Genomic DNA, 71,050 nt, shown 5'->3' on the forward strand with positions numbered 1-71,050 from the left:
AAGAGATGCTCAGGGCCTCCTTGTTTATAGGGACATGCTACAAAGTTCTGTCAAGCGTGCTTAAAAAAAAAAAAAAAAAGCCCAAATGGGCACACTACTGGGCTTATAAGCCTCAACCAGGAGGCATTCAGCTTAACCTCGGGGAGGGGGTCACTGAATTAAGTGCTCAGAGGCATCCCACTCCAGTAAGTCCCAGCTCCACTTCCATGGGTCCGCAAGCCCAGATCCTCCAATTAAGTGCCCAGAGGCACCCCACTCCACAAGCCAAGCTCTTACACAAAAGCACTCTGCTTTACTTGCTCTGTGGGTTGGGAAGTTCATCACACTCTTTCATGTGCTGGTTCCTGGTTCTGGTTCTGCTACTGCTTTTCCAATGTCTTCTGGATCCAGGAGATTCACTGAGCAGGGATCTCAGGTCCAGAGAAAGCAGTCCACTCTCTCTATCCTCTTGTTCTCAGAAAGCTCTTTAACACAAAGCAGAATCACACTCCGGGGAATCCAACCAGGATCCTCCCCCAACTGGTTACCAGATCTATGTAAGGAAAGGTTGCTTGGTGGGAGTTAGAGACTGTGGCAGGACGGACCACATGAGCAAATTCACTGTCCCCACAGGGGTGATACCAAAATAACTGCCTATACATTTTTTGTGCAGTATTTCAACAGAAATATGTTGTTTTTTAATAAAAATATTCCCCTTGAGCTTTTGCTCTGTTTTTCTGTCTGTCAGGATATGGAACCCAGGACTGGTGAGCCTATAAGGACAGCAGGTAGGATAAGGGTTTCTGGGGGTGCAGCGGTAGCAGTGGTGGGGTACAAGAGGTCAAGCAGTTGGAGAAGGAGAAGAACATTTGGAAATGGCTTGTGGCAGCAACTGTACAATTCTGCTTGATGTGACTGAACCAGGGAATGATATGATATGATGATATCTGGAGTAACTCCCAATAAAATTGTTTTGTTTTTGGAAAAATTCCCTGTAGTTAGTTATAACAATAAAAAGCATTTTTCCCCTCCTAAGCCCAGCTTACCTGCGTCCATACCCCCACGAGGCTGGATGGAATTCTATGCTAATGTACAGTTTGAACCTGCAGTCAGTTGTCACTCTTCCCCCTGCAGGGACACCTCTAGTCACGGGGCTTTGTCTGCACACACTACTGGGCATCCCTGGTGAGCCGCATTTTAGTAGCCACCGATTTTGTCCATTTTTGTAATATCTTCGCTACCGCATCGTGGCAATTTGGTAGTGAACCTACAGTATTGCCTTTTCAGCGTGACGCGCGATGAAATCAGTAAAAGGGTTCCGCTCCGTTAAGAAGCATGTTGCTATGCGATGTCGGAAATCATACTGAACGATTGTGTTGGCAGTACTCATACCCCAAACCCCCAGCCACCGAGGCCGGCCCATTCATAGCGAGCCTACAGGGCCTGGAGGAACTGCCCCGTGAGTGCCAACACTAACTCTTTGCCAGAGTAGGAAGTCTTTCTCCCGAGCAGCAGCTGACGGTTTGGAACTGCGCACCTTGGGAATGGCCGTCCAATGCGTAGCCATCTTTTAGGGCTCCTGGTCGTGTTCGTATTGTCATCTAAGCCACATTTAAGGTACATTTATGACTAGATGTATCACCTATTGCTCTATAGTGAAAATTGATAATAAACTGTTTTTCAGTTCCAAAGCCCTTTCAAACTCGAGAGCCGGTTTCCTCCCTTCTACTAAGTTACACAGAGCCCTGACTTCTAATCATTATGTCCCATTTTAAAGATGGGCACATTGTGCCCAAGGCCACACAGCTAGCCAGCGCCCTGCTTTGGGGCATGTTCACCTAAGGCCCTCTCCCTGGACCTCTATGCGGTGGAGCGCATTCCAGCACCACCTCCCAAAGCTGTGACCCGCGGCCGGCCCGGCGCCCAGTGGCCTCCTTTCAGGGGGTGCACGGCCTTCCCGTAGATGTCCAGTCTTAATTTTAGCTTGGAGGCCTGCCACGGGAGGCTTTAATGAGAGGCAGGCTGGAGTTATGTGGGGCAGCTGTCAGCCGGCATGCTGGGTGGGGCCTATTTAGCAAGCAGGCCCACAAGTCTGAGCTGCGGACACTGAGCTGGTCTCTCTAGGCCGCCGTCGCAGCCCGGTGGGCCAGGCACGCGCGAGGATCCCCTCCGGGGTCCACCCAGCCCCGCGATGATGGCTGAGGAGCACACGGACCTCGACCTGGAAGCCCAGATCGTCAAGGACATCCACTGCAAAGAGATCAACCTGGTGAACCGAGACCCCAAGAACATTAACGAGGACATCGTCAAGGTAGGCAGGCCTGCCCCGCCCCGCCCCGCCAGAGGTGCCAGCTCTAGTTGGGGGGCGAGAACCAGCTTGACCGTGCACAGGTGCCTGCTCCAGAACCAATCCTTTCTCCTGAAAAGAGCTTTTGAGAGCGGCCATCGCTTTCCCGCTAACAAATTCGCGCAATCGTCGGCTTCGGCATAAATGGGAACGAAACTCAGGCAGGGCAAGAGAGACAAGAGAGAAAGAAAAGGTCTCCCTGGGCACCGAGCCTCGCCCATTTACTACTGATGCTCATCCTGGAAGGAACAGCAACAGGGCCCAAGCGAGGCTGTTTTCTGTGCCGTGGATGGGGGTGGGGGGATGGTGTGTGTGTGCGTGTGTGTTTCCTGCGGTCTCCACAGTGGGCACAAGGCTCATCTCCAGGTGGTGGCTTCCAGAAAAGCTGGCGACTCCCCCTCCCCGCACACATACACACAGAGAGACACACACTACTCAGAGCTCTGGCCAGCATTTATAGGCTCCGCCGCCAAGCTGAGTGACCGCCCCGGGTCCACTGGCCAGGAGCAGGCATCTCAGAGAGCACTGTCTTGAAAGGGACCTCTCAGAAGACAGTGTCTACCCTGAGAAGTCTTCCCAAGGCCATTGCCATCTGCTGCACCCAGTCTCTGCTATAGCCACAGGGATGTTTCTAGAGCAGAATTCCTCAGAGCCGGATCCTGACTCCCCACCTCAGTCATTGGACAGCCTTTCAAAGTGTGGGTGCCTACGGTTTCCAGTTGCAAATGAATGGTTGGCACTGTGTCCAATAGAAACAGAAGGCAACCAAATCATATCATTGTGAATGAGGGGGGGCATAGAGTGGAGGCCCAAAGCCCATCTGTAGACAACCAGACATCTCCTTACAGAAGGGTCGCAGGGAGGAGATGAGCCAGTCAGGGCGCAGCATAGCAATGATGAAATATACAACTTTCCTCTAGTTTTTTAACGCTTCCTACACCCCCACCCCCTACTATCATGATTCCAATTCTACTTTACAAGTCCAGCTAGACCAGAAGATGTACACTAGAACAGATAAGAACTGGAAACAGGGAATCCAGGACAGATAAACCCCTCAGGACAAATCATGAGAGTAGCAATACAGGGGGAAGGGGAAGGTGTGGTAGAAAGGGGGAACTGATCACAAGGATCTACATATAACCCCCTCCCTGAGGGATGGACAACAGAAAAGTACGTAGAGACGTCCAACAGTGTAAGACGTGACAAAATAATAATTTGTAAGTTATCAAGTGTTCGTGATGGAGGTGGGCAGGGAGGGAGGGAAAATGAGGAGCTGATACCAAGGGCTCAAGTAGAAAGCAGGTGTTTTGAGAATGATGAGGGCAACCAATGTGCACATGTGCTCGACACAATGGATGGATGGATGGATCGTGATGAGTTGTATGAGCCCCCAATAACATGATTAAAAATAAAGCGAAAGAAAAAAGAAACAGAAGGCAACCACGAATCAAATCTAGAAGGCACAGGAAGGTCCAGGGTGGGGCACGTGGTTAAGGCTGGACTGCTAGTCGAAAACTTGGGGGCATTTGGGGGGGAGGGACAGGGGTGGCTTGAACCCACCCAGAGGCTTCTTGGGAGACAGGTCCTGTGATCTGCTCATGAAGGATCCCAGCCATTTAATAGCTTGTGGAGTCGCTCACCCCGAACCGCTGCCACTGGGCAGCAGACAACTGGGCCTCTTTGGTTGGCAGCCACGGTTTTAAAAAGTGGTGGCCATGGGGAAGACAGGTGGGATTTAATTTTAGTATGATTTTATATAAGCCAGTACATCTGAAATCATCCCATCGCAACATGCCCCGTCGATAGAAAACAGTTTGCAACAAACTATATACTACACATTCTTTCTTCCCCTTTCACAGCCAGAGGGTCCGACTCCTTTGCCCTGATGGTCCATGCTGCTTCTGAATTTAGATCGCCAACTTCACAGTTGAAGATGGGTTCCAGGTTTCAGACAGACCTACAAGCACTGGAAATACTGGGGAGGGGTCTCATAAAGTTGTTGGATGTCTCTGTTAGGTTTTAATTCAACCTTGGCACCCAGTGCAGACCCAAGTGTCAGGGTTGAGGTTAAATCCACTGAGATCCACCCGTCCTCAGTCATGCGAACTGGATGCCCTGTGCTCACAGCTGAGGATGGCCACCACGCCAGACAGCAGCTCCAGGCCTGGTCCGCTCTTCTCGACGGGGAGCCTCTACTAGGAGTGGAGCCTAAACGCTCTGGTGGCTCCAACCTGGCTCTTCTGCCTTGCTTGCTCCAGGACCGGCCATGCTAAGCAGGACACATTCTCATGTTTTGGCCAGGAATGCCCACCATCAAGGCCAATTCCCATGTCACCTCCACTTGGAAGCCTTCGCCCACCTCACCAGAAAATCAGCCCATCTTTCCTCCCCGTTCAGAGCATTTCTCCCCGAGATCACGCACCCATGCGTACAAACCTGTTGTCATTGCCGGTCCACGCTGACCCATGGCACCCTCAGGAAGAACCACGCTATGGGGTTTTCCTGGCCGGTTATGAAGGAAGCAGACCACCAGCCGTGTCTCCATGGCACTGCTGGGTGGCCTCAAACCCCCAGCCTCCCAGTTAGTGGATGGGTACAGACGGCGTGGGCCATCTCAAAAGCACCAAGGTCCAGACATTGCCTCGCTATTTTTCGGTAGCGGTGGTGACGGGATTATGACAAGCACAGCGTGGAAAGCAAATAAAAAGGAGGGGACATGTTTTACAAAGGGACAGGCACTGAAGACAGGAGGGGGCTTAGAACAGACTGAGGACAAGGCTGCCACCTTTCCATTTAGTTTCTGCGCACGCTGTTGGAAGCCCCCTTGAGCTTGAGGAAGTAGTATTGGTCCTGGTTAGGAGGACCTGGGACTAGCTTTGACTTTCACAGAGTTGATGTCAAGTTCAGGATCTTATCCAATTCATGTATGTTTGACAGATGCCTTAGTTTGCTTAAAGCAGTGGTTCTCAACCTTCCTAATGCCGTGACCCTTTAATACAGTTCCTCATGTGGTGGTGACCCCCAACCATAACATTATTTTCATTGCTACTTCATAACTGTAATTTTGCTATTGTTTTGAATCATCATGTAACTATCAGATATGCAGGATGTATTTTCATTGTTACAAATTGAACATAATTAAACATAATTAAAGCATAGTGATTCATCACAAAACAATATGTAATTATATATTGTGCAATATTTATGTGTTGTCGTAGGTGACCCCTGTGAAAGGGCCGTTTGGCCCCCAAAGGGGTCTCGACCCACAGGTTAAGAACCGCTGGCTTAAAGTGAGAATATGACTATCTTCAGAGGTCAACAAATATCAGACGAGAGCTCTTAGGTGAGGTTACAGGAGTGGAGGAGTGCCAAAGGGGAGCCAAGTCAGAGCACACAGGAGCTTGTAGAACTCGGCCTTGACACCCAGCTTACTCCCTGGGCGGGGGCACTGGAGGCTCAGTGCTGAATTCTTCCCGTCCAGCCAGGAGATCGCAGTTAGATTCCTGGCCACTGCAGCTCTGGTACAGCTACCACAGCCCGCCAGCAAAGGCTTCCGTGCTGTCACGAGACTGAACAGCTTTCAGAGGAACTTTAAGAGACACCAGGAAGAACGGCCTGCTGTTGCCTTTCTGAAAATCAGCCGCTAAAACCCACCTGGTCCACAAGGGTCCACTATGCATGCAGTCATTGTGGGCTGGGGACCAGCTCCGTGGCAGCTAAGAACCACCCATCCCAGCACCCCCCCCCCCGGGTGGGATGAAAATGTTGAGACCTTTAAACAGGGGGCATAAAGTAGAGTTGGCGAAGAACCACGAATAGGTTCAGGTGGACTTTCTGTTTTTGCGATGGGCAGTGGGAGAATCCGGGAAACGGAGAAAGGAGGACATGGCTAGAAAGGAGGCTGCTCTCCCTGCACCTGGCCAGCCTCCTGCTCGCCTGGGTTTCTTTGATATGCTGGGGGTGGGGGGGGAGATCAAGAAAGAGGAAGGAAAAGTGTGACTGGAGGGAATGAGCCCAAGGGAGATAGAGGCGGTGACAGAGATGAGGCTGGGAAAGCCCAGGTGGCAGCCATCAGGGGTGGCTTTGGTGCGTGGTGGCAGACAGATGATGTGGCAGGAGTGAGTGGCACACGAAGAATGCTGCACATGGAACCAGGCTGGATATGCATACGGCATCTGGCCCTGGGCCTGCCTCTAACTTCCTGTGTGAGTCTGGGCCCAGCCCCTGGTGCAGACAGAGGCTGCTGGAAAGAGGTCCAGTGACAGGAAAGTCAAGGAGGAAGAGTGGAGAGAGATCCACCGAGTCTGTGGCTTCAGACCCCCTAACCAGGAGAGGTACTTGAGTTCAGTTTTCCTCCATAAAACTCACCTGAGCACGGCCTGACCCATGAACCCAGACTGGAAGTGGCAAAACAGAGGGGCGAGCCCTGCACAGGCCAACGGGCTTAACCCGCGCTCAGGATCTCCAAGGTGTGGGGCTAGGGCCAGCACAGAGCGGAAGCTCAAAAGGATTGGAGCTGAGGACATGAGAAAGCACCCACCCCCCTCCACTTCCTACCCCCCCTTACCTTCACCACCCCCCATCATCCCCAACATTGATTCCACAAACGCCTGCTGAGTACCTACTATGCACAGGAACTGCTCTCAGAGGCGATGCTAATGAACATGATAGACTCACTCCCTGTCCCTCGGTGCTCCGGGGGGACGGACTGCACACCCCAGGTGCTCAGGTCTTACCAGATGACCAGCAGGTGCACAGCGGTCACTCTTCCCTGCAGATACAGGTTGGAAAGGTTCTAACCACAGTCGGGCCCACCCCAAAGCCATCTCAAGTATTTATGGGAGAGCTCGGAACTCCTCCTCAATAACGTCCTCTCTCCCCCTCATTCATACTCAGTCCCCTACCAAGAGCCCAGGGGAAGGGTCCAACCCCAGACCGGGAGGCTCATCGGGCAAGTCCCCACCCCATCTCCAAGCCACGCCTCTCACAAATGTTTTCCTCCTGCTTCAAAAGCACACCCGCCCTTTGCGCACGAGCTCAGGTTGATAAGGGAGAAGTAGCTCCCCAGGTGTGCAAGCTCTGCCTCCAGATCGGACACTGCATCCGGGACACTTTACTGCACAGAGAGGCAGCTGGCCTGTTAGCTCCTCGAGCACAGTCTAGCACCCGGAGACGACCACACTGGAATGAGGACCAAAGTGCTAAATACCATAATGTAGGACCAGATGGAATGCCACGGGACAAATGACTTATACCTGGGCAAGTCAGGAGCTGGCTTCATGGGGGAATAGTATCCAAGGTGTGTGTGTGTGTGTGTGTGTGTAAAACTTAAATATAGGAAAGGGAGAAGGTGTTTGAAGAGGAAATAAAAGTAAGCAAAGGCATGGAGGCTTTCACAGGATAGAGAAGAATGCTGGACAGGGCTGGCATATGTGTGGGCACGCGCATATGGTCCTGTCTCCTACCAGTGTTCATGGCAGGCATTACTAATCTATCACAGCACTGTCCCAGTAAGCCCCACAACACCATGCGTTAGTCTGGGTAGAGAAACAAATCCACAGAAACTCATACACTTGTTGCCATCATCATTCTGAAAACATTTGCTTCCTACTTAATCCTTAGTATCAGCTCATTTTCCCTTTCCCTCCCCACCTGCCTCCCTCATAAACCCTTGATAATTTATAAATTCTTATTATTTTGTCATGTCTTACACTGTGCAGAGTTTTATATCTAGGGTAAGTGTACATTCCAAAAGCATCCCAACCCAGTCCAGTCCAAGCGCATAGTCTGACTTAGCCCATATGTCTGACACCGATCTACAAAGTCCTCCTCAAACTCACAAAACACACACAGTGATACCACATGCAGGAGGATCACAGACCAGTGGGTAGAGAGTCTTTGAATCCAGTGGTGATGCAAGCATCTCAACGCTGGCAGGGGTCTCCACGGGCTTCTCCAGCACCCAGGGCTGCATCAGGGTAGGTCCGTGTGGCTTCTCCTCAGGGATGTCTCGCAGGAAGTGAGCCTTCCCAGCTAAGGCAGCTGCACACTGGTCTGACCATCAGAGAATGAGAGACCAGAGAACCAGAAGGGCGAGTCTTGCCGAGCCATTTCTCTCTCTACCCTTCAATGAATCCCACATGTGTTTATCGGCCAGGTTGGCACAATAAACCTTCGCTCTCTCAATCCACTACATGAGTTCACAGGACAGATGAAACTTCTTTGCTCCCCTGTCTGCAGCACACTGAACTGTTGCATTGAACTCAGGTGGCTCCTTATGAAAAGGGATTTGTAGAAGAGCAGGCAGGTTAGGCTGCGGTTGGATCAGAGAGGAGTCATTGGAACTCCACTTCCTTTTGGAGAGGTCTTGTCTCATACCACAAACCTCCAAGACAAGGCACTGTGGTCCAACATCGCACGGGGGTTCATGACTTCCCAGTGTTAGGGGACTTCTGGATATCACTTAGGTTAATGTTTTGGAAACGTGGCCCTTTCTCGGGGAGCTTGCCAAAGTGCCGATGCTGGGGGCCTGCCACCAGAAACTCTCATTCAGCAGGGCTAGTCTGAGGGGCAGTAAACCCCTCCTCCTATAGAAAAGACGCCTGGGGCCCAGAGCTCTTTCTGGTTTTCATAATGACGCACTGCCTCGGTCATGTACTTCTGTGCTGTAGCGCACCCCAGCACTCTGTGGCTTAGAGCAACGATGAGTATTCACATGGCGACATTTCTGCACGTTGCCTGGGTGGAACTGAGTGGGGCCCACGGAGCTGTAGACACATGCTGGTCCACTCTGCAATCGTATGGGCTGGACCAGCCTCGGGGGCATCTGGAGTGATGGTTTGGAAGGCTGGCTCGGCCGCGGCACTGGAATGGCCGAACCTCTCTCTCCATGTGATTTCAGGGCCTCTCCCTTTATGTGACCCCTCCTGTCTAGCTGGGCACATCTGGCCTCTGGGCTGTCTAAAAGCAAAGCCAGCTCACTGCCACTGAGTTGATGCTGATGCACAGTGACCCCACAGGACAGGGTAGAGCTGCTCCTGTGAGTTTCTGAGACTGAGTCTTGACAGGAGTAGGAACCCCGTCTTTCCGGGAGTAGGAACACCCGGCTGGCATTCCCGAACTGCTGCCCTTGCAGATCACAGCCCAGTGCACAACCTTTATGCCACCAGAGCTCACAAAATCAGCAACAGCAGCTAACCTCACTCACTCACCGGAGGCAGCTCCAGTCCTCACACGGCTGCTATGTGCTGTCCCCACGTTGGATCCAGCTCACAGCAGCCCAGGGCCTCCCAGAATGAAACACTGTCCGACCCGCACCCTCCTCCCTACTTTCTGATGTGGGAGCCCCTGTGGCAGCCCACCTTGTCCCGATGCTGGGTCCTTCCCCAGGGACTGGTCTTTCCTGACAAAGTGTCCCAAACACGTGAGACTAAGTCTCATCATCCTTGCTTCTAAGGAGCATTCCTTTTTTGTTTTTTCTTTTTTTTTATTAATCACTTTATTGGGGGGCTCTTACAAATCTTATGACAATCCATCATTCAATTGTATTCAGCACACGTGTACATTTGTTGCCATCAACATTTCCAAAACATTTTCTTTCTACTTGAGCCCTTGATATCAGCTCCTCTCTTTCCCCCCTCCCTCCCTCCCTCCCCAGCTCCTGAATCCTTGATCGATTATATATTATTGTTGTTATTTCGTGTCTGACACACTCCGTTGTCTCTAAGGGGCATTCTGGTTAAACTTCTTCCAAGACAGATGTTTGTTCTTTTGGCAGTCCACGGTATTTTCAATATTCTTCACCAGCAGCATAGTTCAAATGCATCGCATTCGGGGTGAGCTCATTAAATGTTTGGCCAAAGATAGCAGGCTAATTTTTAGGTCGATAATTTTGTATGGCCCGCTAATGATGTTACATCCAATTGGCCCTTTCAGGAAAAAAAGGTTCCCCACCCCTGATCTAGATAGACATCTAACCCAGTGGCCCAGGCCTCCCAAAACATGAAACAAGGCATCACCAGGTCTTCTTAAGGGTTATTTTTTCTGGAACTATTTGACACCATTTCCACAGAATTCTGGTCAAAGAGAAAACCCAGACTCTAGAAGGGCGAGACTACATGCAGATGGATATGTACGGAGGACCCTGATTTATGGGGTACCCATAAATCCACCCACCAAAAGTTGATATACATCTAATGGTAGAAGCCATCCCAGGGCTATTCCCCTGTTCCCACTACCACCTTTACCGAGTCTCCAGAGAAGGCAGGAGGATGGGGGTGAGGACCAAGGCTCACTGAGATGCTGAAGGCGTCCTTCTAGCATGTTCCCTTCCCCCTGCTTGTAGCTCTCACATGAACTCGGTCTCTTCCCAGGACTGCGCATGAGCCCAGTTCAGGTGCCCATGATCACCCTCGTAGGATGCAGACTCCACGCTTCACCTAATCTTCCCCACCCCCCTTCCAAACCTGGCTGTTCTCAATTCTGTGTGAATTCAAGGAATGGTTTGGTGCTAAGCTGGCGTGGGTGCCAACTCCTGTCTCTCCCATGCCTTGTGAAATGCTACACTGATGGCTAGATGATTGGACTGATTATATGTTGATTGCTAATTAGTTTATAATTATATAAACTATATTACATGTATTTTAATTACCATCAAGACAATTCCAACTCATAGTGACCTGCTCAGGTCAGAGTGGAACTGCTCCAGAGTGTCCCAGGTAAATTTTTCCAGGAGCAGACAGCCTCCTCTTTCTCCAGCCGAGGAACTAGTGTCCTTGAACCACTGATCTTGATGTCAGCTGCTGGGGCGCTACTAATTGAATTCAAAGCATCAACCTTTGATTAGCAGCTGATATGATTATATAATTAAATAAACCAACTTTACTGCTTATCGAGTAGATTGCAACCCATACCGGCCTTATAATATACAGTTAGAGAATTGTGTTAGTCAGGGTAGACTAGAGAAACAAATTCACAGGCACTCACATGTGTACGACAAAGAGATTTACATATGAGCAATTGGATATTGAGAACACATCCCAGCCCAGTCCAGATCAAATCCATAAGTCTGATGTTAGCCCATATGTCTGATACCAACTTATCAAGTCCCCGTCAGACTCACAAAACACATGCAATGATGACGAATGCAGGAAGATCACAGGCCAGTGGGTAGGCAGTGGCTCCAGTGGCCGTAGAGGCATCTCAGGGCTGGCAAGTGGCTCCACAAGGTTTCTACAGCTCAGGGCACCATGTGTCTTGTCAGCTACAATGCCTTCCAGGGAGTGAGCCTGCGTCCTGCCTCCAGCGAGCTATTTATCTCCTTCGTGCCTCCATATGAGGTCAAGTTGACAGGCTAGACTCCACCCCTTCACTCTTAATACTCAAGAGTATGTAACAACCACAGGTATAATTAATAAATAATCAGTAATTATAGTCTATTCAGAATTGATTGATGATCAGAAACCGATGTCTACCTGGGCCAAACACATTGTGATTGTTATTTTTATCAAGCTATCATTCCCCCAAACTCACTGCCATCGAGTTGATGGAAAGGGTAGAACTGCTTTTGTGAGTTTCCCAGACTGTAACTCTATACAGGAATAGAAAGCCTCATCTTTCTCCCGAGGAGCTGCTGGTGGTTTTGAACTGCTGACCTTTTGGTTAGAAGCCCAACAACTAACCACAACACCACCTGGGCTCTTGTAGCAATATCCTCTAGGACAGGGGTGTCAAACTGGCGGCTCATGGGCCGCATGTGGCCCCTGAGGTAATTTTTTTGTGTCCCACAATGCTCTGAAGTAAAATGTAATGAGGGAATTGTGTGTACAGTATTGCCTCGATCTCCCCTAAGTGCTATTTTCTTTATAACAATTTTTCTATTTTCATTTTATTTCAGAGCATCGTGGGCCACAAAAAAAATTACCTCGGGGGTCACATGTGGCCTGCTGGCCGCCAGTTTGACACCCCTGCTCTAGGACAATGGTTCTCAACCTGTGGGTCTTGACCCCTTTGGGGGTCGAATGACCCTTTCACAGGGGTCGCCCGATTCATAACAGTAGCAAAATTACAGTGATGAAGTAGCAATGAAAATAATTTTATGTTGAGGGGGTCACCACAACATGAGGAACTGTATGAAAGGGTCATGACATTAAGAAGGTTGAGAACCACTGCTCTGGGATGAATAATTCTCTGATTATTAATGATAATAAAAGAAGCAAAGCTTTTGTAATTATTTTTTAGCTATTATTGAATTTCATAAAAGCCTCCTAGTTTATAGGCTAGTGCTTCTCCAACAATCTGATAAAAGACCACTTACATCATTCCTCCTCCAATGTAACATACACCAATACTTGTGTCAGCAACAGCAAAAATTAACTACTAGAAAGATACAATGAAAAAGTCACAAGCAGTAGAAGCTTCTTTGTGTTACTGTGTGAGACGCAGCTTCCCATGGCCACTCCAAAGCACCCCCTACCAGTTTCATCATGACCCTGTATAAACTGGACAGGAATGTCCCTGTAGGAACTGGGCAGCCGAGAGACAGGACCAGCACAGCAACGCCAGGGGCTCCGTTGAGTTCACGCACACCCTAGCGACGCCTTTTACCAGTGAGTTTGGCTCCATGCTCTCAGTATACAGTTGGGGGCGCAGGGGCGGGGGTGGGAGGTTGGTGGTCAATAACCAGCTGTCCAGAGAGGGAACCACCATATCCAAATTCAAACAGCAGCTCAGGGGCCAAGGGGAGAGGAGAAAGAGGGTCTCTCCCCTGCCCAAAGATAACTCATCCACCCCCAGATTGACTCTCTCAATCTTGCTGGCCTCTGGACACGTACGCCCCCGGGACTGAGTCACACAGGAATCTAGGGACAGTATTTTTGACCTGAGGAGGCAGCTCACCTCCCACGCACCCTCGGGCAATGGCCCGGCCCTCTTCTTGCGCCTTCCCCGCAGCTGCGCACTGGCTACTTCCCATTAATTAACTGGCGCTCTTGCTGATCCAAAAATAAATAAACCAGAGAAGGGGCAGCAATCGAGTAAGCAAAACTCGTTCTCCCCTGGCCCCCCACGCCCCTCCTTCCAGCTGTCCACAGCACTGAGACTTGGCCAGTGGCTTCAACACCCCCCCCCCCTCTCCCAGGGAAAGCTGCCTGCCCTCTACTTCTGGAAGCTAATTAAGAAGTGAAGTCACTGTGCCGCTGATAAATTGGCACGCCTGCCCAGAGCTGCCTGCGGCGGATCTTATAAATATCTCCCTCCACTAGCACACTGTGACCGAAGGCCTCCCCACTCCCAAGTCCGAGGTAGGGGAACAGCTGCCTCCTCCCAGGCTGGCCCTCTGATAGTACCAGGAGATCCGATTCACAGGAACCACCAGCAGTCACTCACACTTAGCACCCCAAGGCCAATCACACGGAATCACTCAAATGCCAGCAGCAGCTTCTCCAAATGGATGGTAATTAAAACACAGCAGAGAGATCCCTGGGGGTGGGCTTGCTAGCATTATGTAGAAAATAGTGCGTAGGGACTCATCATCTTACTGGCTCAGAGCAAGGCATCAGTACACACACACACACACACACACACACACACTCACACACACACACACACACACACGACTTCTTCGGCTGAAGAATTCATCTGGTGATCCGGGATGTCCAGAATTTCTTTGGTATCTTTTCATAGAAGCTTCGAAGCATTTAAAGAAATCATCACCACTGAGCACCTAAAAGGGCCTGGTACCCTGCTAACCACTGCCTGAGAGATGGTGAAAATCATTCTGAGAACAAAGTGAGACTTCAACAAAAAACAACTCACTGCCACCAAGTTGATACTGACTCATAGTAATGCCCTGTGGGTTTCTGAGACTGTAACGTGTTTGGGAGTAGACAGCCCAGTCTTTATCCCGCAGAGTGGCTGGTGGTTTCGAACTGCCGACCATATGGATGCAGCCCAACTTGAAGCCACTGCCACCACCTCAGGAAATGTTCGTGTGGGTGGGTGGCTGCGTGGCGAGAAATGAGGTGGATGGATGAATAAAGAGAGGGAAGGAGAATAGGTCATATGGGAAGGTGAATAAATGGATGATAATTGGGTAGATAGATGGTTAAAGTTCCTCGGTGGTTTAAGCGGCGTTTAGCTATTAACTAAAAACGTGATGGAGGGTCTTGGAGAAAAAGTCTGGCGATCTATTCCTGAAATGGCACAGCTGCTGAAAACCCAAGGGAGTGGTGCTCCTTGGTGACACGTGGGGCTGCCACGGGTGGGCGTCAGCTCAACAAATCAGGGCCCCTGCTCTGTGGGCTGGTTTGTTGCCAGTGGAGTTGAGAGGGCTGGAGGTGGGTAGACGAGTGGATGTCTGCATAGGTGGGTAAGTGGTTAGATAGATAAGTGGAAGAAAACACGGCTTCTACTCTCACAATACAGTTGTGGGAAATAGCAAGGCTGGTACGATTACTCCCGTTTTATGGACGAGAATGGGAACCTCCAAGAGACGTGTGATCTGCCAAAGCTCCTCATCCCGTCAACGAGGACACTGATGCACACCCGCCTCGGGCACTGCAGCTCCTTATGTCAGTAAACGACTGTAGATAACCAGTTATTTATCAGGAGTTCTGTGCAGGCAGAACTTTACATAGCTTAGTCTAGTTTACCCTCCAGTCCTCCTTAGGAGATAAAATGAGGCGGGAGAAGTGATATAATGTACTTAAGACCACACACCCTATAAGAAACGGGCCTCTTAGTCATGGGACTTTACTCATGTGTATGCCACTTCCTAGAGGCCAGGCCCCGTAACAAAATGTGTAGACGGAGAAATAAGCTGGTACTAAGGCTGCAAGGGGCCTGGGAAATTGCTGATAGCTAGGAGCTCAACAAGTGACTGGGGAGAAAGTGTCCTGGGTGTTGCCCTAGGGCGTGTGTCTCTGAGTGACCTGGACCAGGCCTGGGAGGGTGACATCACCACAGGCTGCCAGTACTGACCTCACAGTGGGAGAGGAAGAATGAAGAATGCCCGCTTAGAGCTGGGACCCTTTGATTCTGGGCTTGGCCACCAATCCCCTGTGAGTGGCAGCCAGGCACCTCCCTTCTTGGCCTGTTCATCCATAAAAGTAAGAGGGCCAAACTAGGCTATCTGTAAGTAGGGACACTGTTCTAAGGAACAGACACACAAAAGGCAGGAGGGGCCACCACGTGGGCCCACAACAGCCAGACAGGTAGGAAGTCAGGAGGAAGACCTGCTGGGATAGAGGCAGGGAAGCAAGCCTCTGTCTATATGCTTCCCTCGGCTGATCAAGCTCACCTTCACGGCCCCAGGAGCCCACCTGTGTGCTAAGATATATAGGCCGTGATGGGGGAGGGGGTGGCCTGCAGCCCTTGGGCCCTGGGGAAAGTACAGGAAACTAGATAGCTGTGCTAGTCCGGGTGGACTAGAGAAACAAATCCAGAGACACCATATATGTGTAAGAGAGGGTTTTCTATCAAAGAGTCATTGTATATTAAGAAAACATCCCAGCCCAGTCCAGATCAAGTCCATAAGTCCAATATTAGCTGATATGTCTGACACCAGTCTATAATTTCCTCTTCCGACTCACCCAGCACGCCAAATGCAGGAAGATCACAAGCCAGCGGGTGGAAAGTCTTGTGGATCCAGTGGTGGCAGAAGCATCTCAGCGCTGGTGTGGGTCTCCAAGTGGCTCCTCCAGCTCCAGGGCTCTGGCTCCATCAGCGTAGCTTCATGTGGCTTGTCAACAGGAATGTCTCCCAGGGAGACAAGCAGAGTGAGTATCAGGTCTCCTGTGAGCTATTTATCTCCTTCATGTCTCCAAATGAGGTCATCAAGCTGCGACCTGATTGACAGGCTAGACTCCACCCCTTCACAAGTAGATAGGAGATTATATAACTGCCACAATAGCCAAGTGGCTAAGGTTAGAATGGTCCCCGGGCCAACATCCATCCCTTCCCTCAGCCCAGCTTCTGGAGTTTTGTCTGATGTAATCAGATATAGAAGATGCCAGCACTCTCCACTTCTCTCCAAAGCCATCGGATGCCCCCAAGCCACTTGGGCTTGTGTGACTCTTTCATCTCTGCCTCCACACTCCGTAGTAGAGAGCTCAACCTCCTATCAGCCCTCTAGGAAGGAGCAATTTCATTCCGAGGATGTAAGGCCCATGTGTTGTCCTTCAACCCCTCCTGCCCACACAGAGGCTGTTTCAGAGGCTAAGTGGTCTTTGCTGAGACCTCTAGGATAGGAAGCTGGGTCCTCAGGACTCCTCAAGGCAGCTTCATATTATGTGAATCCTGGAGTCTCACATTGTTAACTTTGCCACCGGGTTGAGACTTCGTCCTCAGCTGCCCCAGCCACCTGTACAGCTGAGGCAGGGTCCAGGAGCTGCGAGTCTGACGTTAAAGTGAGACAAAGGTATATAGGTTAGGGATAGAGTATTTCTCTTTCTGTATTTACCTTCACTGCCAATATAGCCATGAATGCTGTGGAGCACACAGGAGGCTAAGTAACGTAGCTCCTTATGCAAAATCAAACACCTTGGAGGAATGAGTCAGGGGGCCTGCAGTACAGGGACCATCTAACCTAGTCCATAAACACAATATTCCACATTCTACTTTGGTGCGTAGCAACTAGAGTCTGAAAAGCTCGCGAATTTCCATCGCAGGTGCAGCTATGGGCCTCTTGCTTCCCAGAGGAGAGAAGAGTGATAAAAATAAGAAGCACGTGGAAACCATAATCCAGCGGACGAATGGGCCATGCCCACATCAGTCTCCACCACGCGGAGACCAAAAGAACTAGATGGTGTCTGACTTACAGTAGATGGTAGCCGACTACCACTGCCAACTGATCGGAAAGGGATCACCTTAGAAGGTCTTGCGTAGAGTGGGAGAAAGATGTGGAACCAAACTCACAATCATAAGCAAAACAAAACAAAAAGCGACCAGGCTTACTGGTAGGACGGAGACTAGTAGAAACCAGGACACTATCATCCTTCTGTCATCCTTCAGGTCTGAAGTCAAATTCACCAAGGCTTGATTTTTCAGCCACACAATAAATGGGCCTATGTGGTCGTTACATAATCTGGTGTCAACCCGTGAAGGGGTGGAGTCTAGCCTGTCAATCAGGTTGCAGCTTGATGACCTCACTTGGAGGCACCACAGAGATCAATAGCTCGCTGGAGGCCCGATACAGACAGACTCTCTGCCTCGTCTTCCTGCTGACTAAATACATGGAGCTGTGCTAGAGTCCTGGCGCTGGAGGAGCCACGTGGAGACCCAGGCCAGCGCTGATGTACTTTCACAGCCACTGACTCCAAAGACTTCCCACCCACTGGCCTGTTGTGACCTTCCTGCATTCGGCATCAGTGCATGTGTTGCATGAGTCTGAAAGGGAATTTATAGACTGGTATCGGACATAAGGGCTAAAACCAGACTTAAGGATTTAATCTAGACTGGGCTGGGATGTTTTCTCAATGTATAATTGCTCTTTTGTATCAAACTCTCTCTTTACATACATGCGTGTCTCTAGACTTGTTTCGCTAACATACCTGGTCTAACACAGTCTAGAAAGGGAACACACGACACCACTGAGGGACACACCCCTTAGAACAATCGCCAAGGGGTGGCGGGCTCCCCAGGACAAAGTCCAGGAGAGTGAGCAATGAAGAAAGAACGGACACAGGAAGCCCAGGGAGGAAGGGGGATCGTTATGTTTCATTGTGGGGACTGCAGTCGATGAAACAAAAAAGATGCGTGTGAATTATCAAATGCAATGCCTGTTTTGCAAACCACCGCCCAATTCACAATGACAAAGATTGGCAACAGGAGAAATTAGCTAGAAAAGGGGATGCAGGGATATAGCTATACAGTATAGCTATATGAACCCTCCCCCAAAACCGTTCTCTGGGAAGAACTGCGTAAAGGTGCAGGGTGGGGGTGCAGGGCTAGAACACCCGCTTGCCACATGGAAAACTGAGGTTTATGCCCCGCTGAGGTGTTACCACCCATCTGTCCGTGAAGGCTTGCTGTTGCCAGGATGATACATAGGCTTCATCATAGTTTGCAGACCAGGAAGAAAGGCCTGGCTACCTGTTTCCAAAAACCAGTCAGTGAAAACTCGATGGATCACAACAGTCAAATCCACCACTGAGTTTCGGGATGGCTCAGGAGCAGGCAACATTCTGTTGGCTGTACATGGGCCTGCCGTGAGCCATAGGGAACTGAACCGCAGCACCCTATGTTGGAAGGGAGTAGTGAGACAGGGCATCCGTGCTTGGTTCCTGTGCACAAGGGGAGTGCTTGCAGTTTCCTTCTGTTGAAATGTGTGTGGGCCATTGTTTTGGCCTGCAGGCCTTAATTATGGCCAGGGATTTTCCTTCTGCTGAGTGTGTGTATCAGGCATGTGCACGGATGGTTGTTAAATGCCTTTTCTGCGGCACCTCTACTCTGACAAGAAATGAAGGGAGAGAGAAGCGAACACAGAGAGAGGAGCCCGATACTACCAGGAAAGAAGAGCCGGGAGGAGAGCCTGTTCTTCAGACCTGGAGTCTTTGCATTGAGAACCTCCTAGACCCAGGGGGGAATTGATGTCAAGACACCCAGAGACTCCTAGGAACGGCAGGCCCATAGCACTTGGAAAGAGACAGGGAAATTTCCCAGAGCCGACAGAGAGGGAAAGCCTTTCTTGAACACTGGCACCCCGAATTAGGACCTGTGGATGCCTACACTGTGAAAGAATACATTTCTATTTTCCACAGCCATGCACTTGGGCATGTATCTTAGAGCAGACCGGGGCACGGAAACAGACTTTGTTACTGGAGGAGTGGTGTGCTGCTCTGATAGACACCCAAGATGTAGACGCAGTTTGGGAATTGAGTAGCGGGTAGAGGCTGTTGAGCAAGCATTGGACTGCTAACCAGAAGGTCAGTAGTTCAAACCCACTAGTGGCTTCACGGGAGGATGAGGAGACCATCAGGATGAACAGCTTCAGAAGCCCTAGAAAGGGTTTCTGGGATTTGGAATGGACTCAGTGGCAGTGGGTGAGAATTACAAAAGCCGAGTGTGCCGTGAAGAGACTGCTGCTGGACTGATGGATGTCAGAGAAAACTTGAGTGAGAACTTGGAAGGAAATGAGGAGAGCTGGAACACCAGAGACAGTGGAGACTCCGAGAAACAGTGGCAGAGTAAGGGGGTCACAGAGACAGGAGACCAGGGCGAGATGGTGGGGAAGCTGAGTCACAGCGCAAGAGAGCTGAGTGCCCTTGGGTGAGGCAGGTGGAGCATTTTCCTCATCAGAGCCGAGGCTGGGGGGACTCAAGAGACCTGAGGGGCCGAGAGGCCAAAGAACTAGGAAGCAGCAGCTTAAGAAACAAGGTGTTTGGGAAGCAGAGCTTCCTTTGTCTCAAAGGATCAAGTCAGGAACTCTGAGGTCTCAAAGTGGGGGGCTCTGGTCTCTGGAGTCTCCAAAGGAGGGGCTTCAGTCTTCGGGGTTTCAAAGAGTCCTATCTCCACCAACTTAGCTCTGGGCATGAGGCTGCCAATCACAGTGGGGGAATCGGGCCCCATCCTCTGCCCACGGCTGGGGGACAGGGCTGCCATGCCCAAGGAGTTGACAGAGCTGCTGGGGCTCCGTAGGTGGGGTTCCCGCTTGGTTGGACCAGGAGGAGGGGGCCACCTGAAGCCGAGAGAGCAGAGTTGCCATCCCAGTGGACCTGGAAAGTGGAGCTGCAGGCCAAGGCCAAGGAGCCTCTGCACAAAATCCAGAGAATGTGGCCAACGCGCAGCCTCTGGGGAAATAGGATCTCAGAGAGAAGACAGGATTATTTTCAAGCCTTGAGAGCTAAGATGAATTATCCTGCTAGGTTTTTGTGTGTGTGTTTGTTTGTTTTTCTTGTGGATGCCTAGTATCTTTCTCCCCTCCCATGTCTCCCATTTGTCATGGAAACGACTACCTTGTACCTGTTCCACACTGCACTCTGGAAGCTCATCACTTCTATGATATGCTCTACAGGTTCACAGATGCAAAGGAATTTACCTCAGGATATCACTTGGGGTTGATGTTGATTTAAGGATTTGGGGATGATCCAGTGGGGTGAATGCGTTGTATATATGGCAAGGACATGAGTTTTTAGGGCCCAAAGTATGAAATATCAAAGATTAAATTGTGCCCCCCCAAAAAAAATATGTGTCCACATGACTGGGCCACAACTTTTGGTGGTTTGGCAGCAGTTACATAATGATGGATGTGGCAGTGATGTAAGGATATAATCATTCCCCATGATTTCATCTGCTACACTCTTACTTAGGGCTGAGCCCTGAGCTACTACTGTAAGGGGAGTTTCCTTGGGGCATGGCCAGTATCCCCTTTTCATGTTACAAAATTGAAAAGGAGAGAGAAAGGGAGGGGCCTGGCTACTACCAAGAAAGAGGAGCCATGAGCAGAGTATGTCCTTTGGCTCCAAGGCCCCTGGGATGGGAACCGCCGAGGCACAGGGGAAGATTGATGCCAAGCCACGTGGGGATCACCAAGGTTGCTGAGCCCACAGACACAGAAGGCGGCAAGGGCCTTCCTTCGAAGCTACGGAAGAGAAAGGCAGGCGATCACCTTCCCAGAGGGCTGGGACCCTGGATTTGAACCTTTCGCTTCCTAAACGAAGAGAAGATACATTTCTGTTCTTCAAAGCCATCCCCTTGGGGTTGTGCCACAGCATCAGATAACTGAGATCGTGGCGATCCCATTTATCACGAGAAGCCGTTTTCATTAAAACCACACACCTGGGGGAGAGGCTACCTGACAAAGGTGGGGAAAGGCCCAACCTCCAAAGATGGAAGTGTGAGCTCTGAGCCCCCGAGTCCCGCATTGGCTGCTCCAACTTATTAGCCCGCACCCCTGGACAATCCGCAGTGAGTTCATTCAACCCACTTGCAAGGAGCTCCCAGGAGCCCGCAGAAAGGGAAGGTCGTGCTCCTCTGCAGCAGGAAGCTGGCTCTGCCAGTCCCCTTTCCCAGGGCCTCCTTGGGAAGTACCTTCCGCAGATCAGGAATTCAGCCCCAAGCTTCCCCAAGGACGTTTCCTCTTGCAGTCTCTGCTCGCCCCCCTCTCCACCTGTGCAGGCATAGGGGTACCCAACAGTAGGAAGCTCCTGGGGGGGGGGTGCGGAAGACCGGCAGGGGCTCCCAGAAAGCTAGTCCAATGAGCTGACTGAAAGCAATTTTATTTTTTGAGTCCACCAATTTGCAGCCCCGCTCACTTCTCAAACAGGACCTCAGTCATGTCCTCAGCGGAATGGGTGACTGAAGTGACTGCGTGTGGACTTTCCTTGCTGTGTCAAAGGAGGAACGTTGGGGTGGGGGTGGGGCGGCTGGCGGAAGGAGTGAGCAAAGGAAGCAAATGCTGCGTCCCCCTCTCCGCCAAACCCTGCTCTGCGGGGTGACTCGGCCACGCCCCGAGACGAGGCCCCTTTGCCAGCTAGCGAGGGTCATCCTGAGCAGGTGTGGTCATCCTAATGCATCTCGCTGCCATCACCCCCCAAGCAGGCTGTCCTATGTAGACATGACAGTGCTTCCACGGCCCCCCATTCCCATCCTTACTCCCTCCCACTCCTGAGTGCACCCTCTGAACGGGCAGCTCGATCCCCAGGCCAGCCCGATGCCCCATGTCTGATTCTGTGTACACACACACAGACACACACACACACACTCAGCTGTTCTTGGATTGTGCATGGCTTCCTAGCACCACAAGCTAGCCGCTTGCTCCTTCTTGAGAAAGAGAGAGAGAGAGAGAGAGAGAGAGAGAGAGAGAGAGAGAGAGAGAGAGAGAGAGAGAGAGAGAGAGAGAGAGAGAGAGAGAGAGAGAGACCATCCCTCCACCCCCACCCCCACCCCTACCCCTCAGCTGTCCTTGGATTGTGCTTGGCTTCCTAGAAGCACAGGCTGGCCACTTGCTCCTTCTGCCCCAAATGCACTTGTCTAGCCACCGCCCTCCTGAAATGGGCCCAGGTGGCTTCTTCAGGGGTCACCTTAGCTAGAAGCCTCCTCTTCCAGGAAGCCCCCTGCGGGTGCTGGCAGCCCCTGCTCTTCCCTTCCACCACAGGCGGGAGGCTCCCACTTGCTCGTCATCAGTGTCCAATGAAAATGTCTCTGAATTTGGGTGGAGAGAAGCTTGATTCAGCAAGAGAAGGGGGAAGGGGTGTGGTGGTCGTGGGAGGAGGGGCTGCTGAAATGGGGACAGCACTTGAACTGTGGATCCGCAGAGAGTGGGGGGAAAGGGCGTTTTTCTTTGATAAAGACTGAGACGAACAAGAAGGGAAGACCCAGGTGCGGGGACGTGGGATAAAGGAGGAGGGAAGTTTTAAGCTGAGGCAAGTCTTCTCTGTGGGAGAGAAAACGAAGCCAAGCCACGCGTGTTGCCTGAGTCGCCTCTGCCATGGGGCCATCCTGCGTGTTATGGGGGACAATGCTTCCGCGAGGCGTGCTTCTTGCCCCCCCCCCCCCACCCCGGGGCTTTATGCCAGGGTCCTCTGGGTCGGTGTGGATCTGCAGCCTTTCAGCGAGTGAGAGTGTTTTCTCACTCGAGCCCCCCCACCCTCCCCCAGGGTCTCCATCAGCTTCCATCTGTGTGGGCTGTTTGTCTGTCCCGTGCTACCTCCCCCAGCCCCGCCCCGAGATCAGAAAGCGGTAGAACCTATGAACGGTTGGTCTACATTGAGGAGTCCTGGTACTGGCACGGTGGTTAAAGTCCCCAGTAACTAACCGAGAGACGGTGGTTCGAGCCCACCTGCTGCTCTGCAGGAGATGAGCGTGGCAGTCTGTCCTGCAGTGATGGGGGGCAGTGTTTGCTGCCTCTGCCTCTGATCTCATGATCTCAAGCACAACAGAAAGCAAACAGTAGTTGCTCTGGGGAGCCCATTTTCGCAGCTGTGGCGACAAGGTGTCTCTCTGAAGTGACAGTAAGCCTTGGCCACTGTCTAGGGCGGTTCTCTGCCCTGTGGGATCGATGGGGTCTCTGAGGGTCAGTATTGGCACCATGGCCGTGAGCTTGGCTTGGGTTCTAACTCTGCCTCTCGCCGCCGTGTCCCAATGGCCATTCACACAATGGAGGTTCGACTCCTGCTCTGTGGCCGACTGCTCTCTTGCAGAGCAAGGCAGTGCCGTCTCAGGACTGAAGCATCAGGGGCACCCGGGAGCTGGGTACCAATGCAGGCTCTCAGGCGCCCCCCTCAGTCCTGCAGACTGGTCCAGCCACCTGTGTTTAATGAGCCCTCCCTGCAGGGAGTGCTGGCGCTCAGCAGACCTGACAAGGGACTCTGGCTGTGGGGGAAGAAAGGAATGCTGGGACTGAGGCTCGCCCTTGCCGCCCCTGCAGGTGGATTTCGAGGACGTGATTGCGGAGCCTGTGGGCACCTACAGCTTCGACGGGGTGTGGAAGGTGAGCTACACCACCTTCACCGTGTCCAAGTACTGGTGCTACCGCCTGTTGTCCACGCTGCTGGGCGTGCCGCTGGCCCTGCTCTGGGGCTTCCTGTTTGCCTGCATCTCCTTCTGCCACATCTGGGCAGTGGTGCCCTGCATCAAGAGCTACCTGATCGAGATTCAGTGCATCAGCCACATCTACTCCCTCTGCATCCGCACCTTCTGCAACCCGCTCTTCACCGCCCTGGGGCAGGTCTGCAGCAGCATCAAGGTGTTGCTGCGGAAGGAGGGCTGAAGCCGGCTGGGGCTGGGGCGGTGGGGTGATGGGGCAGGGGGAGGTGAGCTACCCTGGGGCCCTGACAGGACTGCTCCCTGCTGCTCTCCCGGGAGTGCGCCCTCTTTAGGAGGGCAATGTCACTGCGGAGGAGAGCCAGGAGGAAGAACAGCGGGCCACATGGAAGCACGGGGCCCCACCCTCTGCCCCAGACCCTTCCCCGCCACGATGCAAGGGAATCATTTGCTAAGAGGGCAGCTACTGTATTCACGTTGTGTTCACTTGTACTGTACCAACATGACACCAGGGTCAGCCTGTCCACGCACGCCGGGAAAGTGCCCGGGACGGCCGGCGTTAGGAGGTGAGCTCCAATAAAGGGTTCTGACTGCACCCAGGGCTGCTGCGTTTTGCCTGTGCCGTAACATTGGTGTGTTTCCTGCGAAGCATAGACTTCACATATACGTCTTCCTGCAAAAACGTGGCTCACTGACCTGGGAAACAAGCGGGAAAAGGTGCTTTGCCCTCCCAAACCCACTGCCATTATGTCCATTCTGACTCACAGGGACCCAACAGGACAGAGTAGAACCGCCCCTGTGGGTTCAAATAAAAAACCTCATTGCCACCGAGTTGATGCCGACACCACAGTGACCCTTTGGGACAGGGTAGAATTGCCCGGTGGGTTTCCGAGACGGCGACTCTTTACGGGAGTGGGAAGCCCAGTCTCTCTCCCTGCTCCTAGCCCAACTGAAGGATCAGGAGACACTTTGCTGGGATTCTTCTTGGTTGCTGGGTATGCGTTCCCCAGGTTCCTTGGGAGATCGTTGCCCACTGGCTGCTGTCATCCCGCGTAGGTCCAGGATGTCAGTGGAGGGAAGTGGCCCTGGATTGGCCAGAGGCTGGGTGTTCCTGAGGCAGGATTTGAGCCTCACTGGGCCCCCTGGCACACCTGGTATGGCCACTTGTCACATGCACCTTCAATCCTAAGACGTGTATTGGAGCAAAGGAGGTAAAAAGTGACAGAAACTGCCTGTCCCATCTCCCCCTGCACGATCAACACACACACACACACACACACACACACACACACACACACACCCCTGATGATCTCACATTCTTTAGGGTGTTTTACAAAGTGTGCTATCCAGAATTTAGTTGAGAGAGAGAGAAAGAGAGAGGGGTGGGGAGGGGTTTTTTGAGTTTGTGATCAATTTGTTTGGGGAGGGGCGGGTGCAAGGGTAAGTGAAAGCTTATGTCTCTCAGCATTTTCAATACTCATCAGCCCATTCGAGGCTCTGAAAAACCCTTCCGTCAAAACGTCTGCTTAGCTGGTAAGTGCCCGTCCTGTTGGACCTGGTCCTTTTCCAGGCGACACCCGTGAAAACATTACAGAACTCGGGCTCTGCGGAGCCCCCTTCACTGCTTCCAGGAGCATCTTTCCCAGGTGCCTGACAGCGAGCCCAGGGTGTCCTTGGGAGGCTGTAGGGGTGGGGAGCTAGGACACAGGAAGCCTGGGGTCTAGTTCCACCTCCGCTCCTCGTTGAGGGACCTTGACCAAGTTACTCTCCTCCTCTGGCCTCAATTTGATCATCCATGAAACGATACCTCACGTCCTTTTTGGTTCTGAGCTATGATCTCTGTTTTCTTAGTCTCTCGTGAGGAAACTGCCAAAGACAGACAGTTGGAAGGATTTCCAGCGAACACCTTTATGTCCACCACTGCTGTTGTTGCTGTGGGTGAGCACTGGGCTGCTAAAGGAAAGGTTGGCAGTTCAAACCCACTGGCCCTTAGGGCCTCTGAGCCCTTGTGTACCAGCTCCAGGCTGCCCCACAGGGTCACGATGAGTCCAAACCCACCGATGTGAAGTGCTATCAAGTTGATCCCCCACTTACAGTACCCCTAGGGGCCCTGGGGGCACAGTGGTTACCTGTTGTAACTGCCGGGCCAGCAATTTGGATCCGGAGACAGTGACAGTCTCAGAAACCCACCGGGGCAGTTCCAGCCATCCGACAGGGTTGCTGTGAGCTAGCATGCAGTCAGTCAGTGAGTCGTTTGGCAGGTACAACAGAACAAAGTGCCGTCTGGTCCTACACCATCACTCACAAACCCAAACCCACAGTGACCTGTCTGAGGTTTACGCGGCTGTAAATCTCTCTGAGAGGAGAGAGGACGTTTCTCCCCCAAGGAGCTCGCTGACAAGTGCCACCTGGGCTCCTGGCTCGACAGACACTGCTATGGATGAAGGTTTTATTGCTCTTGCTCATTACCCTTCCATCCCTTTATTCCTCCTCAGTCCCGCCTTTCTTTATTCATTCCTACGGGCAAGTATCAGTCCATGTTGCCCCTAAACACATCACCATTTATCCCTGTTTTTACAGGTGAGAGGAGCCCGGATGGTGTAGTGGTTACGTATTGGACTGCTAACTGCAAGGTCAGCAGTTTGAAGGCACCAGCTGCTCCTGGGGGGAAGAAAGAGGGCCTTCTCCTCCCATAAAGGGCCACAGTCTCAGAACCCCCCAGGGGCAGTTCTACCCTGTCCTATGAGGCCGCTGAGAGTCAGCATGGACTCAGTGGCAGTGAGTGTAGTTTTCTGGCTTACAGAGGAGACACTGGCAGCACAGAGAGACCAGCACATGTGCCTAAAGGCAAACAGCAAAGCAGGGTAGCTCTCTTTCCTGCTCCCTGCCTGCCCCACCCTCTGCCCCAGACCATCAGTGCCCTCAGCAGGCCAGACGCTTCCTGCTGCCAACGATAAGGCTGCCGTGACACCTCTCCTCCTGAAAGGTCTGCCTGCCCTTGCAGGCAGCTCTGGAAACCACTGGGCACCCGTTCCAGACTGGAACCTCGGGGGCAGGCCAAGGCGTTCATCATCCCGGCATGTTTTATAACTGCCCCTCGCAATGCCGCCAAGTCTTCAGGCTGGCTCACCTCCTCTGGGGGCTGATGGTGGCAGGGCTACACGACCCAGGAGGTGCACAGATTTTCAAGGCATCTGTCAAAAACAGTTCTGATCCCTCCAGAAGGTGCCTTGAGAGGCGGCCCACACAAGAGCACTTTGGTGGGGGGTGTAGCGTGACTGGGTCATGTAGGGGGGAGGGTAGAAGTGTCTGCCCGTATAAAGCCGTAGCAGAGGATACCTAAGGATCATCAAAGACTCTAGTTTGAAATGCATCCACCACCCCCAGCACCGAACCCCCCCCATCCCTGCTCCAGAGTCTGATGCAACAGTGAGGCCCAGGAATCTGCATTCTAACACAAATCCCTCTGTGCTTCTAGGACATGTGGTGCCCAAATCCCACTTTAAGTAATGTTGTTTGGTGTCCCTACTGGCTGCCCCTCTAGACGCCTACTGTGTCCAAAGCTGGACCGTGGCCTGCAGAGGGTAGGGTTCATTATAAACAACAACGGAAAGAGAACCATCCTCTGCCTGCAACTTCTCACTCCGAGGACCCCACAGGACAGAGGCCAAGTGCCCCTTAGGGGTTCCAGCCTCCTTACGGGAGCAGACAGCCTGGTCTTTCTCTCAGCCCAGCTGTCATTTGAACCCCTGACCTGATGATTAGCACCCCAATGCTCAACCCTCTGAGCCACCAGAGCTCCCCAGGTTACATCATTCACAGCCTCCCATCCCCTGAATCTAAATCTGAAATGCGTGCACCTGTGACCCCAGTGAATGATGCCAAGGGTCTCTGCCTGCCCCCACCCTCCCAGTCCAGATGTACCTGTCACAGCTGGTTTAATAAGTCTGCACCCCGGGGGGAGGGGGAGTTAACCGTCTGCCACCACAGACGGCCGAGGGGAAGAGCGAGGCATGAGAGGGACATGCATTGAGAGAGTGCGTCTTTGAGGAAGAAACGCGTGAAGCCAACACCGCGGGCCTGGCCTTGTGCGTTGATGGACACGGGCCACTGTCACACGGCCATGGCAGAGCACAGTGAGACACTGCATGGTCTGTGTTCGGTGGTGTGTGCTTGCAAGTCATTGCAGAAATGTGACGCGTTTCGGAACCAGCAGCTTTCGTGAAAAGGCAGGCCGCGCCATATCCGTGCGTCTCCTGCAGGTGCCAGCGCCTCGCCCCAAGTTGGTTCCCTCAAGTCGATCTGGACTCGCAGCAGCCCCGTGTGTGTCAGGAGAGCTGTCGGCTGATTTTCCCAACGTGGGTCGCCAGGCCCTTCTTCCAAGGCACCTCTGGGTGGACTTCAAAGTCCAGCCTTCAGTTAGCAGTCGGGTGCATGAACCGCCCGGGGACTCCAGGCCTATCCCAAGAGGAGACCAAATTGTGCAAGGAAGGTTTTTTCGGGGCCTAAAGAGTTCAGGCTAGGAGTCAGCCAGGGCTGGCGCTGCCCATCCGCCACCAAGAGCATGAAAGGCTCCAGAGAGCTGTCTGGGGACATCAGGCCACGCTTCTGCTTGTCAAAACAAGGCCAGGCTCACAGCCACAGAACAGGTTCAGACTGGTCGTAACACTAGAGGAGGGAAGGACCGTCCCCGAGGGTGTCATAGACTGCAGTCGGGTAGTTTCAGACTGCTGATCTCTCTCAACTACCACATTGCCCCCTCCGCCACCAGGGCTCCTGGTTTAGGATCAGGTCTGAAATTGAGGAGCAAGGGGTTGGGGCCTCAGGGCAGGGAGGCCAGAAACAACCGAGCTTGCAGTAGATTGTGGGACACCCCCCCCCACCTCCCACTCTCATTCTTCTAGGCTTTGGTGGGGTGAAGTCGAGGAAACACTGACACGAAGCTCAAGTCTGAGAGTAGGAGGGAGGGGCTGTGGAACGCAACAACCACACTCTAAGCACAGCACTCTGCCGTCACACGGATCAAGGCCAGCTCCAGGGTGTCCCAGGAGCTGTGTGTGGTTGGGTGTGAGCGAGCTAGTTTGTGTGTGTGGTGTCTATGGAGTGTGTGAGCTAGTATGTGTGTGTGTGTGTGCAGTGTCTATGTGGTATGTGTGAGCTAGTTTGTGTATATGTGGGGTTGTGTGTGAACTAGTATGGGTGTGTGTGTGTAGTGTCTGCGAGGTGTGTGTGCAGTATGTGTGAGAGAGAATATATGTGCAGTATGTACGTGTGGGGTGTGTGTGAGCCAGTATGGATGTGTGTGTTGTCTACGAGGTGTGTGTGTGAGAGAGAGAATACGTGTGTAGTATGTATGTGTAGCAGACAGGGAGATGGGGTGTGGGGTTGTGGGGGGGCTGAGTGTGTGCCTGTGGTGTGTGCACAACTGTGTGTGAGAGCCCGAGAGCAAGCGAGCTCATGTGCTGTGTGTGCTGCACACAGTGGTCGGGGTGGGAAGGGTGGGAAGGAGATGTGCATTTTGGAGATAGCGGGTCTGTGGCCTTTGTGATGTGTTCTTCTTGTGCCCCCGAGAAAAATGTGTCTCTGGAAATAAAAATTGGCTTAAAGACAAGACCCCAGAATGTCTCACTGAGCTGATCACCCTAGAACGAAAACGTCTCCTCTATCAAGTCCAATTGTTAAGGATTTAAAGCCATCTCTTGGGTCATGCCCCGTCTTTGCCAGGTGAGAAGATCCTTTTGAGACCCCCGGAGAATTGCTGTGCTCAACGAACCCAAACAAACCGCAGGTACGGCCCATCTCCGGTGCCTTTGCTAGCGCAGAATCAGAGGATCGTCAGTGCGCCTACTTCTTGCCTCACAGGAAACACAATTTCCAACAGAAAAGTGGGGTGAGAGAACCACAAGATCCTCGGAAGTGGCGAGCCACATGGAGAAATAAACTCCCGGATTCCAAGGCACCCACCTGTCCAGCCAGTCCTGCCTGGCACCAGCTGTTGATTCTGACGTTCGGCGACGTCATGGGTGTCATGGGTGTCATGGATGGCCAATGCTTGCCTTTTTGGAAGCAGACCACCAGACCTTTCTTCCAAGTCACCTCTGGGTAGATTCAAACCACGAACCTTTCAGTTAGCCCCAGATTGCACTTACCGTTTACAAAGCCCCAGACACACCAGCCTCCCCTTAATCAGCTGCTAAATACTGGTTTGTTGTTGGCTGATGCTTAGTTTTTCTTTTTTAATGTATATAATTCAGTCATTTTTATTCTATTTCAGCAAAGTTGGACAACCATCACTACTGTTTAACTGCAGAACATTTTCACCACCCCCAAAACGAAAGCCCGTGCCAGTCAGCAGTCACTCCACACTCACTCCCTATTCCCTCCCTCCCAGCCCCCGGCATCCTGTCTCTATAGATGTGCCCAGGCTGGATATTTCATGTGAACGGAATCACAACGCATAGGATTTTGCAACTGGCTTCTTCTACTTGGTACGTATGTTTTCAAAGATGCCCACGTTTCAGTGCCCTGGGGGCACAGTGGATGTGCGCTTCGTCACTAACCTAGGTCTGTGGTTCAAACCCACCAGCCGATCCATGGGTGAAAGATCCGGTGGTCTGCTTTCATAAAGATAATGAAAACCCTATGAGGCAGTTCTACCTTGTCGTGCAGGGTCCCTATGAGACAGGATCAACTCAAAGGCAATGGGTTTGGGTATCCATGTGTAACAGCTATCAGTGGTCCGCTCCCTCATGGCCAATTCACATCCCATTGATAGATTTTGTTTATTCATTCGTGATGAATGTATCCACTAATCAGCTGATGATATTTGAGTAGTCCCCACTTTGGGGCCTTAAGGGCTATGCCACTGTGAACAGTTCTGTACAGAGTTGTGTGGGGCAATCCACTGTCGAGTTTCTTGGGGAAATTCCTAGAGTGGACTTATTGGATCGTATGGTCACAGGTTTTCAGGGACTCTCAAGCTATTTTCCAAAGCAGCAACATCGAATTACATCCCGGAGAACTCCTGTGACTCCAAGGTCACCAACCAACACCTATTGATCATAGCCACCGTCCCGATGGCAGCAGCCTCCTGGGTGGGAAGCGGAGTCTCGTGATTTTGAGTTACACATCCATAAGCATCTTCTTGACTATGTGTATGTTATCTGGGAAAATGTCTATTTAATTTGCCTGCTTTAAAATTGGATTATTTATCTCATTATCGAGTTATAACATTTCTTTATATTTTTTTATATAAGTCCCTTACCAGCTATGATTTTCAAATACTTTCTCTCATTTCCTGGGCTGTCTTATCACTTCCTTGCTAGTGTCCTTTGAAGTTTTTTAAAAAAAATTTTATGAAATCCATTTATCTAATTTTTCTTTGTTTTCTCGTGTTTTGGGTGTCATATTTTAAAAACCATGGCCTAATCCAAGGTCACAAAGATTTATCTGTATGTTTTTATTTCCCCAAAGAGTTTTACTCTGACATTTAGATCTTTGATGAGATTTTAGTCAATTTTAATGTATGATATGTGAAAGGGATTCAACTTCATTTTTTGGCACATGGATTTCCAATTGTCCCAGCACCCTTTTCTGACAAGACTATTCTTTCCCTCATTGATTTGTGTTGGCACCGTTGTCAAAAATCAATTGATCTGAAATGCAAGAATATATTGATAGACTCTCATTCCTACAAGTCTATGTCTATACCAATTCCATGTTGTTTAGATTACTGCTGCTTTGTAGTTTAGAAATTGGGAAATGTGAGTCCTCTTTAAGCCTGTTTCAGTCAGTCTTGGTCTGTTAGACAAAGGCAGGTAAGTTTACATTTATTTGCATATGAATTTTGGAACCAACTTGTCTATTTCTACAAAACAAAACCCAGCTGAGACTTTTCATTGTGTTGGACCTTTGATCGACTTGAGCTGTATTTTCATCTTAACAGTATGAAGTCTTCTTATCCAAGAAAACAGATGCGTTTCTATTTGTCTTCTTCAATTTCTTTCAGTGGTTTCTTTTGTAGTTTTACATGTTCAAGTTTATATTTCTGCTGTTCACTTTACTTCTAGGTATTTTATTCTTCTGATGCTGTTATAAAAAGAACTTTTATATCCTGCCACCTTGCTGCGCTCGTTTATTAGCCTTGCTAGGTTTTCACGTAATCCCGGGATTTTCTATAGACAAGAACGTATCACGGGAAACAGTTACAATCCTTCCTTCTCAGGCTGGATTCATTTTCCTTCTTTTTGTGGCCAGCTGTTTCTTAAGCATCACATCTTAAACATTACACCCTACGTGTTGATTGGCTACCTGTGCCAGACAGTCTCAAAAACTGATCCCCTGCTCGAGGGCTCTCCTTTGACAAGTTGGTACCCAAGGATTGTCCACTCGGGGACAAAAGCACCTGGAGGTCAAGAGGATGTTAGCATGACCCTCCCCATCTGGGACCCATTCCTTACCCCAAGCTCAGACCACCGGGCTTCCGACGCAAGTGCTCACCAACCCTCTACCCACCGCCCTCTGCAAGGCTCCAGGATACAGGATTGGAAAGACACTGGTGTGAAATGATAGATCAAGGCCCCCAACTGAAAACAACCCACTCATCATCCAAGGGCAGCAGGGGAGGTCAAGGTGGCAGACAGACTGGTGGAAACCCAGGAGATTATCAGACACTTCCCGATCCTGTGGCAGAACCCCCAACCTCCCACTCAAGACACCCCAAGCTGTGGAGGGATACAAGCTCTGGGTACACACACACAAACACACACATACGTGTACGGTCAGCAAGGACGGGCTGTCCATTTCCGCACACTCGATCCGAGCCTCCGGGGCCAGTCGGGCCCCGGGCGGAATCACACGGTGGATGGCTGGGAGCAGCTCCGCTGGCTGGAGCTGCGGTGGCTCAGGACAAAGGTGGACGAGTTGCTCTTTTTGCTGACACTGGTCTCCCTGCCCCGGCTGCCCTTCAGGAAGCCGGAGGGGCAGCACAGGAACCGTTGCACGAGTTCGTGGAAGAGATGGCCCGTGAAGAGCATGTAGATCCAAGGGTTGCAGCAGCTGTTGAGGCTGGCCAGGAGCATGGCAATGATGAAGGCAGAGGCTGGGGGCGGGGCGAAGGAAGCAGAGGGAACAGGCGTCATCATCAGGGTGCCACAGGCCTACTTGACTCAACCAGGGCTTCCCGAGCAACCATCTATCTGCCCCGGGTACTCAGTCCTGGGCACAGGATGAAGCACAACGTGGCAAAGTTCCTCTTCCTTCCATCCCCTTGCTCAGAAGATGCCCTCCATCTCCCCTCGCTGCATTCAAGACCCAGACCATTAATCAAAGACTGATTAATTCATTTAAAATTAACTTCAACAGTCATTCAAAATCAACTGGAAAACAGAGCTCATCACAAATTTAAACTTTTAGAGGGAAAGGGGGTGGGGACAGGGAACATCCTACACCAGATGCTTAGAACTTCTCAGCAGAGGTGGTAGATCGGGTTGCTGTCATGTTGTGGGCTAAGCTTTGGGCTGTTAAAAGAAAGATTAGCAGTTCAAGCCCACCCGCCACTCCACAGGAGAAAGATGAGGCTCTCTGTTCCAGTAACGGCTCACACTCTTAGAAATCCTGTATAGGATCATTATGAGTTGGAAACAGCTCAATGGCAATGGGTTTGGGTTTGGGGGGTTGGTTCATGATGTCAAATCTAATAAACTGCAGACAAGCCTCCCAAGAGATGACAGGGCAGCATCTCTAAGACGCTCAAGGAGAAGAACATGACCGAGAAGGTCCCTTATGAGTGAAGGAACCTACAAGAAAGCTAGAAACTTGACCAGCCTTATGTCTTTTATGCAAAACTTTTCAAGAAATCAAGTCCAGAATTCAAGGCCTAAATCCAGGAAATGGCTCTTCAGTGGGAACACTACAGTGACAGAACAGATTGAAAAGTTTAGGTTATGTATATTTTACCAGATCCATTAAAAAAAATAAAATAGGAGGGGAGAAAATAAAGGCACCAGATCTTACTTGGTTGTACAAGGGAGGTGCGTTATTCTGGGTTGACTAGAGCAACAAATTCTCATAGACACTCATATGTGTATAACAGAGAGCTTTCTATAAAAGATCAATTGTATATTGAGAAAATATCCCAGGCCTGTCCAGATCAAGTCCACAGGGCCAATATTAGCCCATATGTCCAATACCAGTCTATGAGTTCCTTTTCAGACTCATGCAACACATGCAATGACACCAACTGCAGGAAGATCACAGGCCAGTGGGTGAAAAATCTTGTGGATCCAGTGGTGGTAAAAGCATCTTAGCGCTGGTGTGGTTTCCACATGGCTCCTTTAGCTCCAGAGCACTGGGTCCATCAGCGTGACTCCATGTGGCTTGTCAGCAGGAATGTCTAGCAGGGAGAGTGTATGTGTGTTCTGCCTCCAAGGAGGAAAACAGGAGTTCCCAGAATACTCAGGCAAAGGCCATGCCCACACAGAGGCGTGATTGGCTATGACCTGATGGACAGGCTAGACTCCACCCCTATAATCTATTTTAAAAGTTGGTATGAAATTATATAATGACCACAGGAGGCACCCCAAAAAGTTTGTGGGAAAGTTCTGTTATTTTTTAATTCCATCCCCCCGCCCAACTTTGTTGAAGCCCTCTCTACTTAGGTACAGAGAGGTCCTGGTGGCACAGAGGTTAAGTGCTCAGTTGCTAGTCACTTCAAGTACCCACCAGTCACTTCAAGGTGAAAGAGATGGCCACGTGTTTACGTGAAAAGGGCAAGTCTGGTGAACCCTGTGCTGCAGTTCTACTGCCCCCGGAGTTGCACTGGGTCAGTCGGTTCCTGATGTTGTTGTTATTGTTGTTGTTGTACACAGTTAAATGGTACCATCTCACTTTTCCATTTAAACCACTTGCCTTACTCTTTACATTTGGCTCTTTACCTATTTCCCCCCTATAAAAATAAAATGAAATTAATCTAGATAAACATCAGCAATAAAAAAGTGACCAGCTAATAAATTCCCAAGTAGCCATGCCAGTTTTAATACTTCCAAGCGGCTAGCGTTGGCTGGAGGGGTTTGGACCACAACCAGCATCTCTGCCTTCCCCCACCTCCCCCACCCCACCCACTAACAGCCACAGATGTGAATGACTGGCCTGGCCTGCCCCCTGGGGGCGATGAATGACTCACTATGAGTCAAACTTGCTCATCTCGAGTTACCAAACGTGGAGGACGCATTTGTTGTTAGCTACCATCAAGTCGGTTCCAACCCATCATGACCTTACAAACAATGGAATGAAACACTGCCCAGCCCTGCACCATCCTCACAATTGCTCCCGTGCTTCAGCCCATTGTGGCAGCCCCGCTGTCAGTTCATCTCAGAGGGCCTTCCTGTTTCACTGCCCTTCTACGTTACCAAACACCAGGCACTTTTTCCAGTGAGGGGTCTGTCCTAACATGCGCAAAGTACCTAAGATGAAGTCTCGCCATCCTTGCCTCTGAGATGCGCGCGCTCTGGCTGGACTGGTTTCAAGACGGAGTGGTTTGTCCTGTTAGCAGTCCATGATGCTTTGAATATTCGTTTCCAGCACCACGATCCAAATGCATCAATTCACCTCCAGCCTGCCTTATTAAATGTCCAACTCGCCTGCCTATGAGGCCACGGAGAATACCCTGGCTTGGGTCAGGCCCACCTTAGGTCTCAAACTAACATCCTTGCTCTTTGATACTCTAAAGAGATCTTGTACAGCACATTGACCTAATGCAATAGGTGTTTTAATCTCCTGACTGCTGATTCCATGAGCATTGATTATGGATCCAAGCAAGACAATATCCTCAACAACTTCAATCTTTTCTCCAGTTATCATGATGCTACCTATTGGTCCAGTTGTGAAGCTTCTGGTCTTCCTTATATTCAGTTGTTATCCATGCTGAAGGCTGCATCCTTGATCTCTATCAGCAGTGCTTCAAGTCCTCCTCACTTTCAGCAAGCAATGTTGTGTCATCTACATATCACGGGTTGTTAATGAGCCTTCCTCCGATCCTGATGCCACCTTCTTCTTCATGCAACCCAGCTTCTCTCATGATTTGCTCAGCACACAGACTGACCAAGTATGGTGAAAGAACACAGCCCTGGTGTACACCTGTCCTGATGTTAGACCACGCAGCATCCCTTGGTTCTATTTGCACACTCCCTCTTGATCCGTGCGCTATTTCCACAAGAGCACAATGAAGTGTTCTGGAATTCCCATTCTTCTCAAGATTATCCAGAGTTCGTTATAATCTACACAGCGAATGCTTTGGATCTTGGCTGAAAGCAGAGAATACCAGAAAGACGTTTACGTGTCTTTTATTGACTATGCCAAGGCATTCGACTCGGGGGAGGTTACGTTTTAACTTTTCAATGTCCAAATCATGCAAACACAGGAATCTCCATCAGCGAAAGTTTAAGCATCCACAATCAGCCAGGACAAAAGCTACTTGGGAATAAATAGGGTTCTGGAATCTGTTTGTGAAGGAAGAAGCAGTAGAAATAAAGACAAGTGGGTGAGAATGCCCAGACACTGCAAGGGTCTGCCAAGGGCAAGGAGTGAGTAAGGGGAGCCTCCTGGGAAAAGAAGCGAGCAAGATGACTTAGAGTTAGGTGGGGGAGAGTCTTGCGTGCACACTGAGTCAGGACTGTGTAGGAAACAGGCAGCCACTGATGGTTTTTGAGCAGGAGAGTGACTGATTCCACCTCAATCCACGTTGAGTGGTTTCCATTGCTTAGGCTAGACCACTGCCTTTCTGATGGCTGGAAAGACATCTCAGGATTGCGGTGGGGCCAGAAGAGTCACAGCACAGGCGATGTTGTCTTTGGTCTAATCAGCTGATGCAGGCACCCGTCAGACCCACACACTCTTTTCTTGGAGGAGCCTGTGATCAAGCCAGCAACATTCGTCATCCAAATCAACACTGGCGTTGGCACAGAGAAGTACGATTTTCAAAACCGTCTCATGCCCGTGGTGTAGACTAGGACTGTGAAACTCAGAGACAGACAGTGACTTCCCCAGAACACACAGCAAGGAACCATGTGCTCACACCTAAACGCAAGGATGTCTTGTTCCCGCTCTAGATGGGCTGGCGCACAAAACACGACCCTAAGAAACAAGCGAGATCTCCACACATGGAGTCGTACGCTACGCTCACGGACACCAAACCAAACTCACCCCCAGGAGTCCATGCCGACTCTGAACAACCCACAGGAGAGGGCAGAATTGCCCCTGTGGGTTTGCGAGACTGTGATTCTTTATTGGAGTAGGAAGCCTCGTCTTCCTCCCACAGAGCGATTGGTAGTCTTGAACTGCTGACCCGGCAGCGGAGTTTAAAATGCGCATATCACCAGAGTGACATACAGATAGGATGCGATACCAGTCCAGGGTCGGTCAGCCTCCTTCAGAGAGATAAGGACCAAGTCTGTGGAAACAAGAGAGGCTTCAGAGAAGCAAAGGACTCTGAAGGAAGAGCAAGCAAGTAGGAGGATATCGTTTGATATTTCTCGATAAAGATCAAAGACGATGTTACCATGAAATCAGCGGGCAGGGGGCCCACAGCACAGGCAGTGGCAAATACAGCCGGAAAGGAGCTTGATGCGCGATACAAGGTATATACGCGCAGTGAGGCCCTGTCCAGCTCAGTCCGTGAACATATTTCCCCCCAAAGAAATCATTGAAAATCAAATAATTGGTCCCGAGGCCCCCAAATGACACATACATTCTAGCCATCTCGCTGCCTGTCACTGTCTCAGGGACGCTGTCTCCATCGAGTTGTGTCTGATTTATTCAAATTCACAGTCACTTTTCAACCTCTTCGACGGTCGGGGTTCTTGGTTTTGTGGTCGATGATTTCACACCTTTCGCTACATCAGCAGCTTTAGTCACATTTTTGTTTTCAGAAACATCGATCAGGTCGACTGAGCCGTGTTGTATTCAGCCGCCAAAGCAGACAAGTGGCAGTCCCATTCTAATTTCGCAACGGTTTCTTTCTCTATCGTGGCTCACGGTTTTCCTCTTCGCTTCACTGCTGGGCTTGCTAACTTGCTTGGAGCCATGGTTCTGATGTCCGATACAAATGAAGAACAAAAAGAAAGCGCAGTGACAACTGGCATCGTGCCCGATGAATGCACTGACTCGAGCGCTGCGTGTTGTCCGAACAAGAGAGGTGCTCCGACGGAAGCGCCACTCCTGTGAGTCCCCGGTGAGGCTGGATGGGGGACTCTCTCCTGGCCAGTACAGGTTTTTTCAAGTCAGATTTTCCGCACGACTGTCGAGCAAAGCTATGGACGCGGAGCAGAGTGTTTGCACGCTTTGCTACTTGCGTAGCAGAAAGGTCAAACTTGGAGCCTTTCCAGAGCCAAGGCGTCGCTGTATGCGGAGACAGGGACTGAGCATGCTCCAAAAGGCCGCCTGCCCTGGGGAGCAGGGAAAGGGGTGCAATAGCTCCCACTGAGCCAAGATGGAGTGGTGCCTGAGTGGCCACCCGGCCAATGAGATTTGCCACGCCTGGGTCAGCTCTGGTCAGCGTGACTCTCAGACGGATGGTTTGAACACAGACCCTGATCTCTGCTCTGCTGACAGTTGGTTAGCTATTAAAGAAAATTTACTCAGCTCCTTTTAATCTTACGAGACAGGATGGCGCTTTCCCTTCATCCAGCAATAGTCCGGGGGGGGGGGGGGGTGAAGACACTGACTACTGTAAGGCAGAGACTGTCCAAGGCCAGCATGGTTGCCACTACACAATGTCCCTCCAGCTCCACAAAGGTGTCAGCAAGGGCCTTCAGCATGGATTACATCGCAACACCAAGAACACGAACATCCATCATGACCCCAGTTCTACCTTATAAATCCAGCTAGACCAGAGCAGGAAACACAGAGAATCCAGCACAGATAAACCCCTCAGGACCGACAATGGGAGTAAATACCAGGAGGGCAAGGGGAAGTGGCAGGAGGAAGCGGAACTGATCAATCATCTACATATAACCCCCTCCCAGGGGGACAGACAACAGAAAGGTGGGTGAAGGAAGACTTTGGTCAGTGAAAGACATGAAAAAATAATAATAAGTTATAAATAATCAAGTGTTCATGAGGGAGGGAGGGAGGGTGGGAAAGGGAGGGGGAAAATAAGGAGCTGATACCAAGGGCTCAAGTAGAAAGAAAATGTTTTGAAAATGATGGTAGTGGCATATGTACAGATGTGCTTGACACAATGGATGGATGGATGGATTGTGATAAGAGCTGTATAAGCCCCCCGTAAAACGACCAAAAGAAAACAAACATCCTCACAACTGGACCAATGAACACACCATGATAAACAGAGAAAAGAAGTTGTCAACACCTTCATCGTACTTGTATACAGAATAAATACCCATGGAAAAAGCAGTCAAGAAGACAAATGGTGCTTCATTGGGTTGATCTGCCACCAATGGCCTCTTTAAAGGGTTCAAGAGCAAGGATGTCATGCGGAAGGCCTGACTCAGGCCCTGATGTGATCCCTCACTTCGCGTGCATGTGACCGTAGGACCATGAATGAGAACGACTGCCGAAGACGGGAAGCACCTGAGTGATGGTGTGGACAAAGAACACTGAGGAAGCCACGGACTTCGAGAAGAATGAACACATCGGTCTTGGAAGAAATACAACCCGAAGGCTCCCTGGCTGTGAGGATGGCAAGACTCTGTCACATGTACTTTGGACACATCCTAAGAAGGGACCGATCCCTAAAAGCACATCGTGCTTAGTCAAGTAGGTCAGTAAAAAAGAGAAAGGTCCCCCACGAGACAGATGGCTACCGCAGCTTCAACAATGGGCTCGAGCATCATGATTGTGAAGACGGGGCAGGACCAGGCGGTGCTTCTTCCGGTGGTGCAGGGGGTGGCGGTGAGCCGGAGCCGACCTGGTGGAACGGCAAATCAAAACAGGAAGCGTAGACAGCAGGAAGGGATGGGAAAGACGGGCCGACAGGAAGGGGAAGCGCAGGGAGGACACGGGAAGAGAGCTGTGACGTGACGGAGACACGGGGAAGAAGCATGAAGTGCTGTGTTACATTCAGGGGACCGATGTCCCAAACGAAATGTATATGTAGTGTGGAATGGAAAAGACGAAACAGAAACAAAAACAGCTTGCTATGTGGATTTTCACCCTCGCCGACCAAGTAAGAGAGGCCAGCACTCGGCATGTCAGACGGGCTCCACTTGGCAGTCCCAAAGCAAAAGCCCAGCTTTCCCACGGCTGGCTGCGCAATCACCAAAAGGCGTGATTCGAGGGCCCACGTCTTTGTTTCCAAAACGACCTCAGCAGGAATGGTGTCACGTTCGACATCGTAACAAGCGTTTCCCTAAGAGCCAGAGCCTGAATAGAGAGGCGCACATCTGTGCGCCTCACCGCACTGTTCACAGTAGCAAGAAGACGGAAACAACCCAAATGGCCATCGGTGGAAGAACGGATGCAGACACGTCAGTGCATGCACACCACGGAACACTACACAACGTTAAAGAGCAACAATGAATCTGCACAGCACCTCACGGCATGGATGGACCTGGAGGATATCGTGCTGATGGGAATTAGCCAAGCGCAAAGGAATAAATAGTGTATCAATCACTGTCATACAGCGTTGAGAGAGGATTTTCACAATCAAAGGAACTCTCTTTAGTGGGTATCGGGGTGGGAGGGAGAGAGAGGGTAGGGGAGTCATGGGATAAAGAGCTGACAGGTGTCAACTTGGGGGAAAGGAAGATACTATTCAACAACAGGGAGATGTGCAAGAAAGGATGGGAGGTGTGGTGAGTTGCTGAGTGCAAAGTTAATCAATCACCCTATAAGCTTTTACCTAAAATTCACGATAAAAAGCGTTCTTTGGTTGTTTGTTTGTTTGGTTGTTTGTTACTGGAAGGTTTAAGGGGGGCGCGTCATGATCCTGGAGTACACTGCTGTGGTAGCGCAGGATGTCTGCACCTACACGAAAGACCAGTTAATGCAACTGTTATTCAAATTTGCACACCAACCACTCAAACTAGTGCTGAAAAACATTGAAGAATGCTACCAATTTCTTCAGTCTAAAATTGAAGAAATATTCAATCAAGATGCATTAATGATTACTGGTCATTAGGATACAAGAGCTGGAAATGTAGAAAGATCAATAGTTGAAAAAAGGGGCCTTGGCGGTTGTAAGAGGGTCACTATGAATCATAGCGGATTCAACGGCACCTACCAACAATGCCCGGGATACCAATCATGCGTTCCATTTTAACAACTTTCCATTTTCCTAGATTCATATTCTGTTCCATGTTGCAATTATTAATGGGTGGTCGTGGCTGCGTTCCCCATTTCTCGTTGTGTCACATCAGCAAACGGAGGTCCTGGGTGTTTAGCTCCATCCATGTCACGGGCGTCAGCACTGCTGTGAGGATCTCAGGATTCTCGCATTTGGCAGTTGTATAATGATGTAACCATCTCCTTGATGGGATCCGCCCGACGTAATCAGCCAATCAGTTGTAAAGGGTCAGGATGGGATCCAACCCCCTTATTCAGGCCAGAGCCCTGGCTGATGCAAGGGGAGCTTCCTGGCTGTGTGACCCTCCTCCTTGGTGTCTTTTATCTTAGACAAGATCAAAGGAAAGCGAGCTGGACGAGGGGGAAGTTGACTTCCACCAAGAGAGAAGACTGGGTGTGGCGTGTGCACCCTTTGGACTTGGTCCCCTACGATGAAAACCTCCTAAACCCCAAGGAAGATAGATGCCCAGGCTCACGAAGATCTCCCAGGGATGGCCGTTCCGCAGATGTGGACTCTTTCTCTGGAACCGACACGGAAAGAGAGCCTTTCCCTAGAGTGGGTGGCCGAGATTTGGGCTCTAGTCTCACTCCCTAAAACGTGCTTTGGACAAGTCCCTGAAGAAGGACACCATGCTTGGTAAAGTGGAGGGTCTGCGAAACCCCGACCAAGGGCGCAAACAGCGGCATCGTGAGGATGGCGCAGGGCCCGGTGCCGTTTCATTCTGTTGTGCTTCGGGTCACCGTTAGTCGGGACCAACCTGATGATGCCAGATGTCAGCAAGCAAGCAGAAACCTGGGAGGAATCCGTTTCTCTTTGGTGAATCCGCTCCTCTGTGCCGTCCCTGCTGTAGCAGTGCTAGATGACGAAGATGCCAGGGCCTTTTCATGATTCCTGGTACGGCATCGTGGTTCATAATGGAACTCTTAGCTCTTTCATTATGAAGAGGAGTGCTGGTGGTGCACTGGGCTAAGCACTGGGCTACCAACCAGGAGTTTGGCTGTTCAAACCCACCAAACACTCCATGGGCCAAAGGTAAGACAGCCTCCTTCTTGTCCAGGGAACCCAGTTCTACTCGGTCCTGGAGTAGAAGCAGGAGTCAAAGGAGACCTGACAGCAGCAGGTGTGGTGTGGCTGACTATCAGTCTTCTACCACCTGTCGGCTTCTCATACTGCACAGGCATGCCTATCACTATGGTGACAGCAGTCATGCTGCCAGTATTTCAAATGCCAGCAGGGCCACCCACAGTGGACTGGTTGAAGAAAGGGCCTGATTAGCCGATTCTGAACATTAGCTAATAGGAAGCCTATGGATCACAAGAGAACACTGTCGGATGGAATGCCGGGAGGTGAGCCCCCTTCTTGAGAAGGAGCGCAAAGCACCCAGAGGCCACCACACGGACTGAAGCACCTGGTGGTGGTGCCAGTGGTACAGAACCAGGCAATGTTTCTGTTTCTTCTCAGTAAGCATGAGCAATGGGCCAGGAAGGCGCTCCCTGGGGTGTATCTTGGAATGGGCACTAGCCCAGGGTGGGGCACATACCACGGACCGTGGCTGAGCTTCTGGAAGCTGCCACATCATGGGACAGTGGCATCCAGAGCCACATTAGGTCAGACTGATGGCCAGGAAGGGTGCATCGGCACAGACTCTTGACCTGGCTCAAAAGGCTGCATCGCCGAGGAAGCGTTCCGAATAGGTCAGCCCTTCTCACCAAGGAATGTTCCGGGGAGTCGAAACAGATGGAAAGAAGTGGCCTATCTTTGAGAAGACAATGAGGACGCCTGGTTATCAAAATAGCCAACTGCTATCGCGCTAACCACATTCCATGGTGACCCCAGGTCTGTTGGAGTGGAGCCTCACTGCACACGGTTTGCAGTGGCTGGTTTTCCAGAAGTAGATCACCTGGCTTATCTTTGGGGGTGTCTCCGGGCCCCCTCGAAGCCCCAGACGTCCAGTTCATAGCCAAACATTTCAACCCTGGGCACCACCCAGAGGCTCCCCATGAAGTCAGAGGTGTGCAAAAAGAAGCAGTGCGGGGCATCCTGTAAGAAGGTGGTGTCCTCCCTGCCGGCGGGGCGGTGAGTCTGGTCGGAGCCGTCATGACCCCGAGCAGAGCTGCCCCTGTGTGTTTCTGAGACGGGTGCCCCAGATGGGGGTAGAAAGCCTCATCTGTTTTCTGAGTTACTGCTGGTGGTCTCTAGCTGCTGGCCTGGGCTCAGGACCCCAGTGAGTAACAACTACACCACCAGGGCTCCTCTGTGCCCCCAAGGGTGCCCTTGGCCAGCCCCACGTCTTGCCCTGCAGATCCCAGGTTTTCTGTGTGTGGCGGAAGCATAGAGAAGCTCCCCTGCCTGATTAGCTGCTGCCTCTGTCCTGTCTGCTTACCCACCGTGAAGCCCTTAGGGTGATTGGCATCTTTCAAAGTACAAGTGCCCGCCGAGGAGCCGTTTCCCCATTTTGTCTGGTGCTGCCTGACAAGATCACGAGGCATGGTCCCTGCCCAGTGGCTGCGCCTGTCAGGTTTGTAGTGGGTGCTGCGCCGGCCCCATTCAGGGCTGAGGCCCCGCGCCCCCCGCTGTGAGAACTGGCTGCCACCTGCTCATAGCTGAATGAGCTCATCTCAGGAAATGGCCTTCTCCGGAGGAAGCTGAGATACTGAGAGAGAAGGTGAAAGAGTTAGCCTGCTGTTGATCAAACGCCTAGAAATAAGATGCAGGATTCAGCGGAAAATCCAAAATGCGACAGCCCCCTCCCTTGCGGTAAAAAAAATCCTTTTAAGTTCCATTGGTAGGGATGTCCTGGCTCAGGAAGGAGGCTAGCAAGGCCATCAAGCTAAGGAGCCAGAGGAGAAGTACCCCTCTTCAGAGGCCTCTGGGGTGGGAGGGCTGGGGAGTGGGGGGGTGGTCTGGTAAATCCAGGCACAGAAGCACCACTCAAATATAGATAAACAAGGGTCCACCCATGAAGCTTCAGGGGACGGTGCTCTATTGGTTCCTGTGGAAAGTAGGTACAAATAATTTCCGAATGATCATTGCAAAACCTGCCTGTTTAGTTATCCTGTGATCATTGTGAAAACCTACTGATCGCCTTCTGAAATCATTGTTTGAAAACCTGCTTCTAGCACATAGTTTGATGTATATAATTTGCTTGATTTTCACTGGATTTTGGAAGCAGTCTGAAAGGAGAAGCCAAGCTGGTTTTTTTTTTTAATTTCCATAAGAACTTGCAGGGATAAACTTAGAATTTCCTGAATCAACCTGGCCTCTCTTCTGGCTACAGTGACAAGCGCTGCGGGACCTCTTGCAGCCCCACGAAACGGGTAGCACACACCCAGCAGCTTCTCAGTCCAAATGCACAAGGGCTCAGCACCCTTGCCTCAAATAAGGCTTCTTTGAAGGACCATCCAAGTCCCCAAGCCCCCTGTGAGACGGCTGAGACATCTGTTACGATGGCATCACAGCCAACTTCTCAGACTGCCCAGTGGGACACACATGGTTTAGTCCCCAGGGAAGTGCCCAGCAAACTTTCTGCACACACATGTTCTCAGAGTCTGAGAAACAAGGCTGGTCAATGGCTGGTGTGTATGGTCCAGTTGCCTTGGAGAGGACTCTAACTGGTGGCACCCCCATGTGTGTGTGAGGTCTGCACCCCATTCCCAGAAAGGGATAGTTTTCCGGAAGTAGATTGCCTGGCCTTCCTCCCGAGGTGGATGCCAACCTCTAGCAGAATGTTGATGGCTGGCGTCACTCGGGGTCTCTTCCATGTTTATGGGAGAAACCAAAGGGAAGCAGATGGAACTGCTACTGGTTCCCTGTGGTCACTCCCTCCATGGTCAGTCCTCAAGGCTGAGAGGCCACTTGCTCTCCCTTGGGTCCCCGTTCCAAAAGCTGAGCAACGATGGTGTCCCCACGGAGAGAATGGCGGTGTAGTGGTTTGCTCACTGGGCTGCTCGCTGCAAAGTCAGCAGTTCAAAACTGCGGCAGCCATACAGGCACATGAGGGGACTTTCTACTCCCATAAAGAGGTGCCGTCTCAGAAACACACAGTGGCAGTTCTACCCTGTCCTCTAGGGTCACTCTGAGTGGCCTGGATCGACTGGATAGCAGTGAGTTTGAGGTTGTTTATTTTGAGAGGAGGCCAGAAAGGGCCTGTGTAGAGAGGTGTGGTGTCTGGGCCATGCCCCCGCATGATCAAGGAAGCCAATCACAGGGCAGGGAGCCAGGAGGCTGAAGCACGCTCCTGGGGACTGAGTGCCCCCTCCCCACCCCAGCCCCAAGGGCTCCTAGCTAGGGGCACATTGAAAGGTAAGCAGCACGGATTCTGGGCGAAGGGATGGTTTGGGGTCTTCACTGGGAGAGCCAGTTCCAATCAGGCCTCTCCCACTGGCCATCCCTGAAAAAACTCACTAGGGCGGAGTATGATGCTGCTCCACTCTCATCCTGCCAGGCCTGCCGTGGAGAGTCCCATCGGTCCTTTCGTTCCGTTTCCACACCCAGAGCCAGGCACGCGGCGGGGCACTTGGATATCTGCCTTCAAGGGGCTTGTTCACAAACAAGGTGGGTAAAGACAACTACAGAGCAACCGGCAGCCTGTGCAGGCGGGGCTGGTGGAGCAGTGACGGCCTCGCTTCCATTAAGGCTTCCTAGAAGTCCCGCGGGGGGCGCTGAGCCCAAAAGGCCACTCACCAAATGCAAAAGGACGCTAGTATGCCCCCCGGAGAGAAGAAACAAAGCTGAATTTCCACTTAGAGCCATGATTCATGGAGGGTGGGAGGCAGAGGGCCACGGGAGGACGGCGTGCATTCCGAATCTTAGCCTGGCTTTCCGTAAGTGGCAAGAACTCCCTCCCAGCTCACCGAAGGCCCAAATTAGCCCAGAACAGCTGATAGGCAGCTGGCCACAGCCTCTCCAGGCTAACGTTTCACATGCAGTCCAGACATATGGCTGTTTTCATCGGCATCAAATCGTGCCCATCCACTTTTATAAGAGGCCCTCGCTTGGGATGAGGCCTACTCCCTGTGACTGATTCATTTCTAACCCACTTATTCCTACAAGGTTTTTAAAGGGGCCTTTTAAAACTGGGGGTAAATTATGCCTATATAAAGATTACATCCCAATTTCACACAATCATATTTGCTCTCACATTCACGTCTGTGTCAGAAGGTGTGTGGACCGTGGGAGCCCGGGGAACCTACAGGGTCATACTGCGAGGTGAGCAGATGGAAGCTACCGGTGTCTCTGTGGGAGAGGGAGGAGGCTCTCTAGTCTTGTAACGAGTCACAGGCTCACAAGCCCACAGCGACAGTCCTACCCTGTCCTGGAGGGTCGCGATGCGTCAGAACTGACTTAGCAGTGACTTAGGGGGTGTTGTTTCTGTGGACTGTGGGTGCTGGGTGCCGTCGGGTTGGTTTGGACTCACAGTGATTCAATCGACAGCAACAGCAAACACCGCCCGGTCCTGTGCCCTGGTCACAGTTGTTCTGTTTGAGCCTGTGGTTGGCCTCCACGGTGGCAGTCCACCTCCTCGAGTGTCCTCCTCTCTTTCAACGACCTTCCACTTGACCCAGCGTGATGTCCTTATTACACGATTTCTCTCTCCCGACATGTCCAAAGTTGATGTGAGAGGAAACTCTCCACCTCCGCCTCCATAGAGAGGAAAACGAGCTTTCAGTACGTCCTTCCACAGTCCATCTGTCCGTTTTTTGGACTGTGGTGCACACACGTGTTGCTGTGACGCCGGGAACAATGCCATCGGTTTGAAATGCCAGGCGGGTCACCCATGGGAGGCAGGTTTCAGCCACACTCCTGTCCTCTTGGGAAAGGACCCCGCCACAGCCCATGGGACTGCACAGAAAGATTAGTCACAACTACAGGCGACCTGGAACGGAAGGGCTTTGGGCAAGGAAAAAATACCCCCAGAAAGATGACTTTAGGCCAAGGGGACCATCATCTGAGAGAGAGAGGTCCAGCATGTAATTTCCTAGTCCGGAATCAAAGCCCTGCTCTGGGGACATTTCTGACATTCCTAGAAAGCCAGCTACTTGCTCATAGTTGCTTCCCGTTTCCTTCTGGTGTACAATTTTTAAATTGGTGTAAACCCCTTTTTTGATGGGGGCAGGGGTTGGGGGCTTCCCTTGGCAACTCCAGTCCTGGCTGCTCCTCGCCAAGCCTATTTCCCATCCATCTCTGCCTTAGGTTCTCAGCCGCCCCACGTGAGACCCGGAGCGGCAATGCGGTGCTAACACGTGGGCCCCCTGGAGGCTGGAACGCCAAGAAAAACACCAACCCCCCCTGCCATCGAGTCCATTAGGCCTCACGGCGACCCGATAAGACGGGCTAGAACTGCCCCTGCAAGTGTCTGACTGCATGGGGATGACTGGTGGTTTCTCATTGCGGTCTAACCCGTCCCCACTGCACCTGCCGGGCCGGCCGGCGGGGACTCGCCACCCACGGTGCTTGCGGCAGTGGTCCCCGGCACACATCAATCACAAAGATGTCACAGGAGCCAGCATGCTTCTGCGCCCGTGTGCTTGGCGCCGCCGGGGGTTGGAGCAGACTCCACAGCAGTGAACAATGGCCTCCTGCTCAAAGAGGAGGGGCTGTGCCGGACACACAGAGCAGGGTCCGAGGAAGAACCTCATTCCAGATGCAGAAAAGCTGCAAACAACCGGCTCTTCCATACTCGGGGACACCCCGGGGTCTGGAGGTCAATGTGGGTCACGTGTCGAAAGGAAGGCAAAGGGAGGGTCCAGGGGAAAGAGACGGCCATGCATCAAAGCCTTGTCATTGGGGGCCAGTTGCACAGATGCCAGTTACAAATGCAGACTCTTGAGACCTGCCTCAGGCCTCCTGAGTCCGAATGGCATTGACAGGTGACCCTCGGTGATGTGCACACCCACAGAGTTGGGAAGCATCCTCTGACTGGCTCCCACCGCACCGCTGGAAGGCAGGGGAGGCGACAGAGTGCCTGTCAAACATCTCGCAGGGTCTATTCTTGTCCACCTGCTCCTTTGAACGGTCAGCGTCACAACACTTTCCAAATAGCGCTTCCTCCCTGAGACCTTCTCGATTTCCCCACGGACCCGGAACCAACGCAGGACGTAAAGCACACACGCTACCACTTTGCTCCATTCTCATTCTTTATGCTTGTAGCCCTCTGCTGGGGACTGTGTGCTGTACGTGGTTCACCAGCAGAGAGTCTGGACAACGGGAGTCCAGTAAGCGACTGAAGTGAGCTGAAGCGTGAACACAGCAGACAGAAAGTCCTATTAAAGGCAAAGAGGCCCGTGAGACCAGAGACAGCTAGGGGAAGGGAGGAGCTCCCATGCCCTGGTTGAGCACCCAGCTCAGGATCACAAGCTGAGCTGCACTTCTCCCACCAATCCCTCACACCAGGGTCCCCTCCCAAAAACCCCAGAGCTGGAGCCTCCCCACCTCTCCTCCAGGTAAGGCCTTAGCTTCTCCATTTACACATAGCAGCTTGGGCGGGGGGACTCCCTGGAAACGCTCCTCACAAGAGGACTGACAGGTCAAAGCAGGGACAGGAGGGACGGGCGTCTCGGGTGAGGCGGGGTGGAGACTCGACGACTCTTGTGGAAAGACTGCATTGAGGTCCAGGAGGATGTGGAAAAGGGAGTCCCCTCGCTTGGGAAGCAAGGCCGGCGTCAAGAAGAGGCACATGGGGAGCCCGTGAAACAGCACCGCCCTGTCCAGTTGTTCGGCCGCGCCGGAGACACCTTCTTCACAGCAGGGTTCCAGCTTCACAGCCTTCGAGGTGAAGGACACCCTCAGCGGTGGCGCCGTAGAGCGGCCCGGGCATCAGACTTGGCCTTCAAAGGAGGAGCCTCCAAATAAAGGGATTAGAAGTGAGCATCCATAGGCTGAGAAGTGGGTTCCTTATTACCATCAAGTCCATGCCGACTCATAGTGACCCTATAGGATGGGGTCGAGCTGACCCTTGTGGGTTTCCAAGACTGTAAGTCTTTAGGGGAATGAAAAGCTTCAGCTTCCTCCCAGGGAGTGGACGGTGGTTTTGAATTGCCTGTGTTGTTATCGATTGAATTGGGTTCCCACAAAATACGTACTGTCAACTCTGTGAATGGAATTTCCTTTGGGTTTTCTGCATTGGGCTAAGGAGGCCATATCTCAGGAGGGGTATCTGCAACTTTGGAGACAGGAGAGGAGCACAGATGAAGAAAGACAGATGCCAGACCACCCAAAGGTCACCAGGGAACAGACGCCGAAAGAGGCTGTCTTCTGTCTAGAGCCAACAGAGAGCCTTCCCATGCGGGCTGGCGCCTCTTGAATCTGACCGTCTCACTTCTTAAAGGATGAGAAAATGATGACGGTCGCTCTGAGCAGGACTGGGCTCGGGGGGCAGTGGGATCCGTGCGAGAACCCAGACAGGTGGCAAAGTACCTATGGAAATGGGGGAGTCTATAAGGAGCTCAGGAGAGGCCGAGGTTTCGGCAGTTCGAACCCACAGGAGGTAAATGAGGTGGTCAGCTTCAGAATGGGGCAGATCTACTCTGTCTTTCCCAGGTCCCAAAGAGCTGAATGGTAGCAGTTAGGCGGGGGAGGGGGTAGTAATTCAGCCTGGCAGGGAGGAGATCTTGCACCCAGGGCAGAGGGAATGGGAGGGGGCGTGCAGAGTGCATTTGCTTCTCTGGAGATACTGGTGGTAGGCAATGTTGGGAGGCATTTCTGATGGTCACAGCCAGGTTGGTGTGTGAGGGCTGGGGCTAATTGTCGCTTGTGGATAAGAGACCAGGGACGCTGCTAACCATTCCACGGAGCCCAGGACTGCTTGCCCACCAAGAATGAACTCGTCTCAAAGGACCACAGAGCCACGGTCGAGAAATCCTGTCCTGAACGAGAAGATGGCCATGGGAGGGAGATGAGGGGAAGGTGTGGTGGGACACATCGAGAAGGATGTGAGAGGAAGGGGCTGTGGGGTGGACTGTGCACAGGTGTGGTCCAGGAGGGGGCTCAGAAAGTCAGGATGTTGGGATCAGAGAGGGGAGTGCAGACAGATTCTGAATTTGGTTCACGTGGTAAAGTGAAATTGCTTAACGATGGCTCCTCTATCCGTGCCTTTGTGACCCCCCAACTAAATGACTAGGTGGGAGCAAGTCACTAAGGCACAGAGGACTGTAACTTGAGGACTGGTCAGTTTTGCCATTCGTCTAGGTGCCCGAGGGGACAGGAAGAGGAATCCCATCGAGAAAGAAGTCTCAGGAGCAGGAAGACGAATCTCATTAAGAAAGAAGAGTCACCAGCAGGTGATGGAGGCAGCAGAGGCCGCAGCACCAAGACCAGGAGACTGAGCAGCGAGCTGGCATCCTAACCCATGGAGGCAAAGGCCAAGGTAGTGTGTGGCTGAGACGGTGCCATTCCTTCACGTATGGCAGAGAAGGGGTGCCACGGACAAATGAACTGTACCCCAGTCGTGATAGTGGGGGGAGGAAGCATTGATGAGCTAGATGAAAGTTACCTTAGAAATCCAGCTAGACCAGAGCATGGATACTGGTACAGAAAAGAGCTCAAAATACAGGGAATCCAGGACAGATAAACTCCTCAGGACCAATAATGAGAGTAGTGATCCCAGGAGGGGAAGGGGAAGGTGGGGGGAGGGGGAAAGGGGAAACTGATCACAATAATCAACATATAACCCTGTTCCAGGGGGAGAGACAGCAGAAAAGTGGGTGAAGGTAGACAGCGGATGGTATAAGACATGAAAAAATATATCATTTATAAACTATAAAGAATTTATGAGGGAGGAGGGGTGGGGAGGATGAGCTGATACCAAGAGCTTAAGTAGAAAGGACATGCTTTGAGAATGATGACGGCAACAGATATACAAATGTGCTTGACACGATGGACGGATGGATGGATGGATGGATGGAGTGTGATAAAAGCTGTAAGAGCTCCCAATAAAATGATTTCAAAAACTGTGCCCCTTATATTTTATAATTTGTTGGTTTCCCTGAGAAGCCCCAAGCCTGTGAATATTGTCTGTGAGTTCTGTGTGGTTCCTGAAATGGATGATTGCACCCGCAGAAAGGTACATGCTGTGGGAGGCAGGGTTGGGGTCAGAGTAGAATCCAGAGGATGAAGGAAGGTGGAAAGAGGGCGGGAGGAAGGGAGAACCAATCTTAATGATGGACACATAACCACACACACCCCAGGGGACAAACAACAGAAACCATGGGATAAGGGAGACAGCAGTGGGTATAAGATATGAAAATAACATTAATTTATCATTTATCAAGGGGCCACGAAAGTGAGAGGGGGCTAGGGAGAGAAGTTGACACCAAGGGCTCAATAGAAAATAAATCTCTGGAAAATAATGATGGCAACATATGTACAAATGTGCTCGATACAATTGATATATGGATTGTTACAAGAGATGTTAAGAGCTCCCAATAAAATGATTTTTTGATTTAAAAAAAAACAAACACCAGACTCTGAAGAGGACACGTGCTACTTCCTGTGCCCCCCTCCCTCCTTTGGGGGGCTCTGAAAAATGTCAGCTCAGCCTTGACCCCACCCAAGCCTCTTGGAAGGAAGGATGTGGATTCCCTCTGCTTCCCACAGTTGTCAGTGGCAGGAAGGGGGTTCATGGCATAGGCCACCCCTTCAGAAAGTGCAGACAATCCCTGCCATGCTCCAGGCCCCGCTTGGCGCCTCACGTGAAAAGCAGCTATGACCAGAACGGCTCTGCCCACTTTCATGACCCACCCCAACCTCCACTTCACGCACCCCCACCAAAAAACCACGCATAACACACATTTCCCCAATCCGCTCAGACATCCATCCAAACGGAGGATGTGACTTATGCAGCCAAGCCCCATCCAAAAGATCTTTGTTGCTATTAATCAAAGCATTAAAAAAAAAAACAAGTAAAGCCAGACAAGCAAAGGAAAAACAGATCATTGGCCAACACCATAAAAGCACTCACAATTGCTTAATCAGACAAGAGGATAGTCGTTAACTGTCCATCCAATTCCAATTTAGAGCCAAGATGCCGAGCTTCAGAGTCCTCTGCAGCCATGAATGAACCATTGCCTCCTGCCTACTCTTTGCCATCTCTCTCCAATGTGCCCACCCTGCCTCCCCAGGCCCGGCTCCCATGGACAGATGAGCAAGCAGGGCATTCTGGAAGGTTCATCATTCTGTAGAAACAAGGAGGGGCTCAGTAGCTCATTTCACAGTTAAGGAATCACTTAAAGCCATGTCTTCTGTATGTACCAACATTCCTCCTAAGACCACAGACTTGAGAAGTACTTGGTTGCCCCCAATGCTGGGGTGCTCACTACTTCACCAGGCAGCCAGGTCAGTTGTTAGACAATGGTTACTTACAATGTCTTTGTTTCTACTGAATCCAGTTCTACATACCCATCTGTGCCTATTTGTGCCCTCTCCCACATTCCAGGGACTTGTTCAACTAGCACTGGTTGAGTCCCTGCGAGTGCCCACCCAGTGCTAGGCACTGAGGACACACCGGCCACCAGATCAGGCTGGGTTCCTGTCACCACAGAGCTGATGGCCCACCTCTCTGACCATCGTAGCCTTCTGTCGCACAGACAAGCACCTATGGATGTCCCACCTCTTTTCTGGTGGGTTCCAGCTGCTACTTCCCCATTCCCTCCCACCAAGCTTTGGAGAGAGAAAAAGACTGCCCTTCCCTCTACTGGGAATGGTTGCTGAATCCTTGAGGTCAATCCTCAAAGGGACACAGCACTTGCAAAAAGGAGAAATTCAGGAGGGAGGGTATCCTGGATCTTGCATCCCTCGGTGGTACGAGGGATGACAAAGGTGGGTCTTACAGTTATCATCATATGGAGGAGCACACCGAGGATCAGAGAGGTGAAGCAGCCTGCTCAAGGGCGCACAGGAGGAAGCCAGCCAAACGCATGGATCGTCCAGGGAGCCCCCTGGCTGGATCAGGCATGAAGGGAGATTCCCTCCTGGAGTCTCTCCTTCCTGTCCAGTGGAGGTCCAAGTGGGTCTCTGGGCATCTTCTGGATCCAGTGGACATCACCAAGTGTGAGAGAAAAAAACAGTATTGTGGAAGACAGAGATGGCCAATCTACAAAGTATGAGGGAGATGCTTTTGTTGCTCACCCAGAAACGTTCTTCTCTAGGCTCCCAGGCATCTGACCAGGGTGAGCAGGCAGGAGTCCCACTCAGACTTCGGGTTCGGATGGTAGTGCACCCCAACTCACACATCTACTTGCCCCCTCCTCTCTCTCACTCACACTCACTGTACTGGGCATTTCACGGCAGAGACAGGGAAACCGGTGACAGAGATGCAAATCATCCCAACAGAGGGAGCCCCGCCAGCCCAGTGCCAGCATCACCCTCCTCCCTGGAAAACAAACACACCCTTCCTCCCCAGCCAACTCTCCTTTCCCTTTCATCTCCTCCCTCCTAATTACCCCAAGGTCAGAACACCCCAGGGCCAGAACACCCCAAGGTCAGAACACCCCAGGGCCAGAACACCCCAAGGTCAGAACACCCCAGGGTCAGAACACCCCAGGGCCAGAACACCCCAGGGTCAGAATACCCCAGGGCCAGAACTACCCCTTGGTGAGAACGCTTGGGACTAGCAGCAAAGCAAATTCCACTGGGCTGAAGGAGAGGGTTGGTGGCCATCTTTGGCGATGGGAGTTGATTCAGAAGGATACACAGACTTGGCCAACCTGCTGGAGAAGGAATGGCTCCACATCCCTTTTCAGCAGTTCCTTAACAGGGCCCCAGGAGCAGTCTGGCTGCTGCAAAGAGGGGGTGAGGCTGGGGGACTCCTGAAATCACTACAATGTGTCTTAGTTTGGGGGCTTGTGTTTCCCCCTATCTTGTGAATAGGAGACATATTGAAACAGGGAGTTTTCCCCTTTGCTTCGGCTTTTGTGAGCCTCAGAACTACTTGTCAGCCCTCCCGTGCACGGTAAGGCTTTACTCTCTCCATCAGTCCTACTGGCATAGCCGTCATTATATTACCAGGATTATTTGCCGAAGGTCCCTGCATCGTGTCAGTGGATTGCACCCAGCTGCTAACCCAACAGCTGCTGGGTTGAAGTCAGCCAGCAACTCTATGGAAGAAACACTGGTCAATCTGTTTGTGTAAAACTTAGTCAAGAAATACCCACGGAGCAGTTACCCTCTGGAATGCTGGGGGTCTCCATGAATCAAATCTGATTCCATGGTAACATGTTCACTTTGGGGGTGGAGAGCTATTATTCTCCTATTCTTTATCCCCATCCACTCATTTCCTATTTTCTTTGTCGCACTAGCTGAAATGTTCTGCCCTCCCCACAATGATCTGTTGAGCAAGGTGCACTCTCAACCCATACAGACTTGGCTTGACTCCATCCAAGTGAAGCTGCATGTGGGAAGGACTTGGTGGGGGAGCAGATTATGCCTCAAGGGAGGTGAATCCAAGGACCATCTGAATTAAGAGCAAGCCAAAGAGAATGAAGGCTGGTGGAGTCTGGGACTGTGGATCCTACCATGGACCAGAAGTTCTCTGCTCAAGCGGGGGTGGTTTGTCACCCTCTCTGCCACCTCTTCATCTGAAGTCAGAGTTTAGTGAGCTGCCAGCCCTCCCTGGGTTTTCAAGACAAAGAAGGTAACCTGCCCTTGCCCCACTCCTCCGGTCCACTTGAGCGTGCTCTACCTGTAGGCTTCCCTGGCCATGTCACCCTGTCAGCAGCTGGCTCTCTAAACTGCCAATTTCCATTCTCCAGCAGAGCAAAGGGCCTGGTCTAGCGCTACGGCATCTCATGGACATGGACATCCCATTCCTCCAGTTCTGAAAAGGGAGCTGGGCTGGGCCTTCATTGCATGCTCCTGATCAGAATCTCCTGAGTAGCCTCAAGGGCTTCTCTTTCATTCCCTCCTTGGGGCATACTGAGCGCCTCTTGAGGTGGCTGTGTCTCCAGAGTGATTACAAATATTGTTCTGAAGGCCCGGCCTGCTATTGGCACGTATACAAATGAATGCTCCCACAGGACATGTTTTCTGGCCAAACTCAGCTGACCCTGACTCCTGGTCAGGCTGATGACCAGATTGGCAGTCCTGAATTCTGGGCTCACAGGTCTGACTCTCAGGCCTTGATGTAGCTCCAGCTACTGAAAGCACATTCAGGAGTCGGAGGGTCCTGAACCAGCAGCCACAGTATTACAAGACCCCCTGTAAGTTGGCCCGGGGTAGACATGGCTGAGCGGGGCCCAGGGGAGCCCTGATTGTGCATGTGATCCCCACCCACTGCCCTCAGATTAAGTAATAAAGAATAAGGAGCAACAGGACCTAGAACGTGCTCTTCCTGAAGATCTGCTGTGTGGACGGACCAAGGGTGTACTGCAGGGGTTAAAACCAGGAGAAGTGTGCGACAGGGTGTGTCCCTTTGTCATCCTTCTTCAATCTGGATGCTGAGCAAATCCCCAGAGAAGCTGAATTATATAAAGAACAACATGGCATCGGGATTGGAGGAAGGCTTATGGACAACCTGAGATATGCAGATGGCACAACCTTGCCTGCCGAAAGTGAGGAGGACTTGAAGCACGTGCTGATGAAGATCAAGGACCGCAGCCTGCAGTACGGCTTGCAACTCAATGTAAACAAAATCCTCACAACTGGACCAAGAGGGAATATTACGATAAATGGAGAAAAGGTTTAAGTTGTCAAGGGTCCACAATCAATGAGCAGTCAAGGGATCAAAAGATGAGTTGCATTAGGTGAATCTGCTGCACAAAACCTCTTTGGAATACTGAAAAGCAAGGATGTTCCTTTGAGGACTAAGGTGCGCCTGATCCAAGCCATGGTATTTTCCATGGCCTCATTTGCATGCGAATTGGATATTGAATAAGGGAGACTGAGATGAATTGATGCATTTGAATTGTGGGGTTGGCAAAGAATATTGAAAGAACTGGGCTGCTAAAAGGAGAGACCAATCTGCCACGGAGGAAGTATGGCCAGCATGCATCTCCAGTCCTTGGGGAAGGGCATCCTGTTTGGTAAAGCAGAGGGGCAGGGAGGGAGAGGAAGGCCCTGAAGGAGAGGGATGACTCGTGGCTGCAGCAATGGGCTCCAGCGTGGGAAAGAATGTGAGGGTGGCGAAGGGCCGGGCAGTGTTTCGTTCTGCTGGGCATAAGGTCACTAAGGGGCGGAGTGGACTCAATTGCACCCACCAAGCACAGCAACGAAGTCCATCTATGGAATGCCCCTTGTGCCTAGACAGGACCCCTTCTCCACTGTGGGTCTCAGCCCCTAGGAAGGTCCTTGAGAAAAGGCCACCAGCTTTCCCTGTAGCTGGGCTCCCTTTCAAAATTTATTTCTGTGTTTTGTCTTTTCAGGTAGAAAACGAATTGTCTGGAGTACTTTAACAGGCCGAAAATGTGATTCACTGAGTGTCACCTGAGAGGGGGTGAACATGGGGAGCCCCAGGAGGAGGGACAGGGGAGGGGACAGAGGGAGACGCCTCTCAGACAAGAGAGGTGATCAGGGAGGGGGTGGGCATGCAGAGCGGGGTGGGAATATCCGTGAACGGGATGCTGAAGTGTGGTATCAGGAAAAGGCGGACCTAGGGTGGAACAGCAGTCGAGGCTATACAGGGAGGTCTAGACCCCAGGTCCACCCTGTGCTCTAAGCATCTGTCTCATTTCCTCAATGGTGGGATTTGAGCTCCTCCAGTCCGGCGTCTGGGCTCTCAGGATTCTCTGCCCAGGAAACGGGCATGCTCCTAACACCTCCTTTAAAACATTCACAGCTGGTGTTTTCCCACGCCACGCCCTTCTTGTAGGGTGCTCTTACACCTGGTCCTTGTCACTGTATCTGAGGGACTTGCCCACCTCGGTCTGGAACCTGGAATCCCCCAGAGGCTGCATTATCAAAAGGCTTTGCAGTCTGAGTCCTCACCCTATCCTCACTCACCACTGCCGTGGGCTTGGTGTACAGAGAGGTGGGGAAAACCATCAAGTCATAGTGACTCAGTGGGGGAGTGTTTGGGTTTCCCAGGTGGTACATCTTCGCAGGAGTAAGCAGGCTCATCTCCCTCCCTGGATGCAGCTGGCGGGCTCAAACTGTTGATCTTGTGGTCAGCAGCCCATGGGGTAACTGCTGAGCACTCTGTGAATACTGAATGACATGTGTTTGAGATACTTCAAAAAGCCAGAGGTTGGTGGTGTCAGGAAGGGGGGCCAAGCAAAACAATCAAACTGAATGAAGGTAGCTTTGGGCTGGAGTTTTTACTTCTGTTTCAATGAGGTATCTGTCTGTTTGAAACTGTTGGGTGAGGCCACGGGCAGAGAAGAAGATGGGGAATGTGCCCGGTCTCAAGGGCAAAAGGCACTTGGTCTCTCCTTCACCTTGAAGGTCCTCATCACCCTGCCACCCCCAGCCACTCCTCGCCCTCCCTCCAAAGGAGCTTCTGGAGTTGGGGCTGGGGGCAAGCTGCCTGGAGCTCTGCGGTGGCCGCCCAGGGCCAGCTTCAAGCCCTGCGGTGCACTCTGCTCCCTAAGCGCCCTCCCCCTCCAGATCCCCAATACTACCCTCGATCTCCCAATGCCAACCAGCTGGGCAACAGCCCCATCCTCAGCCCTGCCGTAGAAGGAGCTCACAGCCCAGGGGTGCACAGTTCCACTGAGGGACCCTTACCTCCAGTCTTCCAATGGGGAGGGTACTCCCACCTTCCAAAGGGGAGGGTACTCCCATCCACACTCTGCCCCCCAACCTCCATTCAGAAACAACCCAGCCACGGGGGAGTAACCAGAAGACCCCCTTCCCCTCTCCTTTCCTAGGAGTAGTATAGTCAAGGGTGGATGCCGATGTCCCAGCCAACTCACGCACCCTGGGGACTCAGCTCTCAGCCCCTCCCCTGGCTCTCCCTTCACTTCCTCACCTTCTAGGTTCTCAGTGGAATAACCCAGCTTCCAGGTCTGCCCCATGCAAACCAAACCCCTTGAGTGTAGACAGAGGCAGCCTTGACTTGGAAGCCTCTTAAATCTGAGCTTGAATTTAGGCAGTCTTGACTTGGAAGCCTCTTAAATCTGAGCTTGAATTTAGGCCAGGACTCGAAACTTACCTCCACCACTGCCAGTGAGAAGGGTGCTTCCCCTGAGCCGCGGTTCCTCTCCAGACTCTTGAACCATGGACCCCACAAGCAGCCCAGAGGCATGCGCTAAGGGCTTACTGGCGTTGTTCTCATGTCAGTTTCCTAGTGCCTCATCAGAGTTGGCATTTTCAATAAAAACTCCCTCCAAAACATTGCTGTTTTCCAGAGGAGAAACGGAGGGGCTGGGGTTTTTTTCTTTTGCTTGTTTTTGCCCAAAGCTACTTAGCCAGTGGATAATCAGAGAGCCTCGACTCAAATCCAGCTCTTCCGGATTCCAAAACCCCCTTAGACTTCTCAAGGGTCCCGGAGCCCTGGACTCCCAGCCCCAGCCACCCGCCCCCCAGCCTGTCAGCCTGCCAGGCGCAGCTCCCACCCCCGGTGCCCTCCAGCCCTCCCACCCGCCCGCCCGCACTACCTTCCTTGGGCGCGTTCGCATCCCAGACACTCCACATCTGCACGAAGAAGAACGGCGTCCAGCAGACGATGAAGGCCAGCACGATGATGAAGGTCATCTTGACCGTGCGGATCTTGGCCTTGGAGATGAGCTTGACGCTGCTGACCCGCGCCAGGGGCATCAGCCCTCCGCCGCCCGTGGCCGCGCCGCCGGGCCCTCCGGCTGTCGCGGCGGCCGCCGCCGCCGTCTTGAGCCGCAGGTTCTGCCAGATCTTGAAACTGATGAGGCCGTAGCAGGCGGCCAGCACGATGACGGGCACGATGTACACGGCCAGCGTGATCCACGTGATGTACGCCTTGGGGCCCCAGGGCTGAATGAAGACGGCCCAGCAGTCGAAGACGCCGTCGGCCACCTCGCGCAGGGAGAAGATGTGCACTTGGGGCACGCTGGCCACCAGGCAGCCGAGCCACGTGGCCAGCACGGCCAGGCGGTCGGTGCGGCGGCGCAGGGCGCGCAGAGGCTGGCAGATGGCCAGGCAGCGGTCGAGCGACATGAGCAGCAGCAGGTACGTGGAGGCGAACATACCCACCACCTGCAAGTACTTGACCAGGCGGCACAGCAGGTCGGGCCCGTAGAAGCGGAAGGTGATGTCCCACAGCAGCTGCGGCAGCACCTGGAACACGGCCACCACCAGGTCGGCGACGCTCAGGTGCTTCATGAAGAAGAAGAGGCGCGAGTGTTTGTGGCGCGTGGTGCGCAGCGCCAGCAGCACGCACGCGTTGCCGCTCAGCGCCAGGAAGAGGATCAGGCAGAGCACGGCCACCTCCACGCGCGCCAGGGCCTCGTTGCGCCGTGGCGGCCCGGCTGTGGTGAGGTTGCCCTCGGCTCCCGGCGGCGCCACGCTCACGTTCGCCGCCGCCGCGCTCCAGTTGGCTGCCAGCGCGCCCTCCATGGTCGTGGCCCCGGTGCGCTCCGGGCCTGCGTGCCCTGTAAGGCGGGGCGCGGCTCCAATGCGCACACCTGGGTCCTTGACCGGGAGGGACAGATTGGCTGGGTGTGACCCTGAAACAAACCGGGGAGTGGGGGATGGGGGCGTGAAAGACGGTCCTGTTTCTCTGTGGACATGCATGCAGGCCAGTCAGTCTTCCTTCCAGGGAAACCCAGAGTATACCTCAGGGTTAAAGTGCTGGCCTGCTGGGGTTACTCACCCGCCATCCCCGGAACGCCCCTTTAGGGTACCTTTTTCTGAACCACTGCAAATGAGCGACGGTCCTCTGCCCTGCCGGAGCGCCTTCCTCGCAAGGATCAGCCCCTTCTGCTGCGGTGGAAGAGACGGCCATAATCAGCCACCTGCCTCCCTCCGGTCCGGGTCTGGGACTGTCACCCCAGCCGTCTCCCCCAAATTAGCTACTTTCCCCGCGAGCCCTCAACCCAGGCTCATGCTCAGCCACCTTCTCCAATAAGCACTCTGCAGATTCCCCGACAGCCCCTTGCCTGGGAATCCTGCCCTACAACCTTCTCACCTCCTTGTCTCTCAGATGCTCAGCCAGTGTCCCCGGAACGTCTTGAACGGCTGCTTCCCCCGCCCTCCCAACCCCGGCCTGGCCTCGGTTCGGCTGTCCCTCCTATCTCAGTGCCTACTCAGGACTCCCAAGCTCGACCTCCGGGACCCCTCGCCTCGGCTCCAAGCCCGAGCCTCCCGCACCTGGCACTCTCCAGTTCAGGACCGGCACTTTACATCCAGGGCTCTGCGCCGGTCCTGAGCAGTCGCTTACAATCGGTCAGAGCACATGCGCTTCCGGCAACCAGGTGTGCTGGGCACCCCACCGCCACCCGATGGCAGACCCCTGGCCACACTCCCCACCCATGCACAGCTACCTGTTCCGAGTCCGCAGGCTGGTCCCTAAAATGGATCTTCCCGGGGAATTTGCAGCTCCGATGACCGGCTCCAAGACGCTAGTGCCCCGCTCCGGGCCAGGTGGCTGCCGCAAGCGCCCGACCTGATTTTGCGCTCCTGTTTCGAAGCGTGGCGCCTCTGCTGGAACCCGCTCGCCCGCAACCTGTCCGTGCGCTGGATGGTATCCGAGACTCGCAAGCAGCTCTGCGGACGGTGCTGGGATGTGGCGCGGTCTGCCGGCGGCCGGCTTTTCTGCAGTCCGACGCTGGAACTGCGCCACCACAACGGTCCGCTGCGCGGCGCGCGAGGCCGTCCTAGGCGGGGTCCTGATTGGAGCGCCCAGCGCTGCTCGGCGCGTGGGAACAGACGTGCTGGATGCTTAGCTCTCGGGGGTTCCAAACTTCAAAGGGAAGAAGCTCATAAATAACACGTCTGGTTTCTTCCTTTATTGGTGTAGCTGCTCCTGAGGCTTAGAGAGTGATGTGTTCCCTGGAGTGGATGGTGATGAGGTTACAAAAGCATTTGTCTGAAATTTCCCGAACATGAGGTTAATGTCAGCGCTCCTCGCTCCGCACCCGTCCTGGTCCCCACAAGCAGCTTGATGTAATGGATTTAGCAGTGAATTCAAGTAAGAACTTGCCTGGACGTTCTGTTCGTTCGTGTACATTTCCGCTAATAAGTAATTAGAAATGCTTTCCATTCTAATCAGCATGGGGAGGTCTTCATTCTTCAGCAGTTTTTGAGAAAGATCAGCAAAATAAATAGGTAAATATGTCTCTCTTAATTTTAAAACGATTTTTAAAAAACCAATGGCCTGAAGCCTTTTGCACATCCTTGCCACAATTAAAAAGGAAAAATCTGAAATGATGCCTAAGAAAGAGAAACTGTTAAAGACAGCTTCTCTGCTCCCTTGTTCCCTCTCGATTCCAGAAACTTTTATGGATTCGTCTACAGCGGTCAGGAATTAAGTCAGGGAAAGACAACCAAAAAATCCAGGATTTAAATACATCCGCAGGGCTCTGTCATGTGTAGTAAATGCATATTTCCACCTGACGTGCCACTTCTCTATCTTTAATTACGCAGAGAGCATTGGATTAGCCAAGGACCAGGCTTCCCAAATGCAGCCACAGCTCTGTGCCAAGGCATCTGACTCGGGTTCTGTTTGAAGGAAGATCCTGCCAGGGTGAGCCAGGCAAGTTCAGCAGCTTGAAGAAGGAGCTGGGGGCAACAGCTGTCTTTTTCTTGCCCTTAAGAGTTGAGTCAAAATATTAATTACTATTATGTGTTATCTGAGTGATAGATTTAAATGATCAGAACCATCCATTGAGTATCTTGTGACCGTGGGGAAGTTCCTTCTGCCTGGGCCCGTTTGCTCAAGGGTCAAATGCAGGGAGGGAAGTGAGCTAGTGGTGTCCGCTCTACTCTGCTGGTTTTCCAAAGTGCTGTGATCTGTGCTATCGGAAAGCTTCATGCTAAGACTCTTAGCAGAGGTACAATGTGCCTTTCTCCTTCCATGGCTGGGTGAGGAGGGGTTTTTGCTTAACCATCCTTGTTTCATAAATGTCGGGAGGAAGAAGCTGGGCCTGTAAAGGAAACCCTGGTGGCAACAGTGGGTTAGGCATTGATTGGGTTGTTAACCAAAGGCGGCAGTTCAAAACCACCAGCCGCTCTGTGGGAGGAAGATGAGACTTCCACTTCTGTTAAAGGTTACGGTCTCAGACACCCTGAAGGGCAGTTCTGCCCTGAGCTCTAGGGTCACCATGAGTTGGAATCAATTTGATGGCAATGAGTTTGGTAGAGTCCCATTTGTCCTTTTTTCCTGAAGACACCTGCAGAGGTTAGCTGTTGTTTCCTATTGAAATAGTTAAGGTTTCTTGTGCCAACCTGGCCAACAAACACATATGGGACTAGTTGAAGGGTGGAGAGATAAATGGCTCAGTGAGCCTCGCCTTTTTGGTTTTTGGGTCTCTTGCTCTCTGATGGTTGGACCAGGGTGCAGCTGCCTTAGCCAGTTCCCTGCTTCAGGTGGCAAGGCTCACTTCCTGCGAGACGTCTCTGAGGAGAAGCCACATGGACCTGCCCTGATGCAGCCCTGGGTGCTGGAGCAGCTGCGTGGAGACCCCTGCCAGCGCTGAGGTGCTTACACACTCACTGATTCGGCTTTCCTCCTGTAGTCGATGTCATGGCGTGTGTTTTGTGAGATGGAGGAGGACTTTGTAGATCTGCGTCGGGCATATGAGCTGACGTTGGACTTATGGGCTTGGACAGCACTGGGTTGGGATGCTTTCTGAATGTACACTTACCCTTTATATAAAACTCTCTTTTCTCATAAGAGTTTCTGTGGATTTGTCGACACAGACTAACACACCCATGCAGGGAAGCCTGAGAGGCCTTTGCATGATGCTTGAGGCTGCCTGATTCTGAATTCACTTAACAACTCCATTTGGTCTCGTGAAAAATCTAAGTCCTCTAACTTAGCCTTCACCTAGAGAGCGAGAGTTTAATTCCCAATCCTTCTGCCCTGTTTTATGTCTGTGTGCCCAACTCATCCAGGGAAGAAAAGGGCTATTTGCTGAAGGCATCACTAGAAGACTCCAAACAACGACGAAGACATGCTCCCGCCCTTAGAGCTCCCCCACGCCCTCTGCCGGCAAGGCATTCCTGCCTCACAGACACCCTTGGTCCAGAGGAAATCTTCCCCATAGGATTTCCAAGTCTATAACTGTTTCCCAGAGCAGACTGTCCCATCCTAGAACACCTGGTGGGTTGGAACATCCCCCTGCACCCCAAGGGCTCCTTCTACAGCTTGAATTGGTGAGATGTGCACGTAGCATTTGCATGTGTCAACAGTAAATGTTCATATAGCCTGATTTCTACTCACAGTCATTCCATAGGATAGAGTAAACCGTCTCCTTGGATTTCTGAAACTTTAAAGCAGGCACCCTCCTCTTTCTCCCTTAGAGCGACTAGTGGATTTGAACCACTGACCTTGTAATTAGCAGCTTTGGTCATTGAGGCTTGAGACAAGTTCTTCAGGAAGTAAGGAAGCAGGGTGGTCTTCCCCGAAGCCATTACAGGGTGTAGATGGCATGGCTGGGGAGTGACAGTGCCATGTAACTGGGGTGGGTAGCTTGGTGCCTGGCACATTCCACATAAGCAATTTAAAATAAGTATTCAAAAACCAAAAGGACTGTTTATCAAAGTACTTAAAATATTTATTGTTGGCTGAAGAACCTCAGTGTTCATGCAAAGAAGACTGAATGTTCTTCCATAAATCAGTGCCCCTCCCCCCAAGAACTGTACTGAAAGCATAAAATTAGCATGTAGTCATACTGACTAAAGGCACACGGGTGGCACCGTGGTTAAAGTGCTTGGCATTAACCCATAGTTCATCTCTACCAGCAGCTCCACAGGAGAAAGATGCGGCAGTCTGCTTGGGCACCCTACAGGGCAGGTCTGCCACCGACTCCAGGGTCGCTACGATTGAGAAGCAACCAGACAGCAATAGCTACTACTGAACAACGCAATGTGAGTGTTTGTTCTTTTTCCATTCTACTTCGTTGTCTTGATTCCGGCAAGGAGAACGTCTACTACTTCAAGAAGCGCAGAGGTGGTGGAAAATGAGGCAGGGTGGCGGGGCAGTGATGGGGCAGGGGCCCCTCTAAGGAACCATAATCAGAACAGCAATGCAATCAGTCCTTCCCGTTAGGAAAACGGGTAGCCCCAGGGGAGATGGAAAGGGAGCTGCTGCCCTTAGGAGACCACCATTGGGGTTCAGGCAAGAGAAGGCACAGGCAACATTGAAGGGCGTGCTTCCTCATCACCGTGTTAAGGATTTTCAAATCTTCCTGGGCACCGAGCTGTTGAAAGCTAAGGGTGAGCATTTGACATGTGCGCACTTCAAAAGGGCTAGATGGCAGCAGAGAGAGCCCGGGGGGGGGGGGGGGGAACAAATGACAAATGAAGGTGCTGGTGGACATGCTATTGGGAGCAAGTCCATCCAGAGACCCCTGTGAAGAAAAGCCTGGTGATCTACTTCTGAAATAATTAGGGGTTGAAATCCACCATCCAACTCTGACTGACATGCGCCAGCACAGGTTGGAGCTGACCTGACAACTAGAAAGATCGAAACAGGGACATCGCCGAGTGGGGATTTATGTATTAAATATAGGGGGAGGGGAATAGTCAAATGTTTCCATGGGCTCCTAGGGGAGATTGGCTGTCCAAGGAATGACTTGTAAGTCTGGGAATTGGGTCTTGAGTTGGAGCATGTTGAGGATCTTCCAACTCTCATGGAAGTCACTGGGCATCGATCCAAGCCCAGGAGGCCTCACTCTGTATTCGGGTGGAAAAGAGCTACCTGCATATCTAATTCCCTCCTGCCCAGACATCAGGTGCCTCCCCAAACGACCCCTCAGCCTGGGCTCGGCATCTCTCTCCGGACGTGACTTCGTCCTCTTAACGCCCAGATGCAGGAGCATCCGGGCATGTGTGCTGACAGGGGACGCTCACGGGGCAGTGCAGCCTTGAGTCAAGAAGCTGCTGGCCCAGAAGGGTAACGCCTGTCCTCCTTCTGGCTGTATCATCTTAGATCACTTCCCCGCCTGTTTTCATTCCTGTGCTCTGTGCAGGGTGGATAAGGACGGAAAAACATGTTGACATACTGGACAATCCTGAACTTAGAGCAGTTCGTGCTGCGGTCTGGGTTTTATCACCTACTACCTACGTGGCAGTAAGGAGCCCTGGTGGTGTAGTTGTTATGCATTGGACTGCTAGACACATGGTCAGCAGTTCAAAACCACCAGACACTCCACTGAAGAGAGACACTCTCAGAAACTCACAGGGGCAATCATGCCCAAACCAAACTCACTGCCACTAGTTGATTCCAACTCACAGAGACCTTACAGGACAAGGTAGAACTTGCCCCTGTGAGTCTCTGAGACTGTAACTCTATTGGAGTAGAAAGTCCTATTTTTCTCCCACAGAGCAGCTGGTGGTTTTGAACTGCTGACTTTGCAGTTAGCCACCCAATGCCTAACCACTGCACCACCAGGACTCCTAATATGTGTGTGTGTGTGTGTGTGTGTGTGTTTTATATACATACAAAATCTATTCTGGTGGTGTTGAGAATATGCACAGCAAAATCTGCACATGTCCGACGGCTTCTGCGTGTACCATTTAGTGACACTGATTACCTCCTTCAAGTCGTTCAACCATTCCTAGCTTCCTCTTCTGAGTTGTTCCTCACCAATAAACAAATTCACTGACCCTAACGTTTCTACCTAGTCTCTCCAGTTGCTGTTGTCAATTATTTGATCCCATATAGATTGTTCTTAAAAGAGGATAATTCTCAACTTAAAAAAATAATAAGTTAAGTTAGACTATTGTTTGGTTTTAGGAAGAGTTCAGGGAGCTCCGTTTTTTGTTTTCTTGAAACTCCGTAACCTGTTTTCCACAATAATTGTATGGAGTTGCATTCCCAGCAGCAATGGATAAGGATTCCAACATCCCCATATTCTTGCCAACTTCTGTTCTTTTCTGGATTTTGTTGGCTGGTTTGCTTTCATCTTAGCCATCCCAAGGGGAGTTAAGTGGCATCTGATAGTGGCTTTTATCTGCATCTCTCTGGTGGCTGATGATGCTGAGCATCTTTTCCTGTCTCTGGGGACTATTTAAATGCTCTCTTTGGTGAAACGCTTAATCAAGTCCTTTGCACATTTTAAGACTGGGTTGTCTTTTGTTGTTAAGTTGCTGAGGTTTATTTATTTATTGGTTATCAGATTCTTGTTGGCTCTATGGTTTCTGAAGATATCCTCCCAGTCAGGCGCTTGCCTTCTCACAAAGTTTTTGATGAACAAAGTTTTTCATTTTGTAAGGCCCCATTTATTTTGTTCTTTGTGAGTTTTTCTTCTTTGAACTTTTGTTATTACATTAGATAATCTTTTTTTGGAAGCTAAGCCTGACAGCCCACCACTCATCTATCAGCTTGTCATGCTGCAATGGCTTGTATGTAGCTGCGAGGCTGGAAGCTATGTCATCAGTACTTCAAATACCAGCAAGGTCACCCATGGTGGACAGGTTTCATCAGAGCTTCCAGACTAAATCAAACTAGAAAAAAAGGATCAAGCAGATTACTTCTGGAAATTCGCCACTGGAAACCTTGTGAACATGAGCAGAACCTAGTCTGTTAGAGTGAGGACCAGGAGATGAGCCCCTGGGGCCGGCCTTAAAACACCGCCTCCACGCAGCGGAAACGTTAATGATGCGGGTGGAGCCAAGCTTCCAGCCCTTCATTTACATGACTCACAATGAAAAGAAATAGCTGTAAGCATCCATTAATAATAGAAGGCAGAATGTAAGAAGTACGAATCTAGGGAATTAATTTTTAAAATGGAACACAAAAAGATTGGTGTGCTTGACATTCATTCATGAGCTGAAATGGACTGGTATTGATCATTTGATTCATGCAGCCATGTGGTCTTATGTGAGAAAGGACAACGAGGAATGATGTCACAGCCATCATTAAAAATAATAATAATTTCCCACCCCGGCCAGCTCGTGGGCTAGTGGGCAGGGTGGCTCAAAAAAAAAAAAAAAAGATAAATTATCAAGGTTTCATGAGGGAAGGAGGGCAGGGGAGGGAGGGGAAAATGTGGATTGTGATGAGTTGTACGAGCCCCAATAATATGATTTAGAAGGAAAAAAACATTTCAAGATCTATCCTGAGCTACAATGCTGCCAGTAGTGGGGTAAAGTCCGATACCTACAAGGAAGGCCAGTGAGTACAGCTACTATTCCAATGTCCATGCCAACCACTAGAGCCCAAGGTGAAGACATGGGAGGTTCCTGCCAAGCGCTCCAAGCGGAAGCCGACCAAAGCGCAATCATGATGCATTGATAATTGCCAGAGATTGGCATTTGGAAGTTGGAAATAAAGAAGAAAGCTCAGTCATTGAAAAACGCCACCTTGGTGATGAAAATAATGCTGGAGACCGAATAATAGAAGTCTGTAAAACCAGCGACTTATTCGTTGCAACAACATACTCAGTGACTTTTTGCAACAACATACTCAGTGACTCCGACCACAGCAGATGGAATCAGACGGATTTCGTCTGTGGAATGAGGTGGAGAAGGTCAATATATCAGTTAAGGCCAGAGGCGGAATGTGGGAAAGATCATCAAGTTTTCATATTGGCCACATTATTCGTTTGCTTAGTTGTTCAAAGTGAAGCCAAAGAAAAGTAAGCAAGTCCATGAGATTCAAAATAGGATTTGAGTATATTTTCCCTGAATTTGGAGAAAACTACAAGAATGTATTTGCTGTATCGAACACTAATGACCAAAGGCAAGGGGAATTTGGGGATGGCATTAAGAACGTCACTTATGGATAAAGCAAGCAATTATTAAAAAGAAAGAAGAGACCAAAATGGCTGTCAAAAGCGACTCTGAGACTCGCTGTAGAACACAGAGAAGCTAACGCAATGGGAAGACATGATGAAAGGAAAGTTGAACAGAAAGGGCAGCTCCAGAAGACAAGGTGAAGTACACAGACCTGAAGGGAAGAACAACCTTGGCATGTCTCCTGCTGGAAAAGAAAAAAAAGGAGAAAAAAAATTAGCCAAGAGTTGAAATATTGAGGATTTGATGGGCAGTATATTGAAAGATACAGGAATCGCCAAAACGAGATGAAATGAACATACGGAGTCACTGAATCAAAAAGAATTGGTTGGCGTTCAACCATTTTTAAGAGGTAAGCATTGCTCAAGAACCAATGGCACTGAAAGAAGATGCTCACCTTGTACTGACGGCATTCGTGAAAAACAAGCCTCCAGAAATCAACAGAACGCCAACGGAGATGTTTCACAAACGGAAGCAGTGCTGGAAGCACTCACCCACCTGGGCAAAGAAATGTCAAGGATGGCGTCTTGGTCAATCTACTGGATTCCTATTTCTACCTATTCCAAAGAAAGGTGACCCAACACAGTACAGGCATTACTGAACAATACATTTGATTATCACATCCAAGAAAAGTTTGGCTAAGGATACATTCAAAAACAGTTGTAACAATACATAAACAAAACCCTGCCAGAAATTCAAGCTGAATTCACAAAATAATTTGTGATGTCATTGCTCGTGTCAGCAGAGATAACAGAGAGTGGCTTCCTTGCGTTTTATGGACTCTGCAAGGGCATTGAGGGTGGGGCCCTCAATAGAGTAAGAGTAACTTTAGGAAGAATGGACCTGCAGAGCACTGTGTTCATTCAGAAACTGTCCAGAGACCAAGAGGCAGTCAGTCTTTCAGGCAGGACCAGGGAGTACTGCATGGTTTCAAACCAGGAACGCTGTGCCTCGGTGCTGTACCCCGGCACCATACTCATGCACTCGGCAGCGGCATGCTGGGCAAATAATCTGAGACATGAACCTCTATGAAAACCTTTTTTTCAACAATATCATGATTGGAAGAAGGCCCGTTAACAACCTGCATATGCAGATGACACAACCTTCCTGGCTGAAAGCAAAGAATACTTCAAGCATCTACTGTTGAAGACCAGAGACCCTTACAACACGACTAATAAAAAACGTGGTAAAAGAGAAAATAAATTTTAAGTTGTTGAATACAAAATTGATGATCTGAAATGCAAACCCCTGTGAAATTCACCATAAAAGGTTTCTAAACATGAGACAATATTGAAATTGTCAAGGATTTTATTTTTCTTGGATCTACAATCAATGCCCCTGGATGCAGCAGTCAAGAAATCACATAGCATATTGCATTAGGCAAATCTGCTGAAACATCTTTAAAGTGAAAATGTCACTTTGGCACTAAGGTATACCTGACCCAAGGCATCCTATTTTCAGTATCCACGTATGCATGTGAACACTGGACAGCTAAAACTGGCAGCTAAAAAGAGGAAGGCCCTCACAAGATGAATCGACAGAGTGGCTGCAATAACGGGCTCAACTATTCCAACAATTTTGAGGGTGGCGTAGGACGGAGCGGCATTTCATATTGTAAGTCAGACCTGACTCAACAGCACCCAAACAATAGCAAGCATCTATTTTTTCTTCTTCTAAGTATAATATGGCTTTAGTTTACACATTCAGATCCTTAATCCATTTTGAATGTGTTGTTGTGTATGGTGTGAGGCATGGATCCTGTTTCATTTTTCTACGTGTAGAAATCCAATTTTCCCATCACACTTTATTAAGGGGGCTCTTCTTTGCCCATTAAATAGCTGTAGCACACTTGTCAGTCATCAGTTTGACATAGATGTACAGGCTTGTTTAAAGTGAACTCTTGATTCTGTTTGCTGATCTCTGTGTCTATTGTTAGACCGGTAGCACCCTGCCTTACTTACGGTGGCTGCATAAACCAAGCCAAACAAACTCAGGCCCATCAAGTCACTTTTAACTCAGAGTGGCCGCAGGAAAGAGACTGTGAATCTTTCCTGGAGTAGACAGCCTCGTTTTTCCTCCCACACAAGGGCGGGTGGGCTTGAACCACGGACCTTACAGTTATCAGCCCATGCTTCACTCATAGTGCCTCCAGAACTCCTTCTTGTAGCCGTATAATATATTTTAAAAGCAGGAAATGTAAGTCTTCCTACTATATTCTTCTCTTCCAACATCAGTCCCGCTATTCTGGGCCTCTCACCAGTCCATATAAAGTTGAGGATTGACGTTACGATTCAACTTGTTTTCTTCTGCTGACAGCCCAACATCAAACCAATCTATGAAAATATTTTTTCCCTTCCAATCAACCTCCACCCTTTTCAGATCCAATCATGTCTCTCCAATTCAGTAATAGTCCATAGGCTCCCAAATTTATTTGATCGACCACATCCTTAAAAAAATTACTCCATGCCCCCCCGTGGCAATTAAAATCTTTTGTATTACAGCCCATAATCCAGGTTAACGTGGAAGTAGCAGCTTTTGCAGACCCATGTGGATCATTCTCCCCATTGGGTCGGCATCATCTAGCTGGAGCAGCTCTGAATTAGACCAAGTGTGCGTGCACGCGCATGTGCACGTGAGCCAGGCAAGGAAAAGCCACCCCCTTGAACATGAGTCGGTGTGATAAGAAGATGAAACCTGACCACTCCAGTCACTGTAAATCCGCCATTTTCCAACCTTCACAGCATGACCACAGCCTTCGCTTGTAATGTGAGCATGCTCGGTGTCCCCAGTTCAGTTTTTATGTTAGCTACTTCCATGCTAACCCTTCACCATGGCAACCTCATGTAAAATGCTGCCCGGTCCTGATCATCCTCATCCCCAAACCAAACGCCCTGCCACGGACTCCCTTCCAACTCACTGAGGCCCTATCGAGGATTCCTGAGACTGTGGATCTTCATGGAAGCAGAAATCTCCATCTTTCCCTCGGCGCAGCTTGTGGGTGTGAACTGCTGACCTTGCAGTTAGCAGTCCAGTGCGCAGTGCGTCCAGGGCTCCTTACCAACCTCATCATCCATTGCAAATTAGTCCTACATGATCCTTGGTGGCACAATGCTTAAAGCACTTGGTCTTCGCCCACCAGCCACTCA

The 71,050-nt window shown here is 51.2% G+C and overlaps 2 protein-coding genes across 2 annotated transcripts; one reads left to right on the plus strand and one right to left on the minus strand.

Annotated features, from left to right (window-relative positions):
- The first annotated feature begins 2,119 nt into the window (after positions 1-2,119).
- Positions 2,120-24,032, plus strand: CAV3 (caveolin 3). Its single transcript, XM_075550806.1, has 2 exons — positions 2,120-2,290; positions 23,691-24,032. Exons 1-2 carry the CDS (start codon positions 2,171-2,173, stop codon positions 24,030-24,032), a joined length of 462 nt encoding a protein of 153 aa, XP_075406921.1. The 5' UTR covers positions 2,120-2,170.
- Positions 24,033-32,658: 8,626 nt separating this feature from the next.
- On the minus strand, positions 32,659-59,561 carry OXTR (oxytocin receptor). Its single transcript, XM_075550807.1, has 2 exons — positions 58,631-59,561; positions 32,659-32,906 (listed from the first exon to the last, which is right to left on the minus strand). Exons 1-2 carry the CDS (start codon positions 59,559-59,561, stop codon positions 32,659-32,661), a joined length of 1,179 nt encoding a protein of 392 aa, XP_075406922.1.
- Positions 59,562-71,050: the final 11,489 nt, after the last annotated feature.

The sequence above is a fragment of the Tenrec ecaudatus genome, chromosome 5 (genome assembly GCF_050624435.1).
Source record: "Tenrec ecaudatus isolate mTenEca1 chromosome 5, mTenEca1.hap1, whole genome shotgun sequence".
In the NCBI taxonomy this organism is placed as follows: domain Eukaryota; kingdom Metazoa; phylum Chordata; class Mammalia; order Afrosoricida; family Tenrecidae; genus Tenrec; species Tenrec ecaudatus.

Coding starts and splice junctions, on each gene's coding strand:
- CAV3 (XM_075550806.1), top strand. CDS start 2,171: ATGATGGCTGAGGAGCACACGGACCTCGACCTGGAAGCCCAGATCGTC. Junction 2,291..23,690: donor TTAACGAGGACATCGTCAAG/GTAGGCAGGCCT, acceptor CCGCCCCTGCAG/GTGGATTTCGAGGACGTGAT.
- OXTR (XM_075550807.1), bottom strand. CDS start 59,561: ATGGAGGGCGCGCTGGCAGCCAACTGGAGCGCGGCGGCGGCGAACGTG. Junction 32,907..58,630: donor TGCGAACGCGCCCAAGGAAG/GTAGTGCGGGCG, acceptor CCCCGCCCCCAG/CCTCTGCCTTCATCATTGCC.